The 57,464-nt window shown below is 41.9% G+C and overlaps 1 long non-coding RNA gene across 6 annotated transcripts; it reads left to right on the top strand.

Moving 5' to 3' along the window:
* The first annotated feature begins 3,371 nt into the window (after window positions 1-3,371).
* Window positions 3,372-49,176, top strand: LOC126341201 (uncharacterized). Of its 6 annotated transcripts, none has more exons than XR_007565150.1 (7): window positions 3,372-4,013; window positions 33,403-33,899; window positions 34,076-34,187; window positions 38,736-38,820; window positions 39,009-39,107; window positions 39,279-39,380; window positions 47,864-49,176. It is a non-coding gene; the product is annotated as an uncharacterized LOC126341201 (long non-coding RNA). The 6 variants fall into 6 exon arrangements; XR_007565148.1 differs by lacking the exon at window positions 3,372-4,013 and adding an exon at window positions 29,388-29,477; XR_007565147.1 differs by lacking the exon at window positions 3,372-4,013 and adding an exon at window positions 29,444-33,311.
* Window positions 49,177-57,464: the final 8,288 nt, after the last annotated feature.

The following is a 57,464-nucleotide window of genomic DNA, read 5'->3' as shown; positions in this document are numbered from 1 at the left end:
ACAGGCGATCCATGAAAAGGTATTTGTTGGCAGGGAAGGACCGGATGTTTTGGTAGAGGAGACAATACTGTTGGTAACCCATGGTGAGGAGGGGGAAAGGGAGTGGAGGAAGGAGGAGAGAGGCTTAAATGAGGGTGCCAGGGCTGGTCAAGGTGAATCGAGTGAGGTTGTGGGAGTAGATGGCATAGGTGTTCCAATGGAAGATGGAGCAGGTGGCAAAGGAGATCTGCCTGAGGGTCATTGGAAGGGGTATATGTTCTGGATAACGATGGTGAGGAAACAGATGATATCTTCTGCTACAGAGTATGGGCAGAGGGAATTGTAAGGGTGGAAGAACTGATTGCTGGGATGAATGGGATGGTAAGCTTGGGATTGGTGGGACAGCGTTTGGCCTCACATTTGTAGAAGTAAGTGGGATGGGATTCATTGTAGATGTTGCAGGAAGGAGAAGAAGCGAAGTTTGGACATTGTTTTAGGAAGCGGGAGGCTTTACAGTGGGGGGGGGGGGGGCAGGTGGAGCAGTTTATGCTGTTTTGGGTGAGGTGATCATTGTATAGGAGGCATCATGGGCAGTGGCAGGATTAAGGAGGAGAATGACACAGGTCAATCGGGTGGTGAAGGTGAAAAATCAGGACTCCCTGAGTGAGGAGGTGATCAGTATAGGAGGCAGACTTGGCAGATACACGCATCAGAAAGGTAGAACCAGAGTCGTCATAGATTCGTGGGTCTGAGCGAATTTCTAGTTTGGGGTGGGCATTCAGTTCCACCAACACCTCTGCCTCTGTGACTACAGTGCTGAACTTTATAATCATAGAGGTGATGATTGGAGGATGAAGAGGGGATTGGGGCTGACAGGGAGAGGAAGTGGTAAGGAAGGATGTGAGAGACACCTTGGGGCCAAAGGTGTCATGGGGAAGTCTCTGGAGTAGATCAGTGTGGAATGAGAGCGAGGGGGATTTGATAAGGATGGCCTCTATTGGGGTAAGCTGAGTAGTGGGGACAATGGGGACGCACTTGCATATTTTTTGTGTCAGGGTGTTGGCTTCAAGGAATCTGGGATCTGGGTTGGAAAGGATGAATATGTTCAGAGTGGGCGCTATGGATGTGGGAGGAGGAGTGGTGTCCATGGGGGGATCGGAAGGGAGAAGGATGGGCAGTGGTTTCTTTGTGGCAGTGGTGCAGGTGAGTACAGCACTTCGACACTTCGTTTTTTGTTTTTTTTTTTTTTTGGCAGGGGTGGCCTGGTAGGAGGGGAGTGGGAGGTGACAAGTGGCAGGCCCTCATGTGAGGCAGAGGCATTTGCAAGTGAAGGTGTGTGTTCCATGTTGGCAACTGTGGTGTGGCAGACAATGATGTGGGTGGGGGAAACAGGAGCGGGCATAGTGGGATGTGTGAGGAGTGGAGGAAAGCAGTCCCGACAGGTGACAGCAGTGGGAGTAGGAGCATAAGCATGAGCAGGAGTGGGAGGAGAAGGAACAAGAGCCAGTACAGGAGCAGGAGCAGTATACAGGTGGGGGATATAGAGCAGCAGAGGAGATGGAAGGGCAGGAGACTGTGAAGTGGAAAGGTGGAGCACAGGGGGGAAGCCTGGAGGAGGCGCTCCAGGATGGAGTAGTGAGTGCAGGTGAAGGAAAGGTGCAAATGATTTTGGTGGTGGGGTTGTCTGTGGTGGACTGTGTGGATGCCCACTGGCGACAGGTGTCGCCAAGGTAGGGAGAGAAAACTAAAACAGGGCTAACCAGCAGTCAGAGACAAAAGGAGAGGACACGATGGTGACATAAATGATGCGGACCGTGGTGACGGCAGTAGTAGGGTAAAGTTTGTATGAACCCAGTTTGTTAGTGCGAGTTCCCTACATCAGGGGCAGGAATGCACTCAGGGGCAAATATATTGTTCTCCTTAGATTATCAGGTACTTAACCTCTTGTTCTGCTAAAAGGATCCTTCCTTTTGAGTGACAGATTCTTAACATTATGTTCCCATGTCCTCTCCCACTCCCCTCTGCCCTCAGGAAACGACCCCCATCTCGCTGCTACAGGTACACTTTCATGTCTGAGTTATTGAAATAGCCCCTCTCACTCTTATCAGTTTCATTGACAGGTGCTTAACCTATTGTCCCCTCACCACCTCCCACCCCCCACCCCAAGGACACCCCCAACCCACCTCTCCCCCCCTCGCTGTTACAGGTACACTTTTGATATCAATGTGATTAACTATGTAATTAAAACTAACCCCCGTCCCCCATCACCCCCCAGAAAATGGTGGAAGTTCAAATTCCAGTAGGACAATGCAACACACCATGGCTACATCCACTAACGGCGGGAAAAAGGTCACTTGGCCTACCTCCACTAACCTAAGTCATCCGACCTCCACCTCCTCCTAGGAATTGGCGGGAAAAGGTCTCAGCCTATGCTGTCTTTATTTTGCAGACAGACTTTATTTAAACAATTTGAGGCAGTACCGCCACCCATTGTGTCCATCATGTATTTGACGATATGTAGGGCACTTTGCAAGATTTAATTGTCGGTGCAATATGGCGATCTGTATAAAATATTTTTTTGCCGCTGAAAGTCTCATCCTAAGAAAGAATAATAAAGGGAAAAGGCGCATCAGTAATCCATGGGGTAAATTCAATAACAGCCAACCATAATGCTCCATTCATTCACAAGACGTCCTTTGTGCTCGGATATAGGAGTCTCTACATAGCAGTGAGAACGTTTGCGTGTGTTGAAAGCAGGAGGGGTAACATGTGACGGACGGGATGCTACATTAGGACTGCGAGGAACACATTATTCTGTGCTATTTTCGATTCTGTTAGGGCAACAATTTCCATGTAGCCAAGCTGAGACATCAAAAAACCTCCTACAAAAGCGAGCATTAACTATTTCTGGGGCACTATACAAATTCCGAGAGGTCGACTTGGTTCTTGTTTTACACAGCAATCTTCTTCAGATGCACTTGCGATAGTGTGTAGCTACACACGCACATAACACAGTAATGTGTCCGGCATGCTGTTCAGGTAAGCACGGCTAGACACAGCTCGAATGTCCCGTTAGGATTGCGAGAAAGTGAAAGCAACCTGTGATATTCTGTGAAGCAATGGAATAGATTTCTACAGCACTGGACCTGCAGCTCTGTGTCATTGCGCCAGCAATGGTGCCTAGGTGAACACTTATTTCGACAGGAATTTGTTGGGGGTCAAGTATGAAAGATGTGGTGTCACCACCAGACACCACACTTGCTAGATGGTAGCCTTTAAATCGGCCGCGGTCCGTTAGTATACGTCGGACCCGCGTGTCGCCACTATCAGTGACTGCAGACCGAGCGCCGCCACACGGCAGGTCTAGAGAGACTTCCTAGCTCTCGCCCCAGTTGTACAGTCGACTTTGCTAGCGATGGTTCATTGACTTCTACGCTCTCATTTGCCGAGACGATAGATAGCATAGCCTTCAGCTACGTTATTTGCTACGACCTAGCAAGGCGCCATCATCCGTACTATTGAGATTGTGAAATATGTACCGTCCAGACCGACGTCAATCATTAATTGATTAAAGTTAAGTATTCCACCAGCTACGTCCGTTTTTCTCAATTCTAATTCCCTTGTTATGTTCCAGACCTCACGCCAGCCTGCGTGAGCTAAAACGCGTGCATTTCGGCCTCCTTTACTAACACGGTTGGCTCTCCTGCCAACCACAACATTGGCGACGAGAGTAAAAGTGTTCTTATCTAACTTGCCCTGATTTACTTATGTAATGGCTTCGCCACAATCTCCAGATGTACTGTCCGAATTTTATCGCTTACAGAATCAGCAGACGCAGGCCTTACTGGATGCCCTTGGACAGCTCGTCCAGGGTCAACGTGCGATGTAAAACGATGCGGCAGCAGCCGCTTCACAGCTCACGCAGCCATAACACGCTGTTGCACCGACTTTTCGACCTTTTGATGCTGCACTGGAAAGCTGGACGGAGTGGTCACGCCAATTTGGATTCCATCTCGCCGCCTACAGAATTGAAGGTAACGAGCGGCAGCCGTTTCTCCTTTCTTCAGTAGGTGTGACCACGTACTGTGTGATAGTCAAATTATTTCCCCGACGCGACGTAGCGACTCTGTCTTACTAAGAAATTTTGTCTGCATTAGATGTATATTTCAAAGAATAAGTCAATGTAGTTGCGGAAAGGTATACCTTCTTTCGTACAAAACGTACGACAGGTCAGACTAATCGGGAGTGGGTTGCAACCTTGCAAGGCCTTACTAGGGATTGTGCTTTTGAATGTCAATGTGGACTCTCTTATTCAGATACTATGGTACGTGATGCAATTGCACAGAACGTTTCTTATGTTCGTATAAGGGAACAGATTTTGAAACTAGTAAATCCCTCCCTTCAACAAGTGATGGACATCTTGGATAGGCAGGACACACTTGACTTTGCTCAGGACTCATTTGAAACTTCGCCAGCAGTGTGTCAGGTTAACCGGCCCGCCGGGCGAGCTGCACGGATCAGTAAACAGCCCTCGCGCCCGGCCGCGCCGCTGCCTCCTGGCTCTCAGCCACGTGTACCGCTCCGGCAAGAAAATGCAGTGATCAAATCATGCCCGCGGTGTGCTACTAAACATTCGCGTGAGAATTGCCCTTCACGCCAGGCTATTTGCTTTTATTGTAATAAAAAAGAACATGTTCAGAGTGTTTGCCAGAAAATGCTCAGATCGGAAGCTCAAAACCCTTCCAGGCCCTTTGCTTCGCGCCAGAATAGGAATCGAACCAGGGATACTCCGGCTCGGGAACTTCACCCATGGAAATTCATGTAGTTCATTCCACTGCGCACAGTGCCACTCTCTCTAACAGTGACTGTGTTCGTCCCAAAAATAGTGTGCGTCGACATCGCCGGAACTCCCGTCAAGTCGCAAGTGATTATACACCAGTGTCCGTTCACGTTGCACGAGACAGTCGCTCTTGTCGTCAGCAGGACAATAAACTTTTTGTAGACTTGGACATTACGGGCAAAGCGATACCATTCCAGCTCGATACCGGAGCTGCAGTTTCACTGATCAATCAAGACACTTACCAACTGCTGGGCACACCTCCGTTGCGTGCCGCAAATGTTCAGTTAACAAGCTATTCAGGGCAACGTATCCCTGTGTTAGGACACTGCAGCCTTCTTGCAACATACAAAGGACAAACAAAACTTGTGTCATTTTACGTCCTTCGTTCTTCTTCTGCAGTGAACTTGTTTGGTTTCGATTTATTTCAGTTGTTTAGCTTGTCTATAGTAAATCAGGTCCTATCAGTGAACCAGACGGTGCCTTCAGACAGCGTTTCTCGTCTATGTGAGGAATTTGCAGACATTTTTGCACCGGGCCTCGGTTGCGCTACGAACTATAAAGCACATTTGGAACTGAAAGTAAACGCGCAACCGAAATTTTTCCGAGCGCGGAATGTTCCCCACGCGTTGCGTGATGAGGTCGCAAAAACATTACACGATTTGGAATCACAAGGTGTAATTGAACGTGTGCAGGCTTCTCTCTGGGCATCATCCTTACTAATTTTGCCAAAACCTTCCCGGAAGTTGAGATTTTGTGTGGACTTCAAGGCAACAGTGAATCCACAACTAGTGATTGCAACTTTTCCTTTACCCCGCCCGGAAGATCTTTTTGACAAACTGTGCCCGAGTAAATATTCGAAGTTGGACCTAGCAGATGCGTACTTGCAAATACCGGTGGACGAAGAATCCCAGTGCGTTTTGGTGGTTAACACGCATCTTTGTTTGTATCGATTCAAACGACGGCCATTCGGGTGTGCATCCGCCCCTGCATTGTTTCAGCAATATCTACAAACTGTTTGTGCATCAGTCCCTACTGCAGCAAGTTATCTGGACGATATTGTGATCTCTGGAAAGACGGAAGAAGAACATTTGGCCAATCTCAGAACATTATTTCAAGTCTTGCGACAAAATGGTCTTCGCTTGCGGAAGGACAAATGTGTGTTTTTTGCTCGGGACTTGCCAAATTTGGGGCATGTACCCAATGCCCAAGGCATACATCCCAGTCCCACGCACCTTCGTGCCATACAAGACTTGCCATCGCCGCAGAATTTGAAGCAGCTACAGAGTGTGCTGGGAAAAATCATCTATTATCATAAATATATTCCGCATGCCTCTTCCATTTCAGCTCCGCTTCATCGCTTACGCCGTAAAGGTGTTCCGTTCGTCTGGACGACGGAATGCGAACGCGCCTTTCGCCAGTTGAAATCGGCGTTGCTTTCCAATACATGCCTTACGCCAATCGATCCCCAGAAGCCCCTCTTGTTGATGGTGGATGCATCGGATTTCGGGATCGGTGCTGTGCTTGCGCACAAAGATGGATCGCACAATCGCCCTATTGCCTTTGCATCCAAATTGCTATCGTCTGCGCAAAGAAATTATTCACAGATCGAGAAAGAAGCATTGGCTCTCGTATTTGGTGTTAAAAAATTTCATGATTTCTTGTATGGTCGTCACTTTACCATAATCACAGACCACAAACCTTTGACGTCGCTTTTCATCCGACCAAGCCTGTACCTCCACGTACAGCGCTGAAATTCATTCGCTGGTCTATTTTCCTCTCGCAGTACCCCTACGATATCTTGTATCGGTCCACTGCTAAGCACGGAAATGCCGATGCGTTGTCCCGCTTGCCTGTTGCTGAGGATAGGGCATTCGATTCCTCCGAACTTGCTTGCATGTTCATTGATGCGGAAACCGATGACGTGGTCGAATCGTTTCCCATTGATTTTCGTCGTGTAGCTGCACCCACAGCTGCCGACCCCGTCCTTGCTCCCGTTCGGCGTTTTGTTGCTACGCAATGGCCCTTGTCAAAGTCACGGATCGGGGACCCGTTGGTTCGCCGATTTTTTGCTCACAAGGAGAGACTTTTTGTACGACGTGGTGTTTTGCTGTTGCTTTATGATAACGATCAGTCCAGGGTCGTGGTACCACGTTCGTTACAGTCCTCTGTCTTACAGCTTCTCCACAAAGGACATTGGGGTATAGTGAGAACAAAACAACTTGCTCGTCAGCACTGTACTTGGTTCGGAATCGATGCCACGATTACGAATATGTGCTCTTCTTGCTTGGTGTGTGCCGAACAACAATCAGCACCACCGCGGAAATCCTTTGCATGGCCAAAAGCCACTTCCCCTTGGCAACGCTTACACATCGATTTTCCTGGTCCATTCTGGAATGCTCGATGGTTGGTTGTGGTAGATTCATTCAGTAATTTTCCTTTTGTTGTCCAGATGTCTTCCAAGACGTCATCTGCCACCATCCAAGCGTTATGCGCTATCTTTTGCCTTGAAGGTCTTCCACAGACTATTGTTTCCGACAACGGCCCACAGTTCATGTCCGCAGAATTTCAGTCATTCTGCAAGGCCAATAGTATTCAACATCTGACGTCCGCGCCGTTTTCGCCACAGTCAAACGGTGCCGCTGGACGATTGGTCAGGACTTTCAAGTCACAGATGTTGAAGTTGAAAGAGTCGCATTCTCGGGAGGACGCATTATTGCTCTTTTTGTCCTCGTATCGCTCTCAGCCCCGAGATGGTCGCTCGCCGGCTGAGTTGCTCCACGGTCGTCATCATCGAACCTTGATGTCTTTGCTACATCCGCCGCATCAGGTTCCTGGGCAGCGCCAGACACCTGGTTTTGCTCCAGGCGACGTTGTCTACTATCTCCACTACCGAGGTTCACGGCGTTGGCTCGAAGGGCGCATTCTTCGCTGCCTCGGCCGCGCTATGTATCTGGTTTTGGGGGCCTCTGGTGAGGTGCGTCGGCATCTCAATCAGCTGCGCCTCTGTCGTCGCACGGGATCTGCCGCTCGCCGTCTGCTTTCAGCGACAGTGCCGTCCGGTCAGCGCCCCGGGGACGCATCTACTGGCTCGCCTCAGCCCCAGGTGTTACCGACGCTGCCTTCCATTTTGCCCCATGGCGCCGCGCCGCCGCCGCCGCCGCCTGTTCTCCCGCCGGCGACGCCCGCAGTGGACGCGTCGCTCCCTGGGTCACGCGCCGCCGATCGCTTCCCGTGACCAGTTGTCTTTCGACATGGAACTCTTGCCAGCTCCGGACCATATGTCGTCTTCACCCGTTGGGCGCCCCGGGCCGCTGGAGGTCGACCCTCCGGCCCCTCCTGTATCTCTACGGGCGCATACACCGCATGTTGGCATGCACCCTGGAGCAGGTTTTCAGGCGTTTCCTAGCTCCCCGCGGTCCGAATGTCAGGGTGCGGGTGGCACAGCCTTGCCTGTTGTTAGGCTCCCCACCTCGTCGCATACGTCAACATGCGGTCCTCCCCGCGGTGGGCGGAAGCCTTATGCCACAACCGTACGCCGATTTGCGGGGGAGGAATGTGGTGTCACCGCCAGTGGTAGCCTTTAAATCGGCCGCGGTCCGTTAGTATACGTCGGACCCGCGTGTCGCCACTATCAGTGATTGCAGACCGAGCGCCACCACTCGGCAGGTCTAGAGAGACTTCCTAGCACTCGTCCCAGTTGTACAGTCGACATTGCTAGCAATGGTTCACTGACTTCTACGCTCTCATTTGCCGAGACGATAGTTAGCATAGCCTTCAGCTACGTTATTTGCTACGACCTAGCAAGGCGCCATTATCCGTACTATTGAGATTGTGAAATATGTACCGTCCAGACCGACGTCAATCGTTAATGGATTAAAGTTAAGTATTCCACCAGCTACGTCCGTTTTTCTCAATTCTAATTCCCTTGCCATGTTCCAGACCTCACGCCAGCCTGCGTGAGCTAAAACGCGTGCATTTCGGCCTCCTTTATTAACACGGTTGGCTCTCCTGCCAACCACAACAAAAGAGATGCTGCCGCCCCATCCTTGCGGGGACCTGAACTGACACATATGCATGGTTCAGCAGCTCATGGCTGTGTTGTCACTTCTTGGGGCCTCCAGTGCATCCTGAATCTTGGGAGCGTGTGCAGTAGCGTACTATGCAGCCCAGTGGACAGGGGATGGCGGGATGGGTTTTCTACTAGCGATCTTAAGTTTAATCTATATTGCATTGATTTCACCGACCAATAGGATGCTGTGAATTAAAAAAAACTACCCCATAAATGTGAAGAACATCGATTTAATTAATGTGCATAAATTTTTTATATCAATGTGATGTTAGCAGTACGATAGTTAAGGGGAGGGTGTGTGTGTGAGAGTGTTATGGAGCAGAACAGCAGGTTAAGTCCAGAACACTAGGTCACTTTGCATATTTTTTATGTAAAACGCAGTAGAATAGTTTAAGTGGGAGGGTGACAAAGAACAATGGTCCAGAAATGGCGTTCAAAAGCATTTGCAATTCGAAAAGTGCATCAGAAAATGGTGGGAGTACATAACTAATTACTTAATTTGGTATCAAAGGCGATGAAATGGGGGTGACATGGAAAACCACTTAACAGAACAATAGGTTAAGTGCCGACAAAGGGCCGAACATTATGTTAATACACCCAGAGTACAGTGCTGAACATTGGGTTATGCAACATGTTTGCCCCAGACTTGTTTGCGTCTCTGTATATCAGTGTACTGCATTATTTACAAGTAGTTTGCAGGTCTGTAGAGTTTCTACTCCTACCTCAAGCACGTCAGGATGAGTGTTTTGTATCAGTGTAATAAATATACTATGTCAAATCTGTCTGTAAATAAATTGTTCGTAAATAAATAAAGTACACTCCTTCCTCTCTCCAGCAGCCCAGAACGGGCTGAGCCCTTTCCCTGCCATTTTCCCCTCCAGACCGCCATCTTGAATTATATCACAGGAGGGGTGATGGTGCCCTTTGGTGGCAGTACTGTGTACTAGGTCAGTTGGACTCCGGAAGTCATGGTGGACAAACTAGGAGGCAGTACTGCCTCAAATCGTTTAAATAAAGACTGCCTGCAAAATAAAGACTTATGTCCATCCTATCCAGCACAGGCTGAGTCCTTTTCCTGCCAATTACTGGGAATAGGTAGCAGTCGGATGACTTAGGTTAGTGGAGGTAGCCCAAGTGACCTGTTTTTCCACCGTTTTCTTACATTATTGGATGTAGCCATGGTGTGTTGCATTGTCCTGCTGGAATTTGAACTTCCACCATTTTCTGGGAGAGGTGGGGGATGGGGTTAGGTTTAATTAAACAGTTAACCAAACTGATATTAAAAGTGTTCCTGTAACAGCGGAGAGGAGGGGGTGGGTTGGTGGCTTCCTTGAGGGAATGGTGTGGGAGTGGGTGAGGGGACAATAGATTAAGGACCTGTCAATCAAAGGACAACAATAGGTTAAATACCTATCAATTAAATTGATAAGAGTGAGAGGGGCTATTCCAGTAACTCAGATCTGAAAGTGTACCTGTAGCAGCGAATGGTAGGAGGGGTTCCTGAGGAGGGAGGGGAATAGGAGGGGGCATGGGGACAATAGGTTAAGTGCCCTTCAATCAAAAGGAAGGATCCTTTTAGCTGAACAATAGGTTAAGGAATTGTCAATCAATGAGGAACAATAGGTTAAGTACCTGTCAATCAAAGGAGAACAATAGGTTAGCCCCTGAGTGCACACCTGCCCCTGATGTAGGCAACCCTCACTAACAAATTGCGTTCATACAAACTTTACCCTACTACTGACGGCGATGACTACAGCGATGACGCTGAAGGACGACAGTGGCAGCATCGACTGCAGCGGCGACGGTCACCAGCAGACAGCATTGGGCACCAACAGCAGGTGGCGATGGGCAGCAGCAGGCGGTGATGGGCACCAGCAGCAGCCAGTGATGGGTAACAGTAGTGGGCCGCAACACGCAGTAGCAGGCGCCGACGGGCGGCACCAGCAGTCGACGGGGGAGAGCTTCCGAAACGCCAATTTTGTACTTGCAAGTAGCCCAGGCACGGAAAATCCACCAGCTTGGAAGTCATGGGAACCCACCCCACAGGATGTCCGAGGCTGGCACTATTTATCGCTTATATATCTACGATTAAGACCGCTGGCATAAATCAGAGAGTACCGAAATCCAGAATGCACAGATGGTGAGTTGGGCAGCCCATAGCAGCGCTGACCCGCCACGCGACCGAGAGACGTTAGGTGACATAAGAGGACAGTGCCAAGTTTGAAACTGCCGCTTCCACCCCCCAACAAGCGTTAAGCGCCCATTGAAGCTTCCTTTTCACATCCAGAGCCTGCCTCACGCCCTACTCACTGTGTACCTGTGGTCTCTGTTGAAATTGTTGCTGTTCATTCTAATCTCGGCTGCCCCTTTTATGACAGAGTCCCAGTGTGACACATGAGCCAAGACACTTGTGTTCTCATACTATTTCGTGGCAGTTTTCGAGGCAATGCCCACCGACTTGACTAGCACCCTTTACTTAACATGTCTCAAGTGCTCGGTACAATGCTTTGAAACTGTGCGAATTGTCTGGCCTGTATAGATGCTGCCGCACTCGCAGGAGACGCCACATACATGAAGCACACGAAGAGCTACGTCGTCTTTAACAGAGCACGACACATCTCGTATCTTGAGGCAGGCCAGAACACTGGTCTCAGTCGGTGTCTCTTGGTGCTCATTGCTCCACAGTATGGCAGGAAAACAGCCGGCTTCACTTCTTCTGCTGATTCACAAGGCGTCCTTCTTCGGTGACACCTGACAGCGTTTCAAATGTCTCTTCTGATGTAGCCATTGTCCCTAAACGTGTGCCTCAGGTGCTGCAATTCAGATTGTAGGTGGTCGTCATCAGAAATAATTCTGGCTACGTGTATTAACGTGTTCAGGACCGCATTCTTTGGTACAGAGTAGTTAAAACAACCGGCGTTCAAATACCGATATGTGTGCATGGGTTTCATGTACACTGAATGACCAAGCCAGCGTCCTGCCAACCACTCAGCTAAAACATCTAAGAACCGTTTTGCTTCCTTAGGTACGCCGATGACACCTCATGGTGAGATACACTGTACCAGTTCGTGGATTAAATTTACCATCGAGATGGAGAAGGATGGCAAGCTACCGTTCGTAAATGTATTGCTTGAGCGTTGCACCGAGGATTAGAGAGATATTAAGCAAAGGAAGCTCAGAAAGTCGGCCATAGCTCAGTATTGTCTCGAAAACGGTCACAAAATTCAGTTTGAGAACACGAGAGACTTGGGCCATGCGTCAACATACAGATACTCCATTATAAAGGAGGCGGATAAGATTAGAATGAGCAGCAACAATTTCAACAGGAGATCAGGGATACACACTAAGCAGGGAGTAGGGAGGGCTCTGGATGTCGAAAGGAAGCAACGACGGATGCTTAACGCTTGTAGGGTGGCGGGAGCGGCAGTTTCAGATGTGACGCCAGCCACTCGCACCACCTGACGTCACTCGGTCCCGGGACGGACCGGAGCTCCTATGAGCTGCCCAACTCACCTTCCGCACAATTGTGATTCCGGCCCTCTCCGATTGGTGCCAGTGGCCGCAATCGTAGGCGTACAAGCAGGAAATAATGCCAACCCCGGCAGTTAGTAGTTTTACTCCCGACCACTCGAAAATTTTATTCGAATTGATGCGACTTGAAAACCGAGAAGATGTTATTCAGAAATGCCGCCTTGAAAGACTGCCAAGAGACATATGTTTCCCCTACAGTGAGGATGTAATGTGCAGTGTGAGATTGCTGAAAAAACTGCGCAAAAAAATTCACATCTGCTGAGTCCGTTGCCATTTTTGAAACGATACATGTGACAAGGAGGTAGTTGCTCGCGTTGCTGTAGTTAAGCACCACATGCTGCAGTGGAAAGAATTTTGAAGAGGATAAGTCACGCCATACTGAGAATAGAGGATACGGCAGATAAGGTATGAACTTGATCTTAATGCCACAAATCTGTTTGATTATTATCAATTTTTGTCATCAACTCTGTCGCTATTCGACTGAGAGTGGGTGAACGTAGCCACAGCAGGACAACAGGGTGCTAGTTAGTGCAAGACAAGGTCGAAACAATGGAACAAGTTTGACTGCTTAATCATGGAGGAACTGACATGGCCCACAGAATAGTTGTTAATCTCTTGTTAATCTCTCCAAACATGAACTGGACGACGGCTCTGTGGCAGCGCTGAATCAAGACTTAATTTTTCACCAAATCCGCGGCGTCTGCCAATTTTGGAGATTGTTAGTGGACTATAGGAGTGCATTAGGCATCTGTCGCTCGACGCAAATGAGGACGTGAGACTAACTGCCAGACATATGCTATCGAAAGCCAAGCCACCAAAATCAAATATTAGCCAGAAGGATCGACGTGGCTTATGCCTATTGCATGAGAACGAGGACCTGGTTGTCTTGCCACCCAACAAAGGAAACGTCATCGTGGTTCTGAACACTGAAGACTACCATCTGAAGGTGCTACATTTATTAGAAGATGATGCATACCGGAGGCTTAGTCACGATCCAACATAGGCCATAGTCAGGAATAGAGAAGTTATTAAAGGAATCTGGTTTACCAGATGAAGTAATGAAGAAATCAGTGCCTCGCTTCAACAGACCTCTCAGGCCTTATGGACCTCCGAAGATACATAAGGAGCATGTTCCTCTTATGCCCATTGTTTGTGCAATCAGCTCGTTCACGTACAGACTGTCAAAACATCTTGAAGGATTGTTAGTGCCAAAACTGGGTCACTGTGTACTCGCATACATTTCTTGAAAGGCACAAGAAAATGAAAATAGGTCGAAACGATGTATTTGTTAGTCCGGACGTGGTGTCACTTTTTTATAAGGTTGCCAGTACAACACATGCTGGATCTTTTGGCCCAACAGTTTCCACCTGGAATTGTCAAATTATTCCCTCATGTTCTAACGACAACGTATTACTTGTAGCGCGACGAATATCAGGAAACAACGGATGACACAGCAATGTACTCACCACTGTCTCCTGCAGTAGCGAATTTCTTCATGAAGCACTTTGAAGAGCAGCCTCTGACCTCTGCGGTGTTGCTTCCTTCTTGCTACCTTAGGTTCGTTGATTATACCTTCCTTATATGGTCTCAAGGCGAAAATAAACTGTAGCAGCTCATGCATCACATGAAAGATGTCCATCCCAACGTTAAATTCATCTTCGAGATGGAGAAGGATGGCAAGCTATCGTTCTTAGACGTTTTAGTTGAGCGGAAGGCAGGAGGCCGGCTTGGTCATTCAGTGTACAGGGAACCGACGCATTCTGATTGATGTTTGAACGCCGGTAATTTTCACCAGCCCGTACACAAGAAAGCGGTCCTGAACACGTTAATAAACAGAGCCAAAGTTATTTCTGACGACAACCACCTCCAGTCTGAATTGCAGCAGCTGAGGCACATGTTCAGGGAGGACGACTACAGCAAAAGAGACATCGCAAACACTTTCAGGTGTCACCGAAGAAGGACGCCTTGTGAATAGGCAAAAGAAGCCAAGCCGGGGGCTTTCCTGCCATACTGTGGGGCAACAAGCAACAAGGTAGGATGTGTACTGCAAGACATGGACTGAGACCACTCTTACGGCCCGCCCCCATGATACGAGATATGTTACGCCCTGTTACAGGCGACATAGCTCTTCGTATGCTTTGTGTGTATGGTGTCCTTTGCGAGTGTGGCAGCATCTATACAGGCCAGACAATTCGCACAGTTGCAAAGCAGTGCAGCGGGCACGAGAGACATGTCAAGCAAAGGGAGCTCGCCAAGTCGACCACAGCTGAGCATTGCCTCGAAAACGGTCACAAAAAACAGTTTGAGAACACGAAAGTTTTGGCCCATGAGTCAACATGCTGGAACTCCGTTATAAATAGGCGGCTAAGATTAGAATGAATAGCAACAATTTCAACAGCTACCATGGGTACACACTGAGTAGGGCGTTGGAGCGGAATTTAAATGTCGAAAGGAAGCAACAACGGATGTATAACGCTCGTTGGGAGGCGGGAGCGGCAGTTTCAAATCTGACGCCAGCCCCTCGCACCACCTGACGTAATTTGTTTCTGCAGAGGGCTGGAGCTGCTGTGAGCTGCCCAACTCACCTTCTGTCATCCTGGCCGTCGCTGATTGTTGCCAGCGGCCGTAATCGTTGGTATATAACCGGTATGTAAATGGAGCCAACCCCGATCACAAAACTCAGCCCTGTGATCACGAGGTCGAAGGTGTTGGCGGAACTGTACGCCCACCCCGCCCTGGAAATCCGCTCAGCCCACTGTATTTACAATTCCTCTGGCCCTACCTTCCTCATGCGTATCTTTACTGAGTCAGCCTGCTCCATCGATCACCTCCCCACACAGGGAGCCCTGATTTTCAACCGCCGCCACCACATTAACCCGTCCATTCCCCTCCTCAATCCTACTGCTGCCAGCACTGTCTCCTATACAGAGATCACCTCACCCAAAACTGCATGAACCCCCCACCCCCCCACCTGCTCCCATTGTAAAACCACCCACTTCCTTAAACAGTGTCCTAACCTCGCCTCTCCCCCTTCCTGCAACAGGTGCAAAAAAAGCCAAACCCACCTACTCCTCCAAATGCAAAGCATCCCCTTTCGCCCCACTGACCTGCTCATCCACTCCAACAATTCCCTCCACCCTCGCCCTATGGCAGAAGACATCATCAGTTTCCAACCATCACCCTGCACAACATCCACCCCTTCCAGCACCCACATAAACTCCAGCAAATTTCCCTCGCCGTCCACTCTGTTTTCCATTTAAATACCTACGCCACCTACTCCCAAAACCAGGCCTACTTTACCATCACCTGCCTAGACACCCTCGTTTAAGCCTCACTTCCTTCCCCCCTCCCACCTCCTGGCATATTACCAGTATTGTCTCCTCTATCTCAACATTTGCTCCCACCCTGCCAACGAATACCTCCTCATGCACACCCTATCCCAGCACCAGGTCGACTCCTTCATCCTTAATGAAACCCTCCAACCTCACCATGTTATCTGCTCCTCTCCCTATCGCCTTCACCACACCAACAATCCCCTTCTCCTCACCAGAGGTGGGGTCGATATTGACCACCTCAAGCACCTCCCTGTCTGGCCACAACCCCTACTCAGTGACTTGACTGAACACCTTCTCCTCAGCATCATTTTTCCCTCCCTCACCATCACCTGTGCCACTATCTATATCTGTCTTGCAGCTCCTCTGCCATGTGACTTCAGTTTCCATGTTGACCATACCTTCTCCATCTATGTGATTGCCACTGACCTCAACATCCAAGTCCATAACCCTGCAACTCTTCGGCGGTGGCATCAGTTCCTTGCCACCCTCCATCGTGACCTTGTTCCTCTCACACAATAAACCTGACCTGGAAAATAACTCCACCCTAGATGTTATCGACGCTTCCCCAACCTCCCTGGTCATATCGCTGTGGACATTCTCGATCCTATTGGTAGTGACGACCTCCCCATCCTTGTCACCATCTCCTTTGCCTGTGGGCCCCCTACAGCACCCTGCCTGGCTGCCTCTCCAAAGTTCTTCCATGACTACCACCACACCAACTGGCCTGCCTACCGTGAATCCATTGCCTCACAAGTCGCAAGCCACTCCTTCACCTTTCACCATCCTCCTGACATCACCCATGCCTCTTCTTTCCTTCAGAACACCATCAGTGATGCTGTGGATGCTTAACCACGCTACGCTTCCTCCACACGCCGTCCTTCTTCTTTGTGCATCCAAGAGGCTCTACCACTCCTTCCTCTGCGCTCATGACTGGGATACACTCATCTGGCACTGGAAATTACAGCAACAGATCCAGAACCTCCTTTCTGCAAAGAAACACAGGGACTGGCGACAGACATGCACACACCTCAACTCCACCCTCCCTGTCAACTCCTACAAGTACTGGTGAGACTTCCACCACCTTACTGGTAGCCACCCCACATTACCCTATTCTCCACAATCGCCCCTTCCCTGACAATTCAGTAAGGCTACCCATTTCGCTTCCCACCTCTCTGGGGTCTTCTCCATTCCTGATGATCCCCATTCTGATTACTCCCTCTTCCCCACTGTCCCTGACTACACTGATTCCTCTGTCTCAGCACTCGCCCTTAGTTTCCAGTACTTGGATCAGTTTCACCTCTCAGCCGTCAACACTCCCATCACCACACACAACACCAAATTTGTCCTTCGCTCCAAACACAGCGCCACCACTGGTCATGATGGCGATACCTAGCACCACCTCAAGGAATCCCCCCTATCTTTCCTGGCTGTCCTTACTACCCTGTACAATGTTCTCCTCTCCACTGGCTTTTACCCCAAGCTGTGGAAGACTTCCCGTGTCCTGCTGTTCCCTAAACCCAACAAACCCCCTTCTGATACCTCTTCCTATCGTCCCATCTGCCTCACCTCCATGTTCAGTAAGGTCTTCAAGACCATCCTCTCCCGCCGTATTCACCACCATCTCCTTCCCATTACCCAGTGTGGCTTCCGGCCTTCCTTCTCATTTGATAACCAGCTCCTTAACCTTACCAGTCTTCTCTCTCTCCAACTTAACTCCCATCATTCCACTATCTTTGTTTCCCTTGACCTTCAGAATGCCTACTACTGTGTCTGGCTTCCCCGGCTCCTCTTCAAACTACAAACCTGAGCACTCCCTCTCAATTTTGTCTGTCTTGTTGCTTTCTTTCTCTCCTGTCGTCCCTCCTATGTCACCACCCACAATTCCAACTCCCATATTTTCTATCCCTGCACTAGCGTGCCCCAAGATCTCATCCTTTCCCCTCTCATCTATGTTATGTACGCTGCTGATATGCCCAAACCTCCCCCGCCTATTTATATCCTCCAATTTGCTGATGACACTGCCTTCCTAGCCCTTTATCCTACCCTTCAATGGTCCCAACATACTCTCCAAACCCACATTGAGCAGTTCACTACTTGGTGCAACCAGTGGCTCCTTCGTGTCATCCCCTCCAAGACACAGGCGATCATCATAGGCCGCACCACCTGCTCCTTCTGCCTCCACGATTTCTACCTAACCATTTGTGGCCATCCTATCCACCACATTCCTACTCTCAAATACCTTGATCTCGCCGTCGACCGCCACCTCACCTGGATTCCCCATCTCCTTACAATCCAACACAAAGTCCACAACAGACTCCACCTCCTGAAACTCCTGTCCAGCATGGGGACTGCATCTTTCCACCATCCTTCACACCTAAAAATCCTTGAGCCGCTCCACCATTTGTTATGCCAGTGTTGCCTGGATTTCCGCCCCTCCCAGGTTCTAAAAATTCCTCCAAATCCTAGAACGCCATGCACTCTGCCTCACCTCCCATATCTGCCTTCTGTCCTCCACGTGCATCCTCTACAACCTCATCCCCTTCCCCCACCTTCTCCTTTTCCTTGAACACATCTGTACCCTGTATATTGTCCACTGACTCGATCCCCCTCACCCCCTGGTGCCCCCCCTTCCTCTCCATCCCCAGCTCATTGCCACACCTTTGCCGTTGTGCCCCACCCTCTCTCCATCACCACACCCTCCACCTCCTTTGCCAACGCAACTTCCAGCACCTACTCCTTCCAGATGATGAGCTTTGCCATGACGTCTACCCCTCCTACCAACTCTAACCCGACCTTCCTCCTGCCTCCTCCTCAGGCATCCCTCTCCTAACCAGCTTTCCCCCTCCTACACCCCCTCCCTCTCCGATGCTCCCTTCAGTGTCTCTGCACTCCCTCCTGCCTTGTCTTTCTTCTTCATCTCCCGCCCTGCCCATCTCCTGCCTCTTGGTGCACCTCCTGCTCCCTTCTTTTTCTTTTCCTCCCACCACCCAACTCCCCCCCCCCCCACCCACACTTTCCTCCCCTCTCTTTCCTTCCACTCTAGCCTCCAGTCCCTCTGCAGGTCCCTACCAACAGCTTTTTTATTCTTCATGAGTGCTGTCATTTCCAGTATTTTTTTAGTGTCTTGCTCTGTGTGATTTTTATCCTGTGCCCAACTTTTAACTTGTGTTTGCTTCCAGTGGTATTTAAGTGCACTTTGATTTGCCAGTTGTGTTCTTTTAACTTTATGTCGACTTTTTAACTGTCTGCCAGTGCCTGTCCCCATCTTAGTGTGTATTTTAACTCCCATCATCTCCATTTACTGTGTTTCCTTATTTCCCTCTTTTGATGTAATCGCCCTTATGTATTTTTGTAAAACCAACTGGATGAAGAGCAGTGGACTGTGCCACTGCCAGCCCTCTCCTGCCCAACTGGGACAGGGGAATGAAATAACAATAAAGAAAAAAAAACAACCCTGACAGTCAATAGTTTTGCTCCTGACGACGATGGCCGAGCTAACCATCAAAAGCTCGAGAATTTTATTGGAAATGATGCGACTTCAAAACCAAGAAGATTTTAATCACCCATGCCACTGTGAAAGACTGCGAGGACACAACTATAAAAACAGTTTTCCAGGCGCCATATTTAACTAAGCTGGCAAATTTGCTTCAGACCTTAACATGTAAACATCACAGTGAAAAACCGGTTTCCGTCTTCTGGAAGATGTGTCACATGTAAACATCATAACTGCTCCCCTAATTTTTTCTTCAGATCTTAACAAGTAAACACCATAGCGAAACACCGGTCTTCTGGAAGATGTGTCACATGTAAACATCGTGATTGTTGTTGTTTACTGGTCCCCTAACTTTTTCTTCAGAGTATTTCTGCTCAAGCGAAAGAGGATTCTTGGTTCACTTTATAGGAAGAACCAAAAATTAGTTGGATGTAGTGACTTCAATATTAATATTTATTCATTCTTCATTACTAGATGGGCATGCTGTTAGTACAAGGGTGAATGGCCATTCAGACCATGATGCACGAATTTCAACAACAAAAGTTCCTTATACTCGAACATATGTGATACATAATAACAAACTATGTAGAAAAGCTAATCTGCCAATGGCAATATAGAATTTCTTAAACCTCGTTAAGGAACAAGAGGGCAGGATGATTATAGGGCTGATGACGTAGATGACAAATATAATGCTTTCCTTAACACATTTCTCATGCTCTTTGCTTTCCATTAGAACGTTCTAAGCAAGGTACTAGCAGTTAAAAGCAGCCAGATGGTTGACTAGTGGAATAAAGATATCATGTAGAAAACTGATGGAATTATATAAAAATGATCGAAGTAGTCGCAATCGAACTACAGTAGCACATTACAAACAGTACTATAAGGTGATTAAAATTTTTATTAGGAACTCGAAGGGTATGTGGGTGCAAGTAGAACAGCTAATTCACAGGATAAAATTAAAATCATATGGTCAGCTGTGAAGGAAGTGTCTAGTCACCCACACAGTCAAGGATATAAGGTCAGTACACAGTAAATATGTTTCTGTTATTAATATGCCAGATTTATGTAAAATATTTAACAGTTGCTTTCTGAACATAACTGTTGAATTAAACTGAAACTTAGTTTCTACAAGAAACATATAATTCTCTTGGAAAATGCCTCGCCAAGACTGATATCTGAAGTACTTTTCTGTGATACTGACAAGGGGGAGACTGAGTCAATAATTAAAACACTGAAAACTAAGGACTCTCATGGACATGATGGAGTATCTACCAGAATATTAAAGTACTGTGCTACATATGTTAGTCCTGTACTTCCTTCCAGATTGGTCATTTTTCTGAAAAAATTAAGGTACTCTGTAGTAAAACCACATTCTAAAAAGGGAGAAAGGGATAATGTAGGTAATTTTAGACCTATTTCTATGCCGTTAGTGTTTGTTGAAGTTAATCAAAGGGCTGTGCATGTAAGGACAATTGATCATTTCATTTCACATAATTTGCTGGGAAATGTGCAGTTTGGTTTTATAAGTGGTTTATCAACTGAAAATGTTATCTTCTCTTTTCTCTGTGGGGTATTTTATGGCTTAAAAAAGGTTTCGAATGCAAGGCTTCTTTTTTGACTTAACTAAGGCATTTGACTGTATTGATCACAAAATATAGCTCCAGAAGTTGGAACATTATGGAATATGGGGAGTAACTCATAATTGCTTCACCTCTTACTTTCACAACAGACAGTAGAAGGTCATTCTTCACAGTACTGAGAATGCCTATGATGTGAGGTCACAATGGGTGCCCCAGCAATCAGTGCCGGAGCCACTTTCTGTTCCTTATTTATGTACATGATATGCCTTCTAGTATTACAAGTGATTCTAAACTATTTCTGTTTGCTGATCATACCAGCTTGGTAGCAAAGTAAGTTGTGTGCAATGTTGGAACTGATTCAAATAGTACAGTTCAAGACATAAGTTCATGGCTTGTGGAGAGCAGACTAACGCTAAATCCCAGTAAGACTCAGTTTTTAAAGTTTCTAACACACAATTCAACAAAATCTGACGTTCTAATTGCGTAGAATGGGTATATGATTAGTGAGACTGAGCGCCTTCAATTTATAGGTGTTCAGACAGGGAAGCTCATATTCAGGATTTTGTTCAAAGACTTAATTCTGACATTTTTACTGTTAGAACAGTATCTGAAATAAGTGATAGATAGTTTGGCACAAAAAGTAGTCTACTTTACTTATGTTCATTTGCTTATGATAAGGTATTATATTCTGGGGTAACTCTTTACAAGCTCAAACGGTATTTTTGTTGAGAAATGGGCAGTTCAAGCAATAAGAGAGGAAAGTTTGGAAACTGTTGTCAATTCATGTTCATTAGTCTGGATATCCTGACACTGACCTCTCAATATATACATTCATTATTGTCATTTCTTGTTAACAATATCAGCTTATCTCTAAATGTTAGCAGCTTTCACTCAGTTAATATTGGGCAGATATACAGCCTGAATTTGGATTAAACTTCATTGGCTCTTGTGCAGAAAGGCGTGCAGTATTCTCCCACATCCATTTTCCATAAGCTACCACAAGAATTCGAAAATTTTGCAAGTAATCCGTGTGCTTTCAAATCGAATCTAAAAAGTTTCCTCATGGGTCACTTGCTCTATTCTGCTGAGGAATTCCCTGAAACATTAATTTGATTCCTAAGTTATATTTTTAATCGCGTAAATGTTAACAGCTCGATGTGTTTTTAGGATTCATAAACATTTTATTTTATCTGTTATTACTTTTCTTTGCAATTTCATGTACTAACACATTATGTGACCACTAAATTTGCTCCTAAATTTCGTCCTACAGAACTAGATGCCTAACATCAAAAAATTACTAAATACCTTCTCTGTAAACTACCTAGAAAAGATAGTTCTGAACACAACTCATGATGGAAATACAATATAATGGCAACAAATAGAGCTCGCCTCTGTGAGGATGTCCACATCGAAACTTGTATCAGTGACTACTACACAGTTATGGCAACAATATTTACCAAAGTACAAAGGACTAAAACAAGCAGGAAGATATATATGTTCAGCAAACTAGAAGTGTCTTTCAGCACAGAGTATGAGCATGTGCAGGAACTATGGCTTACGTTTAAAAGATAATTTTTCATGCACTGGATAGATATGTACCTAGCAGAACAGTTCATAATGGGAGGGACCCTCCACAGTGTACAGTCACTGTAAAGAAACTTCTACAGAAACAGAGATTATTGCATAATAGGAATGAAACAAAGCATAGGGCTATAGGTAGAGAGATTCTGAATGAATCGCATTTAGCTGTCAAGCTATCAATGTATGAAGCCTTCAGCGACTACTGTAGCAAAATATTGTCAAACAATCTTTCACCATGAAATTCTGGTCATACATAATGGCTATTAGTGTCACCAAAGTTAGTGTCTAGGCCCTAGTGTATGAGAGAGGAATTGAAACTGAGTGTAGCAAAGCAAAAACTGGAATGCTGAACTCTGTTTTCAAACGTATCTTTACAAAGGAAACCCAGGAGAACTGCCCCAATTTAATCCTAATACCGTTGAAAAGACAAGTGAAATACGTATTAGTGGCAATGGTGTTTAGAAACAGCTGAAATTGTTAAAACAGAACAAAGCTCCATGGCCTGATGGAACCCCTATCTGATTCTGTTCTGAATTTGTCGTCAAATTAGCCCCTCTTCCAACTATAATGAATCGTATATCCCTCCAACAAAAAACCACGCCCAGTTCTTGGAATAAAGCACAGGTAATGCCCATCTACAAAAAGGGTAGTAGAAGTAATTCACAGAACGTTTGCCCAATATCATTGAAATCTATTTATTCTTGAATCTTAGAACGGATTCTGAGCTCAAACATAATGAGATATCTCAAACAGGCTGATATGCTCCTTGTCAACCAATAAGGATTATAAAAACATTGATCATGTGAAACCCAACTCGCATGCTTTTCACATAACTGAAAGCTTTGGATCAAGGTATGTAGGTAGATGCAGTATTTCTTGATTTCTGAAATAAATTTGACTCAGGACTGAACCTATGTTCACTGCCAAAAGTATGATCATTTGGTGTATCAACTGACGTTTGTGACTGGATTGAGGACGTTTTGATCGAATGGGGGCAGGTTCTGATTTTGGATGGAGAGTCATCATCAGATGTATAAGTAACTTCAGATGTGCACCAAGGAAGACTGTTGGGACCCTTATCATTGATGTTGTATATTAACAGCCTTGCAGACAATATTAATTGTGACCTCAGGCTTTTTGTAGATGATGCAGTTATCTAGAAAGAAGCTCCATGAATATTCAGTCAGATCTTAGTAAGATTTCAAAGTGGTGCAAAGATTGGCAACTTGCTTTAGTGGGTGCGCTGCAGTATTAACTGCCCCATTGCCGAATTTCCCAGCCTTGTGATGTGGCAGCTCTAGGTATTTGTTTATCTGACCCTCTTTCCCCCCTCATTTCCTCTATCCTCTCTCTATGACTCAGAGACGTCAATACTGCATTGTCTCACAAGGAAAACGCTAGTGGGGCACTCCATATTGTGAACACCTGTTTGTATTATACTCTTTTCTTTCTGACAATTTTGAATGTCTGTACCATTCAATTCAAAAAATGAGGTTTTCTTAAAAAAAGACAAATGTTCAAACTGGAGTAAAAAACCAGCCTCTAAAGCAAAACAAAAAATAAGTACAGTATATTATAAAAGTTTCACCCAGTCTCGCAAGCTATTCAAACTATATTTCTGCTGGCTGCTGTGACCAATCGGTTGTAGGCGCTTCAATCCAGAACTGCGTTGCTGCTATGGTCACAGGTTCGAATCCTGCCTCGGGCGTGGATGTGTGTAATGACCTTAGGTTTGTTAGGTTTAAGTAGTTTTAAGTCTAGGGGACTGATGACCCCTAGTCCATAGTGCTTAGAGCCATTTTGAAACAATATTTCTGACAAAATTGATGCATTTTTAAGCTTTTTGAAACTGGTATGAAAGATATGACAGTATCCAATACCAACAAATGTACTGACAACCTCAGAACAAACTACAAGGAGACTAGAGGTTTTAAAGTTACAGACAACTATGAAATCATGGCACTAGATGGTGTTTTATTTTTGATCTGTATAATTGAAGGTCAAGATGTAAATGTAAAAGAATTGTGGGAGTCAATGATACAAGTATGGATATCCTGAGGGCCACAATGAACATAAACATTTAACTGATTCCTAAAGAAACTGTACCTTATCACAGATGATGGAGTAGTGAATATCACACATGCCTACTCATGCAAAAGAATCGGTGCAACCACTTGCAGTTTAAATGTTCAAAAAATGTAAAACTAAGCACTTCACAAAGCGAGAAAACATATTATTATGTGACTAGTATCAATGAGTTACTGATGGAATTGGCTGGTTCTCAAGTATGTGGGACTCATATCAAACAGGACTAAAGGCCAATTTATACTGTCCATCACAGCATTATCACATCATGGCACCATCATGTTGAGGTGTATTCACACTGTCTGTCATGTCATGGCACATCAAGTCAATTCAAGTCATATGATCTCAACTCGCATTGCTGGCCTCAACCGTTCTTCTTGTGGGAACTGCGATCTTTGCAAGACGGTTTTCAACTGATTTTGTGGACTAAGTGCAGATACACAATGTGGTAGCTTATATCCATGGTATCTGGAGTCAAAATTTGTATGAAAATGACATTTATTTGACTCAAATGGTTTACAGCTTGCTTATAGAGAAGGGAGACAGAAGTGCATAACGACACAAAGAAAGTGAGTGGGTCTGGAAAAATGTCATTATGTGATACAGAACGGGAATTTCACTCGTTATACAAGGACCTTGAAGGAAAGGAATCTGCATTTTACATTTTGGAAATTTGGAAGCATCAGTTTTTTTTATTTCTTACATCAGATTGCAATAAATAAAAGGATCATGGCATCATGAGCTGCCATCACAATCTGTGAACATTTGGTTTAATGTTAATTTTAGTTGCTAGTCCAGTACAAATTTTTGTACATTAGTTATATCTTCCTCAATCCTTTCCCTTGAAGTTATATACGTTTTCTTTATATGTCGCATTTGGCTTGTAGCAGTTCACGTGCCTTATTTGTACTGGAGTTAGCTAGTGAAACCACATAAATATTGATCAATGTTGCTTGCAAAACCGTTTCATACAATAAATAGCTCCAAATACAAATTGATATTAACAATTTTCAGTGTCTGAATGTTTTCAGTGCATTTCTTTATGTAAAAATGAAGTTCCACATTTTTCACCATAACTTGCAGCCATGTCTAATCCTTTTCATAGTGAAATGCTAAATACGGCACCGCAAGTAATTTAGTACACTCATGTCGTATAATCCAGACTGCTTTCTCACTGCTTCAATTGATCTGTAATCATTTATTATGAATTTCAACAAAATAAATAACGAAACAAAACAATTTAAAGCAAATAACGAACAACAAATGACTGACATCAAGCGCGAAAACCAGAACAAAACGAAATATTGAGATCATCCCATGGCCATATATCAGGAGGAAATGAACTTGTGGGTCACATGATCAGCAATGGACGGATGACGTCAAATGTCAAAACTTTCCTCTTCAGAAAACCTGATGGTGCCATGATGTGATGGGACAAGGTGGCCAGTGCGGATGCTGCCATTTGAAATGCATTACAGAATGTGTTGACGGGACAGGATGTGACGCGACATGATGTGTGAACTGGCCTTAACAGAGGTTACTGAACATGTACAGAGGAGAGCATGAATGGTCACAAGTTTGTCTGATATGTGAAAAAATGTCTCAGAAATACTGAAAAAAGGAACTGTCATACTCCTGGAGATAGACGTGAACTATCTGGAGGGTATTCTATAGGTCGCGAAAATAACTGTGAGACTGCACGCCATCTGTTGATAGAATGTGTACTCTTTCGTGTGCCCTCGCTACTTTCAGCACAAACAATTAAATAAAGTTACTGTCAGAGCAGTGGGTGATAGGAGTGGTCATACATGCATTGCACATATATGGTCGTTCCCTTGAGCCATTGCACTATTTGTCAGTTTAGTTTGGGCAGGTAGTCCAAATAGAGTTACTATAAGGAATTCGAGCGGCTATGGAAATAACTGTCAGAGATCGGTATTTTTCTCTGGCAGTTATTATATTTGCTCACAGTTCTCGTTCTCTGGCAGTTAACGTACTACCACTATAGGTAATCTGGAAGTTGATAACTGAGTAACTCTGTTGCTGTCTCCAGTTAAAGGTCATAGACGCTGGTGATATTTCCAGAGACAGTAGTTACAGGGGTGAACAAATATTTTCATACTGCTACTGAAATAGCCGCTGGCCATCGAGGGCCGGGGATTCCAGAGAGATGACAAATAATAGGATTCTATTCTGTCCGTTTCTTGTAGTTCTGGAATAGATGTCTGTTACATTTTAGTTTTGACAGTACTTGGTCACAACAGTCAAGATCACATTTCTGCAAATTCGTATTCCCCACACAATGCTATTAATTTAGACTCACAATTTGGCTATCCAAACAAGAATTAGAAAAAAGAGTTAAATGGTATTGTAATGATGTTTGAGTTGTTTAAATCTCTTACCTTATGGGGCTAATGCAACCAATTATCCGATAGAATTCTGTGTATAAGAATGCCAAACATAAGAGATACACAACAAACTGAAGGCTTGGAGGAATGTAATTATTCTTCCACCAAAAAATCAAGACCCTCACTGCAGAGTAGATTCAGTTTTCGTTCCTCAGACCGAGAAACCGTGCATGTGGAATATGTCAGAAAGTATAACATGAAACATTTGGATATAATTCTTATTATCCTCATCATTTGCCAGGAGATTGTCAAAACATGTGAATATATTACAGTAAACTGGAACTGATAATATTTACAGAATTAATATGCTATCAGAAAGAAACCCTTATGCACTTTTAATAAATTTATCATACACAAAATACCTGATCTTAACTGTTATGACCAAGTGGTGTCAAACCTGAAATATAACAGAATTTTTACATAAGCTGGTATAACAATCCCTTCATCTATAAAGTGGAAGGAGTTGCCTATCAAATAGTCTTTCAAATCTGTTTAAACCATGCTTTATTTGAAACCAAGTATTTAATGGTGACTTGTTGGCAATTTACTGAAAATGTGTGTTCCTGAATATCGGACCCCTTTTTCGACCAAGGTAAGGGATTTTAGGTCTTTATGTAGATTGTTCATATTCCTAGTATTTTTAATATTCATTGAGCTATTGGTCGGAAATACTACGAGAAATACCATTAAGGAATAGATAACTGAAAAGCAGTGGTCAGAATACCAAGTTCTAGACAATGTACTTGAATTTACACCACAAATGATTCTTATTACATACTTTTGCACGCTAAAAACTTTTGTTCGGTTTGATGAATTGCCACAGAATATGATCCCATTATGACATAACAGAATGAATTATGCAAGTTTTTTTTATACTCTCACTGCAAATACAGATTTGTTTAGGCGCTTAAGCAATTCTGTCCCAACTGAATTTGATATTGAGTTGTAATCCCAGAAATTTAACACTGTCAACCTTTTCAGTCTGCATATTGTTATATGTTGTACCCATGCTGTAGCTGAAGAAATAGAGCAACTTTCCAAATCTCACATAAAACTTGGCATATGGTACTCACACTTTCCCAAATAGGTCTATGTTGTACAGGAGTAAACGAATCTGTCACACAATATATATGTTTGTGTTTTATTACAAGGCAGTACACTTATTTTATGAGGGTCATTCAATAATTAGAGAGACAAACTGGTCTGGAGGAAAAAGCATTTATTTTTGGAAAAGAATACTTTTTCTACTTTTCAACATAATCCCCTTGAACATTGAACTGACCAATGACGTTCTGCTATCAGTGAGAGATCATTTTAAAAACCCTTCGCCCCAAGATGACAGGTATGATCTGGGAAAATCTATTACAATGAGAATGAGGACACTGGAAAAACGCCAGGGTCTGATTGTTGAAAAAAAGAATCAATGATCTCCTATATGAAGCTGAAATGGGAATGCTTAACGTGTCAACGAGTTCATACAGCTCCGAATATCTAACCAGTCCCAGCTCAAGTACGAGCTCACCAAATCCTACCACATTTCTTCTTGTGATCAGTTAACGCAACAAACAGCGCCTGCAGAATTCGTAACCAATCAACAACTTCCACTTCCACACTCAGCAGCTGCTTACTTAGATACCTATAATAATATTTGATTTTTGGGCATTTTTAATTTTTCTATAGTTTTAATTGACGAGTAATAGCAAATTTTCAATTATTTTCGAGTTTCATGTACTATTTATTATTATGCTTCAGTTGAAATTTAGTCTTTGAATTTTAAAAAGAGTTGCTAAGAATAAAAGATTTAAAAAAAAATGTGTGTATTTATTACACGTACCTGAAGATACACTCCTTTAGCACATTGTAGATTGCATCACATATCTCTGGAATTATTTTGCCAAGTGCTTGGGGTGATATTATAGTAGAATATTTGAGACATTCATACGATCGACCCGTTGCAAGAACCCTCAGAGTAGCTGTCAGTCTTTCATGGGCAGAAATAGAAGTTCTCATAACTGTATTTTTCCTTTGTATTAAAGGAGTCACAAGCGATAATAGTTTTTGGTAGATGTCTTCAGTCATCCGCAAATAATTACAATACCCTGACGGTTCTGAACATAGCTCTTTTACTAATTTCGTATGAGTGTATTCATTTCTCTTTGTAAACAACTCTTTACACCACTTTTTTTTGTTTTTGCTTCGTTTTACACTTCGTAGCCACTAACAAACCGTCTAACGCGATCGCGTCGTCTTCTTATCTGCTCGCCATTTCTCGACTGACTGAGTTAAAATCTTCCGATTTACCGCAACGTGTGTGTGCTCCAGCCTGCATAGGCATACCTTTCTCCATACCTGTGCAGGTTTACCTGACAGGTATACCGGAACGTGTGTGGCTGGCTTTACAGAGTATGAAGAGGCCACAGAGATAGATATACATATCGATGTCTGATATTTCACGATACTATCGCTTATCGAATTGTGCTTTCTTTCCGTTTTTTTCTTTTTCCTCTCTCGTTCTCCTTGGATGTGGGATGGTACTTAATGAAAATTGAGAAGAGTTTTTGTGATTTATTTGTTGCGTGAGTAAGGATTTTTTATGGTTTAACCAACAATATTTTGAATGACGCCTGTTTCTGTTGTGAGCGACTTCTTGTAATACGTTCGAATAGTAATATTGTAAGGTTGCTAGTATAAAAATCGGTTTAGTTGGAACACGTTTTATCTTCCGCAGCTAAATATCAGATATAACTATTTTAAAAGAATGAAGCCTTCTTGCAGTTTTCCAGTATTTTGAAATAATACTTCATATAAATAATTGTGATACCTGATTGTAGGCCAACATGCTGCGTGAATGGTGTATCTTAATAAACCTGCAGCACAGACTGTCGCAGTGTAGGGAGAAAAGTTGTAAGATACTCAGATTGAAGCTTTTGTGTCGTTGAGGCTACCTACGAAATTTCTGCTCCGAGCTAATGCATTAGGAATGCTAAAATCGCGTATGTTATAGTATTGGCAAGGGAATAAATTCAACAATAGTTTAATAAATTGAAGCACCCTCCCCGCCCCCCTCAAATACGTGGTAAGACGGATCTGTTGCATATCTCGTGGTGTTTGTTACATAATTTGCAATGAAATACTCGTCGGCGACATCTCTGTTAGCTAAGTGTGTTAGAAAATTTACCGAACTAGTTTGCTTAATGTCGCTAAATGGGCTAGCAAGTGAACACCAAGCTGCTAGCTATTCTATAGGTCAGTTTGTTACTGCAACATTTATTTGATGTTTACATTCCTTGCTTCGCCAACTTAATCTAAGTAATGGCTTCGCCAGCTTTAACTAAGTAATGCTTCTCTTCTTCCTTCTTTTTAATTAAACACATTCTTAGTGCTCAGTGTTTCATACTTTTTTTTCCAGGAGTCTTATTTAACAAAGACGGACAGCTTTGGTAAATGGATGCAAAAGTTTTGGACATGTTTTAAATAGTTCCCACTACGTTGTGTCAGTCAATAGCAGACGTACGTCCTTCAATGTTGGGATGTTAGTTCAGTAGTTTGGGTGGTACAAGGTGCCAACAGGCAGACTGCAAGAGCGCTACCTTGGAATCTAGGGCATAGACTTCTTACTCATTCCATGATTTTGAAACATTTGTTACCTAAATAATTCGTTAAAGTGGTGGGTTTAGCATTGCCAAGTACAATGGGAAATACAGTGGATTTAGCACTCATTGTGCACATTAATTTGGGTGTCTTGCTGCTCAGCCGTGCGTGATTAGCCGAGCGGTCTAAGACGCTGCAGTCATGGTCGGTGCGGCTGGTCCTGGTGGACGTTTGAGTCCTCCCTCGGGCGTGGGTGTGAGTGTTTGTCCTTAGGATGATTCAGGTTAAGTAATGTGTAAGCTTAGGGACTGATGACCTTAGCAGTTAAGTCCCATAAGATTTCACACACATTTGATTTTTTGTTCTTATGGGAAATTCTGCTGCTGCTTTAGTGCTGTGGTAGTTTTGGTGTTCCACTGAATCAAGGAGGGTGTAAACCTTCACAGAATGTGGTAGAAATAGGTTCAAATCTCTATTTTGTTCTCTCATACAGCTGCTGCACAACATACTCATGGTAGTTTGTCTTTGGTCCAAGGAAGAAGAATGCCTGTGGTGGATTGCTGGAGCTACATACAATTTTATATTGGTGAGAAATTGTAAATCTTTAAGAAAGGGATGTAATATTTAGGTCTGTTCATCTAGGGTTCATCAGTGGACACAAGTGAAACAGTTGAAGAGAAAATCTGTTCCCTGCGGTAGAAAGGAGAGCAAATGGAAAGTTACAAGGTGAAAAAGATATGTAGAAGCTGGCACCTTCTCGATCCCTGTGACATGAAACTATATGCAACATAATCTGAGCTATAAATTTATCTGTGAAGTTGGTATGGCTGCATAACATGTTAAGCTGGGAAGCCAAAGATGATATTGTTTTAGTCATAGTGTATTAGTTCTGCGGGCCAATTTAAAAGTAACCTTATAAGTTGTGTTGTATATCAAACAAAAATTTTTGGGAGTAAAATTTGCCTTAAATTCTAATAAAGGATCCGCACTTCGGAGCAGATTTCACAAAGAAACTAATGGAAAACAAGAGCAAGGTTTCTGTGAAAATTAGGAATTCATCCTGTCTCTGCTTTGAAAGACTTGAGAGACAAGACTTGTAGCTTAACTGTTCAATGAAAAATGTTACTGTAGCTAAGAATCTCAAACTTGATCATCTTCATCACAAATTTTGACACACACATGACTTATGGGGCTGCTAAAGGTCACTACTACATACCGAAAGCTAAGAATTTGTGAAATTACCGCTAACATACATAGGATTCTACATATGAAATTTGAACAGAATCAGTGATGATTGATTGGGTGGGGATTGCATGGTATCGCGTAGTGTGTGTGTGTGTGTCTCCTATTTGAAAGAGACATATTTTTCAACAGTCGTATATATCAACCTCCATAAAGTGCTTGCAGCCAATGAAAATTAATCTCTTGATTTGAGTAACAGATGACCATTCATGATGCGCTTTCCTCAAGATTGCATCATTGCTTATACAATGGCAATAGACTATTGAAGATGAACCAGATGTCCTATCATTGGCAACATATTGAAACAGTTGGAAATGTCAAAAATGTTGCTAACTCTGTATGATCTTCCTTCAGACTTGATGCATGTTGCAGCTGTCATCACTTGAATTGTTTGTATGAAGTTTGAAGAAATACCAACACATTCCTATTAGAGGTAGCCTTTTCTTTCAGTCTTTCTCAGGGTAAACATCCAATTTGATGGAGAAAAAGACACATTTCAGACTGTACTTTTCACTTTTACTAGTCAACTTAACAGTGAACCATCTAATGATGTGGCTTTAATGTAGGCATATTCACAAACTATGTAAGTTGAGTAGTGTCATGATGTGCAACACTCGGAGCATGCATTTTAGCTCTCTGTTGTAACTCTTGTGTTCAATGAAAATTGTGTGCATTTTTGAGGTTCACTTGCTTATAACAAACCCTGCCCAACTGAAATCTTGGGACTGGTGAAAGCCGATATTTAGTGCAGCCTAGGTCTAGGTTCAATTGAAAGGTGATGATTTGGTTGAGAGCCAGCAAAGCTAATGAATATGAAAGACAAATAATGGCAAGGGGAGATTCAACATTTAACTTTTTCCCCTGTGTATGCAATAAATATGTTTAATGTGAATGATAACAAAAGCAAAGACACTATCTTACTTTGGATGTAGAGTTGTAGACAGGAACGCTGTAGAAGTAACTGCAGGCATGCCCCAGATAGGTGGATTGATACACTTCTTATTCATATTCTATATTACTGTATCCTGGCAGACAGTGTTGATTGTAATCTCAGGCTTTTTACAGGTGATCGTGTTGGTTTTAGTGAAGTGCAGCGTGAAAAAAGATGTGATAAGATTACAAAATTGTTCTAAGATTGGCAAATAGTTTCAAATGTTCATAATCGTGAAATTGTTCAATTCATAAAATGCAAACAAGAAATATCCTTCGATTACATCAAGATACAAATTTGGAATATCCACTTAGGCTCAGTTGTAAGTGAGCCAGTTCAGTTCATTGGTGGGACACAGTGCAGATGGGCTGCAAAGGAGACTATTTACAAATCACTTGTGCATCCCACTATAGAATATTGTTAAAGTGTGTGGGAAGCATACTGAGCAGGAATAACAGGAGACGTTGAATGTGTAAATGTATAAAAAGCAAGGTGGTACAGATGGTCACAGGTTTGTTTCACTCGGGAGGCTGTCTGAGAAATGTTGACCTGAAGTGTGCGATCATAAATCAGTGCATGAGATGTCAAGACAACTGAACTTTCCATGTGCCACCATTCAGAAACTACTTTGAACAATTGTGAAATGGTATCTACACAAAACAAACTTCACATTACCCACCAACTTCTGCTACACGACACTGACATTAGAGTAAAAGTTGATTTTATGTTTCTTGCAGGGATTGAAGATGACAATGGAATGTTTTGTGGAGTGATGCGCACTTTATGCTCTCTGAACAATCATAGTTATCGCGTTTGGGGATCGTCGCTTCCAACGAACATTCATGAAATTTACCTCCATAGTGCATGTGTCACTGTGTGCTGTGGCTTCACACAACAGTTTTTTGAAGAACTTGGACCCCAAGGAACAAGCAGCATGAACAGCACACATTATTGTGATATGCCTCGCCAACATGTGATCCCTGCTCAAGGGAAGAGAGGTGCTGTGGACTAGACTGGTTGGATACATGATGGAGTTCCACCTCGCATTTCTTGCAAGGTCGCTCGGTCACTCCATATTTGGAGAAAATCAAATCATTGGCTAATCATTCCAAACTTCATGGCTGTCAAGATCACCAGATTTGAACCTGTGTGATTTGTGGTTGCAGGACAGGGTTTATCAATGGAATACTTCAGTATCGGATCTTCCACCAGAGATGCCCTTATAATCAATAAAGTAAGTTTTTTTTTACCTTTATTTCAGACACCACTCATTTTGATATACACTATGATGAAAATTGTGGGACACAATCTGAAAAGAATGATAGAAATAATGTTTTCTGAGTGAGAAACATTAATTAACAAGTATTTATGTTAACTGCCGATGGTTTGTAAGCAACTTATTCATTGCAGGGCAAACCCAGTAGACGAATGGCCATGATAACTGTATTCAAACATGTAAAGCATCTTGGTGATTGGAGGGCAAAATCACAGGAAGAATGACTGCATTTACATAGTTAAACAAGTAAGTTTTCTTCAGTTTGTAACGGGTAGCACAAAATTTTGTGTAGACTATGATGAAAAGCTTACATACAGTTGTCTTCAGTCCTGAGACTGGTTTGATGCAGCTCTCCATGTCTACTTGTGTCTGTATATGTGTGGTTGGATATATATGAGTGTGAGTGTGTGAGAGAGAGAGAGAGAGAGAGAGAGAGAGAGAGAGAGAGAGAGAGAGTATATACCTATCCATTTTTCCCCCAGGGTAAGTCTTTCTGCTTCTGGGATTGGAATGACTCCTTACCCTCTCCGTTAAAACCCACATCCTTTCGTCTTTCCCTCTCTTTCCTGAAGAAGCAACCGTTGGTTGCGAAAGCTAGAAATTATGTGCGCGTCTACTGGCGCTTTCCTGCTTGATATATGTTAATACTAACATTTATTACATTAATATTATTTAAATTTTTGAGCTGAGGTTAGTAATAGCTTTTACAATAATGACATTTGTTTAGCAGGAGAGTATCCATTCAAACACAACTTGTAAGAGGAAAAGCCCTGGTTATTCATCTACCTTCTCTCGATATTTCAAGTCTTGGGTTAACTTTACCTCCATTTCAGCAATTTCATTCACTGTTTTTTTAGCTTTCAAATAATGTTCTCACACCACTCTGGACTACTATTGAAAGTCCTCTATCTTTCTAAATCTCTCCCAAACTTAAATTTGGAGAAGAATAAACTACTTTGTCCAAAAAACATATTTACTTGTTTGGCATTATGTTCCTTTCACTTACCTAGCATTAGTCATTATTTTCTATTTCAGCCTGAAACTTGTTTTGACTTTGACAATGACTTGTCTTCAGTGTCATCAGCTTACCTGTATTTAACAATTATTTTTAAAAATTATATAAGTCTTGGTTCAGAGCTGAAGTGGGTTTGGAGTTGTTGAACCACATTTTCACGCAAATATTGATTACAGATAAACGAACACGTTCAGTACTTCTTGTCTGGATAACTTAATGGATACTGTTCATTGAAAAGTTTGTGCTGTCTCTCTAGATCATTTATATTCTTACTACACCTATCTTAATATAAATATTGTTTCAGTAATCATGCCTTCAGCACTGTGACTCATTTGGAGACCTGAATAGGGAAAAGTAGTTTTCCTATTTTACTGCAGTGCCTCTGCTCCCTTTGATGTACTGCTGTAGTCAGATTCGGGCAGTTTGCACAGGTTGAGGCATGGATGAGGATTGAATTCTTGCTGGTTCCAAGTGACAGTTATGGTAGCTGCATACACGTGATTCGTGCTTGAAGAAAGCCTGTATCCTACAAGTAACATCGGCGGTATAGAACCTTTCATTGATCACTGCCATCAGTGATGACAGCTTTCAGCAAATGGAATAAATACGCTGTAAATAAGTCGCTACAATCAAGTTTTTACTTATATTGTCTGAGAGATTCACAGCAGGGCACTCAAAGCACTACTGACAACTCATTGGCTGGCTTAGATGTGTGATGTAGGTGCGCAGAACAAACCTAAACTCAATGGCCGTAGTTCGTGGTTCCAACTCAGTGCTTGGTATAGGCTTCAGTTCTAAAAATAAAATTTAAGTTTTAATTAATGTAAAACTATCTGCCTACTTAGTACTGAAAAACATGAAGGATATTAATGAAAAATTCCCCTTGATTGTAGAAATCTGAACTTCTTTGCTTGTTTCCTTTTTGTTGTTCATTTATTATAAATTTCCTGCCATTGATTACCATCTACATCCATACTCTGCAAGCCACTGTGTGGTGTATGGCATAGGGTACTTTTTGAATAACTGTCACTTCTTACCTTTCCTGATAGTCACAGGAGAAACAATTCCTGGTAAGCAGTGTGAGCTTGAACCAAATTGTTATTACATTCACGGTCTGTTCTTGAGAGAAAATTACTGGGAAGCAATAGTTTTACTCATTTAGGAATGTACACTTCCAGAATTTTAACAGTACAAATCACTTTGTGGTGCAGAATTCCTCTCTTGTAGCATCCATCACTAGTGTTGAATGAGAGTTTCTGTGATGTTTTCGCACTCACTAAATGAACACACATCAAACCTTGCTGCTCTCCTTCGGATCTGCTCTATCAATCATATTGGTTATGGATCTCTATGAACTGATGAACGAGGTGCAAATGTTGGTCAAACGACTGTTATGTAACGTCTTTCCTTTGTGGTTGGGATACACTTCCTGAGAAGTCTTCCAATGAGTAGGGCATTTGCCTTACTTAATATGTAGTTTTATGTTATTGTTAAACTTCTAATCGCTCTCTATGCCTACTCATTGACATTCTAATAATTCGGTTGCTTCCGGTAATTTTTCTTCATCTGAGTTATAATACAATACTGTCAGCCCACGGTAGCTGCGTGGTCAGCACGACAGAATGTCAATCCTACGGGCTCGGATTAGATTGCGGCTGTGCCGGAGATTTTCTCCACTCAGGAATTGGGTGTTGTGTTCTCCTAATCATTATTATTTCATCCCATCGACGCACAAGTTGCCGAAGTGGCGTCTTTTAGTTCAATAGACTCAGGATATATATGTTATTACTCCCTGAAAATTTGAATACTCTACTCAAAGTGGTTTGAGATGTAAGGAAAAATGCAATGGAAAATGTAAATTTTCAGGAATGGCTTCTAAAGTTTCAAGACTGTAACTCACTCAATATATATGCTTAATTTTATTTTTATAATAAAAACAAAGATTCGAAGACTTACCAAGTGGGAAACCGCCGGCAGACAGGCACATGAACAAGACACACAAACACACACACAGAATTGCTAGCTTTCGCAACCGATGGTTGCTTCTTCAGGAAGGAGAGGGAAAGACGAAAGGATGTGGGTTTTAAGGGAGAGGGTAAGGAGTCATTCCAATCCCGGGAGCGGAAAGACTTCCCTTAGGGGAAAAAAAGGACAGGTGTACACTCGCGCGCGCGCACACACACACACACACACACACACACACACACACACACACACACACACACACACACACACACACACACACACACACACACACACACACATCCATCCGCACATACACAGACACAAGCAGACATATTAAATATGTCTGTGTGTGTGTGTGTGTGTGTGTGTGTGTGTGTGTGTGTGTGTGTGTGTGTGTGTGTGTGTGTGTACACACGCGCGCGAGTGTACACCTGTCCTTTTTTTCCCCTAAGGGAAGTCTTTCCGCTCCCGGGATTGGAATGACTCCTTACCCTCTCCCTTAAAACCCACATCCTTTCGTCTTTCCCTCTCCTTCCTGAAGAAGCAACCATCGGTTGCGAAAGCTAGCAATTCTGTGTGTGTGTGTTTGTGTGTCTTGTTCATGTGCCTGTCTGCCGGCGGTTTCCTGCTTGGTAAGTCTTCGAATCTTTGTTTTTATTATATTTTTCCCATGTGGAAGTTTCTTTCTATTTTATTTACATCATCATTAATTTTATTTTTAGTCACACAGAAGCACCTTGCACCATAGTGTATATCATCCCCTTCATCTTTTCTTCTTTCTGCACTCTTTAGTGACCAACTGTGCTGCATACTCTGCTTTATCAATGCGAACCTTGTCCATCTGTTAAAGTTCTCTGACAGTTTGCTCCAGGATTAATTCCTATAGGCTGTAACTCTTTCTCCCAACCAATGTTGTCATCATTAAAAGCAATAACAGCATCACTGACCCTCACTATAGTGTCATCATACCAACAAAAACATGTTTGGTTAAGCAAGTCCATGTAAGATTATTGAACGACTCATAGGGATTTTGAGTCTGACCATGCAGACACTTCAGTAATTCAGGTTTTATTATATCCATGACAGCTGCTGGGCTGGAATTTCTATGACTGTATGAACTGGGCATTGGGGTAATTGCACCATGAAACAGGTCCAGGAGGACAAAGGTGGTGTACTGGTTTTTCATCAGTTGACAGTCTATTATTCCTAATGGCCATCTCAGAATACTGTTGTAGTTCATCTCATTTTGTCTGTCAGCCTGCCTCTTAAGGTTTTACCATCAAAGTTTCCTGTCTCTCAAATTTCGTTTCAACTTCCTCAACCAGGTGTACATCCTCTTCCTCTTCTGTACATGACCAATACAATCACACAATTTAACATTTATAACAGAGCAATCCACAGCCTTCTATATAAAAATAATATAGATTTTATTAGATCTTGAAGTAATGCTCGTAAAAATTTCAACGTTTTCAACCGGTGTATATTAAATTTAAAACAATAAAATAAAATACTTCCCATGTGAGTTTATAAGTGAGTTATTGGTTTATTCGGAAAATTGCAGATCTTATAATGAGATAAAATTCCGAAAATGTGAAAAAAAGTTTTTTTCCATTCTAACTCCCCTTAATATTGTAAGTTACACTGAGACTTTTCCATTTTATGTCCTGGATGACCAGTGGAAATTTTTTAGGGGGCAGAGTTCACTGAAGGTGAGGTGAAAAGCGTATTTCCCCCTATACCTTATACCTAGTTAACAAGCTTACTTCAATGACTATAAATATTGATTTTTCCTTGGTTTTATGTGTTGTTTTCAGGGCAAAACCAATGGAAGAATGGCCACGATGATAGTGAATTCAAACATGTTGTGCATCTTACTAATTGGAGGCAAAATGAGTTGCGGTAATAAGTAAGTTTTCTTCTGCCTTAAATAAGCACCATGTATTTGCGTATAAACTGATGAAAACTGTGGGACACAATCTGAAAAGAGTGATAGAAATATTATTTTCTGAATGAATAATTTTAATTAAAAAGTAATAGTATTGATTTTCTATTTTTTAAAACAAATTTCTTGTTGTTGCCCAAAACAGATACACATGGCCGTGACAGCTATAGGCGAACATGTAGATCATTGTACTTATCACAAGACAGAACTATGGACAAATTGTAGTTGTTGTTCAACTGAACAAGTAAGTTAATTTTTGTTTTACAGGCATCAGTTATTTCTATAGAGACTGTGATGAAAACTGTGGGACACAATCAGAAAAAAATGATAGAAGTATTATATTCTGAGAAAACAGTTGTACTTAATGATCATTACTGTTTATTTTCAATGGTTTTCAAAGTTTGTTTCTTTACAGAGGAAAACCTGTGGACAAATGGACATAATGACTAAATTCATACATTATCTGATCTGTTGGACCACAAGACATAATTGTGATGAATGTGTGATTAAAAAAAAAGTAAGTTCTTTTCTGTGAAAGGCACCAAGTAATTATATACAACTGTGATGAAAACTGTGGGAAACAGTATTATGTGGAGCACTGCCGGTGTACAAACTTAAAAAAAAGTTTTGCATCACCCCAGTTCCCAAACTCCGGAAGATAGATGTTGACTGTGGATACTATATCAGAGACACAGTCCCTTTGACTGTTCAGAAATGTCACTAAACTGCCCAAAGATGTAAACCATGCATGAGCAGCGCCTATTAGGAGGAGGGGGTCCGACAGCCGATCAGTTCCAGTGATTCCACCAGGATGTACATGGCACATGTTGTCTGTAGTTCAACCATGCCTGGATGGTCAATACCACAGTTCGATCGTGTCCGCATTATTAGTTTGTGCCACGAAGGGCTCTCAATGTGGGAAGTGTCCAGGTGTTTAGGAATGAACCAAAGTGGTGTTCGCACATGGAGGAGATACAGAGAGGCAGGGACTGTTAATGACATGCCTCACTCAGGCTGCCCAAGGGCTACTATTGCAGTGGATGACCACTACCTGTGGATTATGGTTCAGCCTGACTGCAGTGCAACCATGTTGAATAATGCTTGACGTGTATGCACAGGACGTCGTGTTACGACTCAAACTGTGCAAAATAGGCTGCAAGATGCGAGACTTCACTCCCGATGTCCATGACAAGGTCAATCTTGCAACCATGACACCATGCAGCGTGGTACAGATGGGCCCAACAACATACCGAATGGACAGCTCAGGATTGGCATCACATTCTCTTCGCTGATGAGTGTCGCATATGTTTTCAATCAGACAATTGTTGGAGACGTGTTTGGAGGCAAGCTGGTCAGACCGAACGCCTTAGACACACTGTCCAGCGAGTGCAGCAAGATGGAAGTTCCCTGCTGTTTTGGGGTGGCATTACGTGGGATCGAAGTACGCCACTTGTGGTCATGGAATGTGCCATAACGGCTGTATGATTGAATGCCATCCTCCAGCCGATAGTGCAATCATATTGGCAGCAAATTGGCGAGGCACTCGTCTTCATGGATGACAATTCGTGCCCCCATCATGTACATCTTGTGAATGACTTTCAGGATAACAACATCGCTTGACTAAAGCGGCCAGCATGTTCTCTGGACATAAACCCTATCGAACATGCCTGGGATAAGTTGTATAGAGCTACTTGTGGACAATGTGACCCACCAACCACTCTTAGGGGTCTATGCCAAATCGCTGTTGAGGAGTGGGACAACGTGGTCCAACAGTGCCTCGATGAACTTGTGGGTAGTATACCACAACAAATACAAACATGCTTCAGTGCAAGAGGATGTGCTGCTGGGTAAAATTTTATGTATCTGTTCTGGAACTGAGGTGATGCAAAATGTTTTTGATGTGTGTATTGTAAAAAGCCTATTAAATAAGGATTGTGCTGCACACAGTAACTCATCCTGTCAACATTAAAAGAATAAGAAAAGTATGGTTTTCTAGTTATTTTAATATGAGATTTTGGACTCGTGACACAATTTCTTTCATGCTAAAACATCATGAAATGCTTCCAGACAGCAATTTTAAGATCTGTTGCTATAGAATTGGTAACTCTTAAATGTGCAACACTGTTCTTGCCCAGTTCATTTCGTTTCTCAGGACTAAAATACTTTGCCACCAGTCTCTGAAAGACGTTCGTGCTAATAGTGTGTTCAGAATATTCAGTATTAAATATTTCTTCCTTCCACATGAATATAAAGGGTACATTATTCCTGAGATACATCTTTCAACAAATTTCCTATTACCCCAGATCATGTAATACTTAGATTACCTGCCCTTAAAGCAAAACGGGTAACTGCATAGTTTTTCAAACGGGCAACAGATGTTACAGGTGATGCTATGGTGCTCATTGCGCTTAGGTTTGTTGGTGATCAGCGGAAGTCAGTGTGTTACACACTGAATACATTCATCCACAACCAGTTGTAGGTGCAACTTCAGTTTTTCTTGTGCAGTTTTTCTCTGGTTTCTAGTCGATGAATGCATATTTGTTCCTGTAATTCTACAAACTAAAATTATTTCTACTGTAGGGACACAGCATAAAATTAAATTTGGAATAAATATATGAAATCTGTGAAGAGTAACACTGTTTAACGATTCTCACAAGTTTGTGCTTATAAGCACAGAGTATTGCAATAAAAGTTTTCTGATAATCAGTTTTTCTGATAATGCGCACGTATATGGATTAGAGGAAAATGAACTCTTTATGAATTCTTTAAAACTAGCTGTGTTGTCTGCTATACCATTCTACCATTCTTAATTGCTATAAAAGTTTTAACAGCAGTGGCTGAGGTTGTGAACCACCAGTTTCACATTCATTTGCTGGAACTAACTTGGTTGCAACTGACTGCAAATTATCTGTTGCCGTGTTCCATTCCTATCAGTGTCATACACCACCCAGATGTCTTAAGGACAAAATAAAAAAAAAAACAGCACTGTTGAAAGTGAGGTCACCACTAAGAAGATTGTTCTGTATACTTTTCAGTGAGTGTGGAACATCTTAAATAGCAAATACTGCACATCCATTTACACGGAAATGAGGTCTTTTAGGAGTAACCTGTAAATGCTTGACCATACTTACAGTACTAGGTCCCTGATTATGTTAAAGATAGTGTTCTGCATTTTATTCCAGTCTTCAGTTTCTAGGAGTGTGGTCTCTACTGCAAGAGTATTCTAAGTGTGGATAAAATTGAGTGAATGAACATCAGTGAAAACAGCATTCTGTCAGCTGTAAATGGTTGGCGGATTTGAGAAAATAAGATTTGTGAAAGTTCATTTCCTGTCCACTGTGCCTCTTGTTATTCCTGAAAATGTTTTGAAACATGTTCTAATTTCTTCTTATATGCAACATTTGCTGTGTAAATGAAATCAACACTGTCTGTAATGTTGTTTTCCATTTAATGCTGAGCTTTTTCACAGTGAGAAAAAATTTAGTTGTAAACGCATAAAACCGAGTAAGTGGTGTGTTGCAGCATCAATTGATTGTCAGATTTTGGAATAATGATGAAGAATGCTGGAACTGCAATTCAGTGTTATAAGCATGCCGTCTCCATATGTTTCATGCTTAGGCACACATTCAGGTGCCTACATACTTACTTCCCTAGTCAGTTTTACTTGCTTTGTGAAAGGCAGCAAACAAGGTAATCGCATCTCAGTAACAAAGATTTACGTTGTAGCTGTAACTAGTGTTGTCATAGTGTATGACAATTATTACTGCAAAAATAAAGTAAAAAAAGTAGCATTTATAGAATTGATGCAGTATGTTTGTTGTTTCCCCCCAGTGTTTGTTGTTTCCCCCAGTGTTTGTTGTTTCCCCCAGTGTTTGCTGTTTCCCCCCAGTGTTTGCTGTTTCCCCCCAGTGTTTGCTGTTTCCCCCCAGTGTTTGCTGTTTCCCCCCAGTGTTTGCTGTTTCCCCCCAGTGTTTGCTGTTTCCCCCCAGTGTTTGCTGTTTCCCCCCAGTGTTTGCTGTTTCCCCCCAGTGTTTGCTGTTTCCCCCCAGTGTTTGCTGTTTCCCCCCAGTGTTTGCTGTTTCCCCCCAGTGTTTGCTGTTTCCCCCCAGTGTTTGCTGTTTCCCCCCAGTGTTTGCTGTTTCCCCCCAGTGTTTGCTGTTTCCCCCCAGTGTTTGCTGTTTCCCCCCAGTGTTTGCTGTTTCCCCCCAGTGTTTGCTGTTTCCCCCCAGTGTTTGCTGTTTCCCCCCAGTGTTTGCTGTTTCCCCCCAGTGTTTGTTGTTTCTCTCCAGTGTGAAAGCTTCTTCCCAGGCACAAATGTAGTGAACACTGGCGAATTGTCTGCAAGTGCTTATTCGCTTACGTTTCCGTGTAGTTGCCGCTCTGAAAACAAGGCCCCATAATCCTTCTCTAATGTTCGTTTCTGCTTGCTATGCAGCAGGCCGTATAAAACGATATTGATTTCATGTGACAATATTTCAGTCGTTGGCTAGTCATAACTTACTTTTTAATTGAAATTATTGCTTCGATTTGACTAAGTTTCTATTGTTATCTATAAAATTGTTTTCAAAGGAAAACATGAAAACTTAATGTTCTTTAAATTGTGTTGATCAAATGTTTCCAATTGATGTCTTCACTTCATTATTCATGTGTTTTATTGGTTTTGTTTTCACCTTGCAATTAAAAATGAATACAGTCGAAATTTTGATAGTGAAATAAGTAAATAATAAAAACTTGGTCAAATGGCAGCAATGATTTAATTGTGGAGGAAGTGCATTTACTGCCTCATATTGACATTTAAGACAACAAAGTTTAGAGGGGATAGAGTGATTATGGACCTTTATTGGTACTTACTCATAAGTAATATATTCAGTTTCCCAAAAACAGACTCCCAATTGCATATATTATCTTTGACAGGAAGTCTATACCATATCATTTAAGAGAGTATTCAGGTAACTGTTTTATGCAACAAACTAATACATACATAACATCCATGTAAGGGGTGTTAGAATGGGGAAAAAATTTTCACATTTTTATCACATTATAAAATTTGCAATTTTCTGAATAAAATGATAAATCCCTTACAAACTCACATGGAAAGTTTTTTGTTTTATGGTTTTAAATATAATACACACCAGTTGAAAATGTTAGTTTTTACATGCATTGCTTCAAGATCTAATAAAATCAATATATAGGATGCTATGGATTGCCGTGTTATAGAGTTTAAATTACGTGTGTGTATTCGTCATGTCCAGAAGAGGGTGGGCACCAGGTTAAGGAAGTTGAAACGAAGTTTGAGAGACAGAAAACTTTCTGGTGGTGAAACCATAAGAGGCAGGCTGAAAGACAAAATGATTTATGAATTACAGCAGTATTATGGGATATCCATTAGAAATAATACTGAGGATTTGTGGAAAATGAAGCAGGCAGTATGGGCTACCTTTTTCCACAGACTGTCAACTAATGAAAAACCAGTACACCACATTTGTACTCCTGGACCTGTTTCATGGTGCAATTACCGCAATGCCCAGTACTCAAACAGTTCATACGGCCATAAATATTCCATTCCAGCACCAGTGATGGATGTCAGAAATCCTATTTACAGTAACCTGGCAAATCCTGAATTACTGAAGAAGTGTCTGCTTGGTCAAACTCAAAATCCCAATGAGTCGTTCAATAATCTTACATGGACTTGCTTAACCAAAAATGTGTTTGTTGGTCTGAAGGCACTAAAGTGGGAGTCAGTGATGCTGTTAAGGCTTTTAATTATGGCAACATTGGTTGGGTGAAATTGCTGCAGCATATGAGAATCAATCCTGGAGTAATCTGTACAGAGAACTTGAACAGATGGACAAGGTTCGCATTGATAAAGTAGAATATGCAGCACAGTTGGCCACTAAGGAGTCCAGAAAGAAGAAAAGATCAAGAGGATGATATACAGTGTGGGGCAGGGTGCTTCTGAGTGACTACAAATAAAATTAAGCATATATATTAAGTGAGTTGCAGTCTTCTGAAACTTTAGAAGCCATTCCTGAAAATTTACATTTTCCATTTCATTTTTCCTTAAATCTCAGAAACCACTTTGAGTAGAGTATTCAATTTTTCAGGGAGTAATAACATACATATCCTGAGTCTACTGAACTAAAAGAAGAACATAATGTTTTGTATAATTAAAATTATTTAGGATAATGTACAAAAAAGTACACATAACTTTAATCCTGTGATTAAAAAATTGTATGTCTGAAAGCAGTGGCTGAAATGCAATTATTGTAGGTCAGTAGACTCAGAACATACAGTTGAATGTCCTGTGAAAGTTTCCTGTCAGTGGCTACAGTGGTTCCTGAAATTCAGATAAGCCAAGTCATTAAGTTTAACATTGTCAGGATAGGGCATTCCAACTCCCCTTAATCTAGTTTTCTTGGCCTGGTATTCTGTTCCAAACAATCGTCATCCAATCTGTCATCAGGTTATTTTATCCATTCCTTTTTTGACATCTAAAGAAAAGTCCTGAAGACAGTTTTTCTTCTGGTGTCATTTTACTGGAAATAACCACCCATGGGGGGAGAGCGCTTCCTTCTATTTGCTGGTGCTCACAGCACTACATTTATGCTGAACTTTTCATTCCCAGAACTTCAGATCAGAACACTTAACGCCCTTCGTAGTGACAGTAATATTTGAGTGCATATCAAAGTAACCTGGTCTCAGATTTTCATTGCCCATATGGTGTAACAAATAGTCCTGCTATTTTCTGTGATGGGTTATACAATGCTGACACCCAGTAGTTTTTGTCAAAAACTGTCGGAAGTTGCTTCGCAAGAGTTGCTCGGCTTTGTGACATAAACCCCACCCTCATCATCTTCATGCACCACCCAGCACTTGTTTTGATTTCCACGGCAAATGTGGTATGAAAATGCATATTTATTGCTCATGCCTTCATTCGGGTAATATATTGAATTACCAGGAAGCCTTGATTGTCATTCTTTTGTGTGAACAACATAATGATCCAACTTCTGAAATGTTGCTGCTTCGTTTCCCAGGAAGATTGGCACGTAGAACTCACATTCTTTATTATTTATCTGATACCACTTCTGAATATTGCTTCTGACACCAAATTCTTTATCTACTGCGTGCGTGGCCTCTGCTTTATAAATCACCATTACCTTCAAATTAGCATCGTATTGTCTGTGGGAATCGTGAACCCATATATGTATGTCTCTCAACAGTCACGGCTGTAATATGCATCAACTGTGACTGCTACAATTTACAGACATTCTAGTGCTTGTTTAGGCAAACTGAATGACAACAATGTATTTTTGTCTTTGCTCCCTACAGCTGAATATGCAGAAATTGTATCACTTTGGATTAACACTATAGCCAACCATAAAAATAAAGTTCTGTAGAGCAGTAACAGCTTCACCACTTGCAGATACACACATTACATTTATTGTACTTCATTTAAAGTATTCTGTAGGACTACTATTTTGTTAGTATTAAATTTTCATCTGTAGAAATGTATGCGATGATGATGATGATGATGATGATAGAAATGTATACTATTGTTGTTTGTACAGTTCCAAAGTTCACATGGTTGCGTGACCTCAATTGCCAAAGCTGCACCTGTAAGTGTGAGAGGACCCTTGTATTACAGTATTAAATTATGTAGAAACACTGATCTCAACCAAGAGCGTGTGCACCCCTCCGCCCCACCCCCCTCCAATGATCAGTTGGGAATAAAATATTGTCTTATAGACAGGTAAATGCAGTATTGTATGGCTCAATCAAATTATCTAGGTAATCTAAAATTTGCTTCACTAAGTGATCAGGTATGTTAAATCCCAGTGGAAGCTCTGTCAGACACTTCTGAATGGCAGTTTTAGTCAATACTTCAAGATGCCTGTTCCATTGTGCAACCAGTATTTACAAAAACTTTTTATATTATCTCTTAATTCCCAATAATATAATCCATTCAAAAATTGATTAGTTCTTGCCTGTTTGGCCTTGGATTACGAAGTACCGAGATGATTTTTGTGAGGCTCCTCATGTTTTCCTCAGTTCACTATTTCTCTCCAAAAGCTTTATAGAAATTTTAATTTTCTGCATTTCTTTGCAGTTATCTTTACAATATTGAATAAAACTTATGGGTGGTGTTTTCTTTTCTCATAAAAATATTTCACTAATAGGTTGGTCCACATAACATTACAGAGATTCTGTCTTTCTAAAACCAACTTCTGGCAGATTCATAAATATTATTTGCCAGTTACAGGTAGGTTTCAGGTTCAATTTTATTTGATTTACTTGTATCCTATTCCACATCATCAGCACAGTTAAATACATCACCCACTTGGGTGTTCGTACTACTACTGGCTCATGCTGTGTGACAATCTAAATTTGATAGTAAGTTTCAAGAGCTCTGATTTTAGTTAGTGGTGTGTTGACGTTATATGAGTTCATCAACTTTTAAATTTCTGTTCATTGCCAAATTGTACAGAAAGTTGTTCCTTTCTCACAGCATCAATAGCAGATGTCAAACTTACTTAGTACTATGCTGTTCTGTTTGCCAACTTTACCAAATATTTGCTACAGTGACATCTTTTTCACTAATTTATTTAAAATTTGTCTCTGCAGCTACTAAAAAATGAGTATTTATTTTACCATATACATTTTGTTCAATTCATTTTGGTTTGCTTTTAGATCTAAAATAGTTCTTGAAACTGCTTGTTATAGCATTTAGCATTGGAGTGACTAAACGGGCATTTTACAATAGTATACATTACTGTGTTACTTTTATTGCGTTGGTTCAATTTGTAATGTTCATCTCTTAATGCATTTATACACTGAGTAACATCTGAAAGTGCTTGCCATGATGAAAATAGTGGGACACAATATGACAGACAGTGATTCAATGTTAGTAGAACTGAGCAGGTGCTTTAAAATTTATAGAATAATGGTTGTTATACAAAGCTGCTCTTAGGTGACTTCTAATCACAGTTCACCTTGTTCCAGGTTACTGATGTGCCCTTATCATCAGTATGTAATTGCACAAACGTTTATGAAGATTACATCAAGAAAAGAGCCTGAAGTGAATGTGCAAAATGATAATGGAAAAATATATGGTCCAGTCACATTAAGGTGGCCGCTGCCTATGTTTAGCATCAATGTGCAAGAACCACTCAGATGGCAGGTGGCAGCACTAGCAGAGGAAGATAGACAAAGCATGTCAGAGGCACGCGGAAAACAGTGCAGTATTTTCATAATGCGAAAACGGAGCAATGTATCTGACATACAAAGAGGCATGATAAATGACTTTCTGACCAAGGATGGAAGCATTTCTGAAACGGCTAAGTTCGTAAACTGTTTGAAAGTCACTGCTGTTAATGTATACCAGCACTGTAAGTATGGTGTTCCACGGGCCTTAGATGGCAGGGGTGAATGACAGTTGTAGGGATGTGTGTGGACAAATAGGTGTGCAGCTATTGAGCAACTGACTGGCCAGATGAACTAAGGCTAGCTAACATTGCATTATCAATGAATTTTCAGTGAATGTTGCTGCATATGAACCTCTGTAGCAGGTGTCTCACACATACTGACCGCTGTTCATCGGGATAAAGGCTGGAATTTGCACTACAGTACCACACCTGGGCATGCACTGATTGGTGCCAGGTGGTTTTTTTTTTTCAGATAGGTCTGAACAGCACATAACTTGTGAGAATAAGTAAGGAGGGAGCATTATGGTTTGGGTAATGTTTTCGTTGTATTTCCAGACTGATCTCATCATTCTGGAAGGCACAGTAGATCAACACAAGGGTTTATATATCCTTGTGGACAGTGTCCAGCCCTACATGCAGTTTTTCTTTGGCCACGATGACGTCTTCCAGCAGGACATTGCAGCATGGCACACAGTGTGTACGTGTGTAGTTCTAAGAGCACCAGGATGAGTTTACAATACTACTCTGGCCACCAAACTCCTCATATTCGGTTGGATCACCTCGGTTGGGTTGTACACACCATCGATCCTCAATTGAGACTGTAGTGCAGCTGGCCACGGCACTAGAGTCGGCAAGGCTCCACATCTGTATCAATAGCTTCCAGAACCTCATTGACTGTCTTTCTGCCTGTCTCACAGCAATCCTCACTACAGAAGGTGCTTATTTAGACTTTTGACTTGTGGTCACATTGATGTAACTGGACTTTGAATATTTGACATTTATCTATGGTGGAGGAAAACACAGGGTCGAGAAAAATATATATTCTTATATTTTGTATACAGTGACACTTCAATTTACAAACCATAATAAATATTTCATTTGTTGGTTTTATTTTTATGTACAATTTAGTGTCAACCTATTTTTCTACATGTGTTTACCTGTCCCAGTAAACTAATTATTCAACAGTAAAATATTTTTGGAGTCTGACGCTTAATAAACTGACAGAAAAATAAAAAAGGAAATCAACACCAAGAAGGCATAAAAGAAAGTTGGTAGGCATGTTTCTACATCTGAAGGATTTCCTGACGGAATGTCCTTTTTTAACCACTTACGTTGTCAGTTGCGTTTGTCATCTGAGTTATCAGCAGTTTTAGCAAATGATGTATGGGCTCTTGACTGTGTTTGTATTTTTATTCATCTTTCCAATGTGGCAAAGGCCATTTAATTTTTTAGTTCATGACCTCCGTTTATGGCGTATTTTATAGACCTCCATGTTTTTAGCTGTCTTCTCTTCCATCAGTTGTGATTAGCGTATAGTTGTTATTAACTCCTCTCCTCTCTTCATGTTCTACGGTTCTGATGTAAGTGCGTATGATCCTAGTTGTTTTTGTGTCCTAAAACAAAAGCAAACAAACATCTGAATGACAACGTCCATTCAAATTTAGTGCCCGCTGCACAAGTGTGGTGCTGGTAGTGCCACTGTAAGATTGCAGTTCAGGTTGGCTTTAAATTCATGCAGTAACAGTTTTGAGCATTTGTTACCTTTCAAGTTGGATGTTGTGAGTTTATGTTAGTTATGAATGCCTTTAAGGGATCAAAGATGCCATCATCAACACTTCACTGAGTTGTGTAACAAGCCTACGAGAAGGCGAATGTCCCTTCTGTGACATTGCAGAAAGACTCAGCAGGAGTAGAGCCACTGTACATAATTGCTAGCAGCTGTAGTCACAAGATCATATGGTCGCAAGATGACCCGGCTCTGAACAGCCATGTGGCACAACCGGGAGGGGGGGGGGGGGAGACAACCATGAATGGAATATGGGTCTGCTGTATCGTACTGCTTCTGCAGCAGGAAATGTAGGAGCAGTGACAACGAATTGTTACAAATTGGTTAGTTCAAGAACAGCTCCAAACCATAAGTCCTGTAGTGTGCATTCCGCTGACACCAAACCACAATCATTTGTGACTTCAGTGGTGTTAAGTGAGAGCTCATTGGGGAGCAAGGTGGAGGTCTGTTGTGTTTTCTGATGAAAACTGATTCTGCCTCAATGCCAGAGACGTTTGTGTATTGGTTAGAAGTCGTGCAGATGAGGGCCTGCAACCTGACCTTTATTGTGTGCTAGACACACACAACCGATAGCAGGAACTCTGCTGTGTGGTGCAATTTCATATGACAGCAGGAACTCTCTCACAGTTATCCCATGGAACCTGATGAAATTTGTGTGTCAGTCTGGTGATTTGACCTGGTGTTCTGCCATTTGTGAATAGAAATCCAGGGGGTGTTTGCCAACATTTTAAAACTTCTCCACATACCGCTGTTGTAACACAGCATGCTCTACAGTGTGTGTATATGTTGCCTTGGCCTGCTTGGTCACCATGTGTGTCTCCAATGTAGCACATACGGGACATCAGATGACAACTCCTGCGTCATCCACACACAGCATTTAATCATCCTTGTATTGACCAACCAAGTGCAACAGGCATGGACCTCCATAACACAGGTGACATTTGGCACCTATCCAACACATTGCATGCACATTTGCATGCTTGGGTTAAGCATTCAGTGCACCAGCGTCTCACATTTAAGTGAACTGGTGATCTTGCAATGTTAATAACTTGGATGTGTAACATAGACAAATGTCTTCCCGAAATTTCATTACTCCACATTAATTACTTTTTGGTGGTGTGATAATGTTCAGTCAATGTTTATAAGCGCAGCAGAGGAGAATGGGAAATGATTCTAGTGAGGATACAGGCTATAAAAGGTAATTCCACTGACAAAAATGACTTTGAGAGTCGGCACCTGTGAGTGAGCAATTTGAAAACGGCAAAAGTGGTTTCACTGTTTGTCTGCTACTATCATGAGCATCTGTGGAAAGTGGTTGAAGAACAGTGAAACCACAAGTAAGCGACGAGGTGTTGGATGTCTACCTCATCACAGGACATGCAGGTCGGAGGCTGGCTCACTTGGTAAAACAAGGTTTGTTGCATTCTGAAGCAAATCTGATGTCAGCATGAAGCGAATGCCGGCACAAGTTTTTCAGGGCACACCATTCAACACAGTTCAAAATGAGCTCTGCAGCAGATGACACCGATGTGTTCCCTTATGACCCAATGACATTGTTTACTAAGATTGCAGTGGGCACGGAATCATTGAGAGTGCAATGGAAACGTGTCCCCTGGTCAGATGACTTGGGTTTCCTGTTGCAGTAAATCAGTGGTCATGTATGGATAAGCCATCACCCTATGGGCACAGGCTGGATGGAGCACAGTCGTGCTGTGGAGGACATTCACTTGGCTTCCATCAGACCTGTAGAGGTCACCATAGTGACTGTGGCTTGTGCGAATACAATTCCATACCACCTAAATGCAAGAATTTTTAGCATACTGCAGCCCCATCAGCAACTGTGATAGACAAATATATTGAAGAATCGGCCTCATTTGTGCAAATTTTCTGGTCTTTACCAGGTTTTGGTTAAATTAATCTAGCCTTCTTCGGAAGCATAAAATTACTATAACATGCCAGAGTAAGGCACTGTCAACATTAAAATTAAAAAATTTTATACTGTGGTACCATGTTGAATTAAAATTACTTAGCTGAAGTTCAGCCCCACCCTGGCATTTCTTCACCACACTGTCGATTGGCAGTGGAAACTACATTGCCACTGACCATTGCATGCGGAATTGCAATTCCGCATGCAACAGTCAGTGGCAAAACACACACAAACACAGGAATTTACAGTTTCCATTTTCTGTTGCAGGGATATTACACACACTATTCATATTGTTGTGGTGAGAACTGCCTGTGTAAATGTCAGTAGTTGAGATTTGGTGACATTCACCTTGAGTGCCTGATCATTGAAGTATTTTGTTACTTCTGTTTCACCACTAGTAGCAAGAGAGTCTGGTTCATTAGATTCACTCCCATAGAATAAGATTGACGTGTCATATGCATAGGTTACGATATGGGTGTTAATGGGTTGTGCAATGTCGTTTTTATATATATATATATATATATATATATATATATATATATATATATATATATATATTGCTTATGATTCAGCAGGTATGTTGTTAGAAGATTCATGGCTTGATCCCCAATACTATAAGATTTCAGCTTTTTAAGAAGTACACTATGGTATACCGTATCAAATGTTCTTCTCAGATCCAAAAATATACCTGCAGTCTGCATCTTCTGGTCCATCAGACTTCATGGAAGAACTGTGTAACTGCTGTGGTTGTACTTACCGTATTTACTCAAATCTAAGCCACACTTTTTTTCCGGTTTTTGTAATCCAAAAAACCGCCTGTGGCTTAGAATTGAGTTGAAAGTAAGTGAAAGTTCTGAAAATGTTGGTTGGTGCCGCCACAACTAACTTCTGCCGTCAAATATATGTAACACTACACAGGCATGCTTTGCACGCACAAAGATAAATACTGGTGCCAAAACCTTTGTGTCAGTAAATAAATTGAAAGAAAAGGTAGAATAATGTAATCATTATGCCATGTATTTTTTTGTTTTTGCTGCTATCTCATTTAAATCCTGTCTGTCTAATAAAATACGAAAGTAGAGTGACACAACAGCAAACACGGAAGAATATACATATCATGTCATGTTTATATTCGTATTATTCTTATGCTGAATAGTGATAGTCAGAAATGAAGTACAGCAACTGACTAGATTTTTAAATCAAAGACGACTCTAATTTCTGTGCAGAATGTAATGTACTAAAGAGGCATCTGTAGGGATTTTCAAATGGAGAAAAATTTTCTCTACGCTCTCATTCAGACCATCTTCTATCATACGCAGTCTTTTATTTGGTTCTTGTTGATCATTATCAAAGAAAGCAGCAGGGTAAGTAACAACAAATAGCACTCTTGCCATTGTTTTGCTTATGAGACAATTCCTCTCTCTCTCTCTCTCTCTCAACGCGCACAAAAGCAAGCCATGCTGCGAGTGGCGACAGGTCATTAACACTCATCAGAATGTGACAAACAGTGCATAACACAGTTACAATAATGCATTTTCAGCTTAGAATGACGTAAACACCTATAGCAAAGAGAACGGCACTTGCGCCAGATCAAAACAAAATAAGCAATCGATTCAAACCAGACGAAGCACGTGAAAAAGGAAGGGTACCTGTATAAATGCGGATGGAGCGCCTGGCACATAGCAATGGCTACTTGGTAAAGCTTAACTATTTAGCTTAAGACTCGAACAAACTGTTGTAGCTGTATCTTCATCCATTTGACCTAAATTGTGTCTCATGTTACAATGGACCAACTTCGTTTCGATTTATAGATGTGTTCTAAAACTTTTCTCCCGCCTTAAATTTTGAGTCTCAAATTTCAGGTGCGGCTTAGATTCGGGAACATTTTTTTTCCCTTGATTTAGAGTCTCATTCTTCAGGTGCGGCTTGGAGTCGAGTAAATACGGTAGCTCTTTTCTGAAGCCATGCTGCGAGAATCCACAAGGTTTTGTGAAAAAAGGCACTTAGCTGAGAAAGGATAATGCTTTCGAATATCTTACTAAAAGTGGGAATTAATGATATTGGTCTATAGTTGGAGACATCTTACATACTTCCCTTTTCATACACTGGTTTCACTACACTCATATTTAGAACCATTGGCTATAAGTTTTCTCTAATGCTGCAGTTAATCAGGTGAGTAAGAGGTATAGAGATTTCTTTCAAGTAAGCTTTAGTAATAGCACTGGATATGCCATCCCATTCAGATGAAAATATTTTCTTTAGCATGTATATTGCCCTGCGAACACCCTGATCATGCACTTCCACAAATTCAAATTCGGTACATTGGATGAGACGGTATCGGGTCTCTACCTGTGAACCTATAATATGGGTTAATTCTTCACCAGAAATGTAGAAGTTTGCTTGACCCTATTGTATTTTTTCTTGGAAAACCTGCATAGTAGTAGCTTTATAAAGTTGATTTAGATCATGTACTTGTTGCCTTAGCCTATTCAGAATTGTTGGGAGTTTGTCTAATTAGTTCCATTTTGACAGTGTTTAACTACCTTCTGGATTCTCTGACTGGACAACTATATTCGTAATGTTGCAGTGGGGTTGAGTAGAATTCATTCCATTTCTCATCCGACCATTTTACGTTGTACACAGAATCCCATTTCTCATTCGCTAGTCAGCATTAATATTTAAGGTATTCGGCATTTGTTTCTGTAGCACAATTTTTGTTATTTTAGGCACAACTGAATTTTTTGTATTATATCACCTGACAGAAGTGGTCAGTATAAAGAAAATTTAAGTTACTTTTAATTTACCTTATCTATAACATCTTTATTGATTATAGCATTATCTATTCTAGTGGAACATGTGTCTGTCACTCTGGTGTCAGAGTTCACTATATTTACAAGATTGTATGAGGTCGGTATATCACTGAGTTTCTTGTTTTCTGTACTGATATCTCTTACACGCACAGCTTCACAACTATTGAACACTACATTTTCCAATGCCCTTTGGATTCCAAACCTACAACCTCCTTCCTAGCCGCCACAACTATATCCTCACCTACAATTACTTCCCCTTTGAAGGCATCATCTACAAACAAATCCAAGGTATGGGTATGTTCACCTGCTTGACACCATTCTGTGCCAACCTATTCTTGGGCAATCTAGAGGATTCCTTCCTAAACACCCAGAATCTCAAACCCACCTGGTTCTGATTCATTGATAACATCCTTATCTGAGTCAAGGGTGAGGACACCCTATTCACTTTCTTGTATAATCTCAACACCTTTCCCCCCAGTCACTTAACCTGGTCCTACTCAATCCAACAAGCCACTTACCTCGATGTTGGCCTCCACTTCAAAGATGGCTACCTAAATACCTCCATATGTATCAAACTTAGCAATGCCTCCATTCAACAGCTGCCACCCATTCAATACAAATAAGTCCCTTCCATACGATCTAGCCACCTGTGGCTGTTGCATCTGTAGTGACAAATGGTCCCTCCCAAAATACAGCAAGGGTTTCACTGAGGCTTTCACAGACTGTAATTAGCCTCCCAATGTTGTACAAACACAGATCTCCCATACCTGATCTCTCCAGTCACCTACCACCTCCTAAAGTTGCACCATCTGGCCACAGAGGAGCATTCTCCTCTTGACTCAGTAGTACACAGGAGTGGAACAACTTAATCACATTCTTCACCATGGTTTAGACCAGTGGTTCAGACTTTTTCCCAATGTGATCCACTATTTTTCAGGAAACTTTTTGTGACCAGTATATAAATATGTATACTTTACAACTACAGTCACTGTACAGTAGTTACTAGTAATATAAGAATTATATATAATATGAAACCAAATTTAGTTTTGTATGAAAAATGCTTTGCTGAGTAATAATTATGAAAATGAAAAAACAATATTTAGGCCCACAATTTTATTTCATGCAAATTAAATGGTGAACTTAATGAGATCTGTGGTATTGTTTAGTCTTTGTGTTAATGACACTTCCTGTATCTGGATTGATGCTTGTCAGTTTTAGTTATAAATTGTTTTCCACGCAAAGTCAGTCTCTCTCCCCCCCTTTTTCTTTTTTAAAAAAAGCCAGAAAAAGTACTTACACATAAGTACTTGTAAATCCCATTAGTTCCTTCAAAGCTACATTTGCAAGCATTCACTACTCTCCCTTTAATTTGATTCAAAATGGGATTAGGCTTAGTTCTTGAAATAAAGTTTTCAAAGAAAAATCGCACAATACCTCTATCAGGGAGTCTTCCACAGATGCTGACAGTTTTAACTTTAAAATGTTGTCCTCTTCAAATGGATTTCTTATCTGTAACAGTTCATCAGGAATTTCTGGAAAGTAATAGTAATATCTAAAACAACAAATCAATATTAAGTAGCACTTTTTCACTATGTGGGGAAGGCCCAACTACCATTTTGAAACTGCAGGTCGTTGAACGTAATTGTTAACTTTCTATACTGGGTGAAAAACAATAACATGAAAATTATATTATTTGATTCCATATCTTGTAAGAAATCATTGAGGAGTGGGAACGCATCAAGACAGCTCTTTTTCACTTTACTGGCCCATCTTCCAAGTTTTTTAATAGTTGTTTCTACTTTGTCTTGAACATAGTACTTGGGGACATCCTTCATTTGCAGTGATAAATTGCCGCTATTAAGAGCACTGTTTATGTCACCGAAATATGAAAGACGAATTAGCCAGTTTTCGTCATTTAAAATGCCCAGATTTTGCATGTGCTCCAACAGGAATATTCGCAGCTCATCTTGAAGCTCAAATAATCTTGATAGCACTTTTCCTCTTGACAACCAGCGTACTTTACAGTACAATAGAAGTGTTTTGTGCTCACTGCCCATCTCTTCACAAAGTCTGGCAAACAATCTTGAATTTTTAGGTTTATATTTAATGAAATTCATAATTTTCACTGTGTCATTAATGATTTTCTTTAGGCTTTCAGATAGACCTTCACATACAAGGGCCTCTCAGCGTAGGTTACAGTGAGTCCACTGCAAAGAAGGGGCAACTGCCCTAACTTTGGTAATCAAACTTGAGTAAATGCCAGACATAGCATGGGCACATGTTTTGCCCACTCTATTTCATTTTCTACCATAAATCCATCAAGACATTTAAAAATTTTCCCCTGTTGTTGTCATTGGCGAACATTTACAAAAGAGTATTTCTTCTTCTATACTTCCATCAAATTCAAACCTAACAAGAGCTAAAAGAATAGCCTTGCTAGCTATATCTGTGCTTTCATCTAGCTGAAGTGAAAAATAATCACTTTGCTTGAAAACTGTGATCATGGACTGTTTCAAAAACTCTGGCATTTCATTGATCGTTCTCTTTTCTGTTTGTTTGATAGGGGTATTTCGTCAATTAGTCTTTGTGTGCTTTTTGTTGAATAAAGCATCAGATATTATTTTGGCCAATGGTAAAATAATATCCTCTCCTTTGGTTTGAGCTAGCTGCCCCCTTTTTGGCTATCAATAATGACAGTTGATATGAAGTGATTGTAGCTTGCTTATTTTGTTCCCCCAAAGTTGATTTTGTCATCACAGATTTTGACTTTAAAAATTCTCATTTTTTGTTTTGTTTCGTTGATAAATGTCTTTCCAGTTTCGAGCGTTTCATACCCTCGTTAGCAAGTCTTTCGGAGCACACTGAGGAAGCAGTT

This window comes from Schistocerca gregaria, chromosome 1 (genome assembly GCF_023897955.1).
Source record: "Schistocerca gregaria isolate iqSchGreg1 chromosome 1, iqSchGreg1.2, whole genome shotgun sequence".
NCBI lineage: Eukaryota > Metazoa > Arthropoda > Insecta > Orthoptera > Acrididae > Schistocerca > Schistocerca gregaria.
Note: the sequence above shows the minus strand (reverse complement) of the source record. Positions and strands in the feature narration are given on the sequence as shown.